At 38.1% G+C, this 72089-nt stretch overlaps 4 non-coding genes across 4 annotated transcripts; 3 read left to right on the forward strand and 1 right to left on the reverse strand.

Annotated features, from left to right (window-relative positions):
- The first annotated feature begins 12808 nt into the window (after positions 1–12808).
- LOC112745584 (small nucleolar RNA R71) lies at positions 12809–12916 on the forward strand. The gene has a single exon (XR_003173503.1). It is a non-coding gene; the product is annotated as a small nucleolar RNA R71 (small nucleolar RNA).
- Positions 12917–21736: 8820 nt separating this feature from the next.
- On the forward strand, positions 21737–21844 carry LOC112745828 (small nucleolar RNA R71). The gene has a single exon (XR_003173736.1). It is a non-coding gene; the product is annotated as a small nucleolar RNA R71 (small nucleolar RNA).
- A 5580-nt stretch (positions 21845–27424) lies between these two features.
- LOC112746326 (small nucleolar RNA R71) lies at positions 27425–27528 on the reverse strand. Its single transcript, XR_003174217.1, has one exon. It is a non-coding gene; the product is annotated as a small nucleolar RNA R71 (small nucleolar RNA).
- Positions 27529–42576: 15048 nt separating this feature from the next.
- Positions 42577–42684, forward strand: LOC112746340 (small nucleolar RNA R71). Its single transcript, XR_003174230.1, has one exon. It is a non-coding gene; the product is annotated as a small nucleolar RNA R71 (small nucleolar RNA).
- The last annotated feature ends 29405 nt before the right edge of the window (positions 42685–72089 follow it).

Here is a 72089-nt window from a genome sequence, read left to right on the forward strand (position 1 = left end):
GAATCTCACATTCACCCTTGAATTGTTTTGGTGTGCAACACCAAACTTAGCTCCTTGCAATACAGATAAATCTACTTAACTCTTTTATTGAAATAACTAGAAAAGAAAAACTACCTTTGGTTGGGTTGCCTCCCAACAAGCGCTTCTTTAACGTCATTAGCTTGACATGCTGTTCTTGACTTTCTTCCTCTTCCTCCAGTTTGTTAAGAGGAATGACTTCAAGTGGATAAAGGAGCTAGTTAGTGCCCCTTGTTGTGAATGCTTCTTTCCAGCAAGCTTTCCCTTGTGATTGGCTTGAGTGAACTTGCTTGTTGGCTCAGGAGTTGGATTGTTCTTCGACCTTCTCTTCTTCATGGATATGGTCCTTTGTTTCTCGGTCACAATCCTCATTTTGGTGCTTGTTTCTACTGCCTTCACATCCTTGATCTCAGAACTTGGTTGTTGTTGGATAGTTGGAGTATCCTGTTCATCAAAAGCTTCCTGAATTTGTGGTTCAATGAACCCTTCCTCTTTGCAACTCTCTGTGTCATTGGAGTGTGATCTCCCTTGATTGACTTTCTCCCTTTCTTGTTCTTCTGATTCCTCCCTTGGGTTTGCCATGGTCTCACTAGAAGAATTGTGGGTAGGGATTTGCTTTGATAGATATCCAATTTGTGCTTCTAGCTTTTGAATGGCAGCACCTTGATTTTGTAAGTTGGATATCAATTCTTCCTTAAAGCCTTTCAAATCGGTTATGTCTTGACTCATGGTTGCAAGCATTCCTTCTATCCTGTTTAATTGATCTTGAAATTGTTGGTTCGGATTAGGTTGATGAGGTTGATTATCTTGGCTGTGATATGGTGGCTGGGAGTATGTGTTTTGTGTGGGTTGATAGAGTCTTTGGTTGGCGTGTTGGTAGTGGTATGACTCTTGTGTGTAGTGGAATGAGTCTTGTGGATAGTGAAATGAATTGTATGAATTTGAGAAGGAATTTTGTGCTGAGAAATGCTCAAGTGATGAAGAATTTGGATATGTAAAACTAGGAGGTGAGGTTGGATAATTCAGAGGTGATGGCTCTTGATGAATGGGGTGTGAATAAGTGAAATCTCTTTGGTTTTGATCTTCCCAGCCACAACTTGAGTAGTGATCAAATTCACCAAAACATGGACCATTTTGTGGCTCTGGGAAGTACCCCGTTTCCTGTTCCTGATACTCCCACCCACCATGAGCATAATAACATGAATCATTCTGTGGTGGTGGAGAGTTTCTCATGGATTTTGATTGACCAAAAGATGATGGATACTCCTTTCTTTTTTGCAATGTGCTTAGTCTCAAACAATACTCATCCAAAGATAGTGGAAATCCCATAGTGAGTCAATATCACAAACAGCTAGTGGTTAGTATGCTAACAAGTGAATAAGCAAAGAAAACAAATTAAAATCTGCAGAAATTAGCAGTAATAAACTGAAACAAAAACTATTAACAAAAGAAAAGAAAAATTGCTCAATCTAGTTAACTTCCAATTTGAGAATTGTCAATCGAAAACCAATCCCCGACAACGGCGCCATAAACTTGATGCGCATAAACGTGTTATGCTACGATTTAGGAAATTGCACGATCGGCAAAATTCCTTCCGGCAAGTGCACCGGTTATCGTCGTCAAGTAAAAACTCACAATAGAGTGAGGTCGAATCCCACAAGGATTGGTTGAGTGAGCAATTCGGATTAGAAGTGTGTTCTAGTTGAGCGGAATCAAGATTTGAGATGAGAATTGCGGAATGTAAAATTGGCGGGAAAAGTAAATGACAAGAAAATTAAATGGCTGAATCTTAAATTGCATGAATTAAAGAGCAGAATGTAAATTGCTGAAAGTAAAAGGGAATGGGGATGATTGCAAGAATTGAATTGCGGAATGTAAAGAGAAAGTGGAAATCAGAAATGGGGAATTCATTGGGTTTAGGAGATATTGAAATCTCCGAATCAAAACATGTAAATCTCTTCCTCAACCAATGCATTCATTGAATTTTGCTTGGCAATCTTATATGATTGGATCCCAATTCCTTGGCTCACCAATGCTCTCTAAAAACAAACAAATTCCCAATCCCTTGGTTTAAATGTTCATAAGAAGAGATGATGCTTGATCACTGATTATACCACACAATTTCATGAACCACAATTTGGTAGGATTACATGTCACAATATCCATCCAAACCCCAATCCAATCCACTGTGAGAAAGCTTCTCTAGCATGAATCCTCCATTCCTTTCCCAAGGCTCCGAAGGATTCCAAGTATGAGTAGTCTCTTTCCCAAGACAACTACTCAATGGAATTAGATCGAGAAGCTTTCTAACAAAATTCAAGAGAAAAGATTGAAGAAGAAGATAAACTATTATTGATTCATTGAATTACAATAGAGCTCCCTAACCCAATGAAAGGGGGTTTAGTGAATCATAGCTCTGAATTCAATTACAAAGAAAAAGAAACTAGCTAAAAGTGAAAGTAAAAGTCCCCATCAGGGGCTGGATTCCCCTTCAATCCCCCCTCAAATGCAGAAACTAAGGCCTTTAAATAGGCTCCCTAAATTACAAAATGAAAATGAAATTCAAAGCAAATTACAATCAAATGAAAATAAACTATTCTAGATGATTCTTGTGGCCTTGATTTGGTGTTGTTGATGGGCCTTGCTTGCTTGAAGGGCTGAGTGACATAATTGATCCAAAAAGGATAATGATCCATTAAACTACACTCAAATGTTGCACCCCCTTTCTTGAGTCGTCACTTTGTTCTCTTGTCAACCTTGCCAATTTGATGCCAAATATAGACTATTATACCTCGTTGGAAAGCTATGGATGTCAGCTTTCTAACGCAACTGGAAGCACCTCAATTGGATCTCTACAACTCGAGTTATACTCCATGGAAGGTGAAGAGGTCAGCTGGCCTGATTGCATGTTGGTACTATGCTCTTCTATGCACATTACGGAGCTGTTTTCTCCCTCAATTTTTAGTATCCACCATGCATGCCATATATGCTTGGAAAGCTCTAGATGTCTTCTTTCCAATGCATTTTGAATCACCTCATTTGGAGTTTTGTAGCTCAAGTTATTTATGTTTGAAGAAGGCATGGTCAAGCTGTTCCATATAACACGTTTAAGCTTCAGTTTAAGGTTAAACTGAAGCTTAAACGTGGATAAAGGAAGGGCAGCCCTGGAGGTCGAACACGTTTAACCTCCAGTTTGAGGTCAAACTGGAGGTTAAACGTGGAAGCTTAGAATGGTAGCCCTGGAGGTGTCGAACACGTTTAACCTCCAGTTTGAGGTCAAACTGGAGGTTAAACGTGGAACTCCTTCCTGAGTGGCATTGTCATTCTGGCGTTTAACCTCCAGTTTGAGGTCAAACTGGAGGTTAAACGTGGAATGCTTCTTTGGTGAGACTTTTCATTCTGGCGTTTAACCTCCAGTTTGAGGTCAAACTGGAGGTTAAACTTCATTTCCAGCATTTCTTATCCTTCATGATTTTTGGCGTTTAAGCTCCAGTTTAGGCTTAAACTGGAACTTAAACTCCACATGTGATATTCAAGCTTCCTTTATTGATTTTGTTGCTTCCTTGCCTAGCCTCTTCTTCCCTGAAATCATCCAAACAGTTGCATCAAAGTCTTGCTAAAATTCATGAGAATTCTTCCATTCATAGCATTCAAGGAATATAACTAAAAACTCATGGAATTTGCATAAAAATCTTCATGTTTGAATGATTTAAGACAAGCATGACTATTTGGCCAAAATGATTACTTAAGGCTCAAGAAAATGCATAAAACAACTAAAAATAAAAGAAAAAGGCTAGTGAAACTAGCCTAAGATGCCTTGGCATCATCCATGCATGTGCGTCACTACCATTTTCTTCAAAACTCCATTTTGTGCGTTCCTTCCATTTTTTCATATTTCCTTTCTGTCCTCTAAGCCATTCCTACCCTATGAAGCCTGAAAATACTTAACACACAGATCACGGCATCGAATGGTAATAAAGGATAATTAAAATTAACATTTTCAAGGCATAGGAAACATGTTTTCATATATATCACATAATAAGGAAGGAATTGTAAAACCGTGAAAATTATATGAATAAGTGGGTGAAGAATTGATAAAAACACTCAATTGAGCACAAGATGAATCATAAAATAGTGATTTATCAGTATGCATACATCAAACAATGGAAATATAGAATCAAACAAGACAAATATCACAATTTTAGAGAGAACAACACACACCAACACAAAGTATTGTATGATAAGATGCAACCAATCAAATAGGTTTAAAATCTCACTGGTTTTGTGTGTTCGAGCTCTAAAACCATGTTCCAAATTAAAATTCTTCAAGCAAGTTCAACAAAAATTTTAATTCAAATTAGTGAAATGCTATAAAATAGTTTCTTGGAAAAGAATTCATTACTTCAGCCAAGTAGTACATACATGCAAACAATTAACTACACTCGCAATCTATTATGCAATGCAACAATTAACTAACAAAGAAAATTAAGAATTGGTGTTGGAAAGAAAGTAACTAACCCACGGAAGTCGGTCAACAAATTATTCTCGGTCAACATTTAAATTGTTTGTCACTTAAGCAAACCCAGTAAAATTAACCGAAGTATTTAAACCTCGGGTCGTCTCTCAAGGAATTTCAGGGAAGTATACTTACTATTGGGTATGAGAAAAATATATTTTTGGGGTTTTTGAAATAAGAGACACTAAATTAAAAATGGCAAGAAAATTAAGTAATAACTACGAAAGCTCTTAACAAGGAAAGAGGATTAGAAGTCCTATCCTTATTATCATTATCAATTGTGATGGTAAATATGGATTGCCTTCACTTAGTTAACCTCTAACCAATGGACGAAGGTCAAGTGCATATAATTAACTTGAGTTTACAAGTCCTAGCCAACTCATAGTGAGAGACTAGCTTTGGTGAAGTTCAAGCTAACTGGCAATCTTCAATCACCAATCAACAAAATAATTTTGATAACTCAAGAGTCTCTAATTGATCAATCCAAGTTAAGAACAAAAGAATCTATTTTAAAATCCTACCAAGCATTTTATCAAACACATGGTAGGCACAAAATAAAAGCATGAAAAATTAACAAGGAATATTAAATCTAAACAACCAATTGCAAGCATCAATGACTAACAATTAAAGGGAATAACAATAAACATGGAAAAGATAAATTACATTAAAAGAAATCAAATATAACAAGAGCTCATAAACATAAGGATGACGAAAAAGGAAAATTAACAAGAGAAGAAGATGAACTAAAGTGCTTAAACAAATAAAAGTAAGACAAAAACTAAATTAAAGGAAGATTGAACCTGAACCTAAAGAGAAATTGAAAGAAGAAACCCTAAACCTAGAGAGAGGAGAGAGCCTCTCTCTCTAGAAAACTACATCTAAAACCTAAAATTATGTGTATGATGTGAAGTGAATGAATGATTCCCCCTTCCTGCTCCACTCTGCAGCCTCTAATCTGTATTTTCTGGACTAAAACTGGGTCAGAAGCAGCCCAAAAATTGCCCCCAGCAAAATCTGTTAATTGCAGCACGTGACGCTCTGTCACGGGTACGCGTCAGTGGTGCACGAAATTGTGATCTCAATGGCGCCAAAAACTTGGTACGCACAATCATAATCTCAATTCTTCTTCACAACTTCGCACAACTAACCAGCAAGTGCACTGGGTCGTCCAAGTAATAAACCTTACGTGAGTAAGGGTCGATCCCACGGAGATTGTCAGCTTGAAGCAAGCTATGGTCATCTTGTAAATCTCAATCAGGTAGATTCAAATGGTTATGAGGTTTTGATCATTAAAATATAATTAAAATATAAAATAAGATAGAAATACTTATGTAATTCACTGGTGAGAATTTTAGATAAGCGTATGGAGATGCTTTGCTCCTTCTAAATCTCTGCTTTCCTACTGCCTTCATTCAATCATTCATACTCCTTTCCATGGCAAGCTGTATGTTGGGGGATCACTGTCGTCAATGGCTACCGTCTGTCCTATCAGTGAAAATGGTCCAAATGCGCTGTCACCGCACGGCTAATCATCTGTTGGTTCTCACTCATGTTGGAATAGGATCCATTGATCCTTTTGCGTCTGTCACTATGCCCAACACTCGCGAGTTTGAAGCTCGTCACAGTCATCCCATCCCAGATCCTACTCGGAAAACCACAGACAAGGTTTAGACTTTCCGGATCTCAAGAATGCTGCCAATTGATTCTAGCTTATACCACGAAGACTCTGATCTTTCGGAATAGAGGCTAAGAGATACACACTCAAGCTATTGCAGATAGAACGGAAGTGGTTGTCAGGCACGTGTTCATAGGTGAGAATGATGATGAGTGTCACGAATCATCAAATTCATCAGGTTGAAGTGCGAGTGAATATCTTGGAATAAGAATAAACTTGAATTGAATAGAAAAACAATAGTACTTTGCATTAATTCATGAGGAACAGCAGAGCTCCACACCTTAATCTATGGAGTGTAGAAACTCCACCGTTGAAAATACATAAGTGAAAATAGTCTAAGCATGGCCGAATGGCCAGCTGGTGCACGAAATCGTGATCGTTCATTCCTTGGTAACGGCACTAAAAACTTGATACGCACGTTCATAACTTTAGTTCTTTGTCACAACTTCGCACAACTAACCAGCAAGTGCACTGGGTCGTCCAAGTAATAAACCTTACGTGAGTAAGGTTCGATCCCGCGGAGTTTGTCGGATTCAAATGGTTATAGAGTTTTAATAGTTAAAAGATAAATAAAACGTAAAATAGGATAGAGATACTTATGTAATTCATTGGTGAGAATTTCAGATAAGCGTATGGAGATGCTTAGTTCCTTTTGAATCTCTGCTTTCCTACTACCTTCATCCAATCCTTCATACTCCTTTCTATGGCAAGCTATATCTTGGGCATCACCGTTGTCAATGGCTACATCCCGTCCTCTCAGTGAAAATGGTCCAAAATGTGCTGTCACTGCACGGCTAATCATCTGTTGGTTCTCGATCATACTGGAGTAGGATTCAGTAATCCTTTTACGTCTGTCACTACGCCTAGGACTCGCGAGTTTGAAGTTCGTCACAGCCATCCTTTTCCAGATCCTACTCGGAATACCACAGACAAGGTTTAGACTTTCCGGATCTCAAGAATGGCCGCCAATAATTCTAGCCTATACCACGAAGACTCTGATCGTAGATTAGGAGGCTAAGAGATATGCATTCAAGCTTGTTTGCATGTAGAACAGAAGTGTTTGTCAGGCACGCGTTAATAAGTGAGAATGGTGATGAGTGTCACATAATCATCACGTTCATCATGTTCTTATGTACGAATAAATCTCTTAGAGAAGAAATAGGCTTGAATTGAATAGAAAAACAATAGTACTTTGCATTAATTCATGAGGAACAGCAGAGCTCCACACCTTAATCTATGGTGTGTAGAAACTCTACCGTTGAAAATACATAAGTGAAAATAGGGTAGACATGGCCGAGTGGCCAGCCTCCCATGGTGGTCTCAGAACGTAAAAGTTACATAATGTGTTCCAGAGATATGAAATAAATCACTAAAAGTAGTTTTTATACTAAACTAGTAACTAGGGTTTACAGAAATGAGTAAATGATGCAAAAATCCACTTCCGGGCCAACTTGGTGTGTGCTTAGGCTGAGCATTGAAGCTTTCACGTGTAGAGGTCTTCCTTGGAGTTAAACGCTAGTTTGTAACCTGTTTCTGGCGTTTAACTCTGCTTTGCAACCTATTTCTGGTTTTTAACTCCAGAATAGGGCAGAAAGCTGGCGTTGAACGCCAGTTTGCATCGTCTAAACTCGGAATTGAGAGCGCACCATTTATACTCTTGTACCTCCAGAAAATCCACTTTGAGTGCAGGGAAGTCAGAATCCAACAGCATCTATAGTCCTTCTTTAGCCTCTGAATCTGATTTTTGCTCAAGTCCCTCAATTTCAGCCAGAAAATACCTGAAATCACAGAAAAACACACAAACTCATGGTAAAGTCCAGGAATGTGATTTTTAATTAAAAACTAATAAAAATATAATAAAAACTAATCAAATTATACTAAAAACTATGTAAAAACAATGCCAAAAAGCGTATAAATTATCCGCTCATCACAACACCAAACTTAAATTGTTGCTTGTCCCCAAGCAACAGAAAATCAAATAAGATAAAAAGAAGAGAATATACTATAAATTCCAAAATATCAATGAAACTTAGCTCCAATTAGATGAGTGGGACTAGTAGCTTTTTGCCTCTGAACAGTTTTGGCATCTCACTTTATCCCTTGAAGTTCAGAATGATTGGCATCTATAGGAACTCAGAATTCAGATAGTGTTATTGATTCTCCTAGTTCAGTATGTTGATTCTTGAACATAGCTACTTTATGAGTCTTGGCCGTGGCCCTAAGCACTTTGTTTTCCAGTATTACCACCGGATACATAAATGCCATAGACACATAATTGGGTGAACCTTTTCAGATTGTGACTCAGCTTTGCTAGATTCCCCAATTAGAGGTGTTCAGGGTTCTTAAGCACACTCTTTTTTTGTTTTGGACCTCGACTTTAACCGCTCAGTCTCAAGTTTTCACTTGACACCTTCACGCCATAAGCACATGGTTAGGGACAGCTTGGTTTAGCCGCTTAGGCCAGGATTTTATTCCTTTAGTCCCTCCTATCTATTAATGCTCAAAGCCTTGGATCCTTTTTACCCTTGACTTTTGGTTTAAAGGGTTACTGGATTTTTGCTCTTGCCTTTTAGTTTAAAGAGCTTTTGGCTTTTTCTGTTTGCTTTTTCTAATAATTTTTTTTGCAAGCTTTTGTATTCACTGCGTTTTCTTGCTTCAAGAATCAATTTTATGATTTTTCAGATTATCAAATAATATTTCTCCTTTTCCATCATTCTTCAAGAGCCAACAATTTTAACATTCATAAACAACAAATTCAAAAGATATATGCACTGTTGAAGCATTCATTTAGAAAACAAAAAGTATTGTCACCACATCAAGATAATTAAACTAATTTCAAGGATGTATTCGAAATTCATGTACTTCTTGTTCTTTTATAATTAAAACATTTTTCATTTAAGAAAGGTGATGGATTCATAGGACATTCATAGCTTTAAGACATAGACACTTAGATACTAGTGATCATGTAGTAAAGACACAAACAAAAATAAAGCATAAGGCTCAACACCGAAAAACAGGAAAATAAGAACAAGGAGATTAAAGAACGGGTCCACCTTAGTGAGGGTGACGTCTTCCTCTTCTTGAAGAACCAATGGTGCTCTTGAGCTCCTCTATGTCTCTTCCTTGTCTTTGTTGCTCCTCCCTCATAGCTCTTTGATCTTCTCTAATCTCATGGAGAATGATGGAGTGCTCTTGGTGTTCCATCCTTAGTTGTCCCATCTTGGAACTTAATTCTCCTAGGGAGGTGTTGATTTGCTCCCAATAGTTTTGTGGAGGGAAGTGCATCCCTTGAGGCATCTCAGGGATTTCATGGTGAGAAATTTTCTCATGCTCTTGTTGAGGTCCATGATCTCTTGTTTGCTCCATCCTTTTCTTAGTGATGGGCTTGTCCTCATCAATGAGGATATCTCCCTCTATGTCAATTCCAGCCGAATTGCAGAGGTGGCAAATGAGGTGAGGGAAGGCTAACCTTGCCAAAGTGGAGGACTTGTCAGCCACCTTGTAGAGTTTTTGAGGTATAATCTCATGAACTTTCACTTCCTCCCCAATCATGATACTATGGATCATGATGGCCCGGTCTATAGTAACTTCAGACCGATTACTAGTAGGAATAATTGAGCATTGGATGAACCCCAACCTTACATTTTCCGGACTGAAATCTAAGTATTTCCCCCGAACCATGGTAAGCCAATTCTTTGGATTCCGGTTCCTACTTTGATCATGGTTCCTAGTGATCCATGCGTTTGCATAGAACTCTTAAAACATTAAGATCCCGACTTATTGAATAGGATTAGAGAGAACTTCCCATCCTCTTCTTCTAATCTCTTGTCAGATCTCCAGATATTCGCTCTTTTTGAGCTTAAAAGGGACCTCAGAGATCACCTTTTTCTTGGCCACAACTTCATAGAAGTGGTCTTGATGGACTTTTGAGATAAATTTCTCCATCTCCCATGACTCAGAGGTGGAAGCAATTGCCTTCCCTTTCCTCTTCCTTGAGGTTTCTTTGGCCTTAGGTGACATTGATGGTTATGGAAAAACAAAAAGCAATGCTTTTACCACACCAAACTTAAAAGGTTTGCTCGTCCTCGAGAAAAAAAAGAAAGAAAGTAGTAGAAGAAGAAGAAAATGGAGAAGATGGAGGGAGAAGGTGTATTCGGCCAAAGGGGAGAAGTGGTGGTTGTAATGTGTGAAAATTGAGTAGTGTTGAGGGGTTTATATAGGGTTGGGGGGAAGGGTAGGTTTCGGCCATTATGGTTGGGTTTGGCAGGGAAAAAAATTTGAATTTTGGAGGTTGGTAGGGTTTATGGGGAAGAGTGGATGGATATGAGTGGTTAAGGGTATATAGGGAAGAGGTATGGAGGTGATTGGTGAAGGGTATTTGGGGAAGAGAGTTATGAAAAAGTGTGAAGAGGAGAGAAGAAAAGGTAGGGTAGGTGGGGATTCTGTGGGTCCACAGATCCAGTGGGGTCAAGGACTTAGCATCCCTGCTCCAATTAGGCGTGCAAATGCCCTTAGAGTGCATGTCTGGCGTTAAACGCCAGCTTGCTGCTTGTTTCTGGCATTTAACGCCACTTCCATGCTCTGTTCTGGCATTAAACGCCAGTCTGGTGCTTGTTTCTGGCGTTTAACGCCAGCTTGATGCTTCTTTCTAGCATTAAACGCCAGTTTGATGCTTCTTACTGGCTTTTAAACGCCAGTAAGTTCTTCCTTCAGGGTGAGCTATTTTTAATGCTGTTTTTCATTTTGTTTTTGATTATTCAGTAGTTTTTGTGACTTCAGATGATCATCAACCTAAAGAAAACATAAAATAGAAATGAAAAATAATTAAAAATAGTTAAATAACATTGGGTTGCCTCCCAACAAGCGCTTCTTTAACGTCAATAACTTGACAGTGAGCTCTCATGGAGCCTCACAGATATTCAGAGAATTGTTGGGACCTCCCAACACCAAACTTAGAGTTTGAATGTGGGGGTTCAACACCAAACTTAGAGTTTGGTTGTGGCCTCCCAACACCAAACTTAGAGTTTGACTGTGGGGGCTTTGGTTAACTCTGCAGTGAGAGAAGCTTTTCATGCTTCCTCTCCATGGTTACAGAAGGAGAACCTTGAGTTTTAAATACAAGGTAGTCCTCATTCAGTTGAAGGACCAACTCTCCTCTGTCCACATCAATCACAGCTCTTGTTGTGGCTAGAAAGGGTCTTCCAAGGATGATGGATTCCTCCTCATCCTTCCCAGTGTCTAGGATTATGAAATCAACAGGGATGTAAAGGCCTTCAACCTTTACTAGCACGTCCTCTACTAGTCCATAAGCCTTTTTTTTGAGTTGTCTGCCATCTCTAATGAGATTCTGGCAGCTTACACCTCAAAGATCCCAAGTTTCTCCATCACAGAGATTGGCATAAGGTTAATGCCTGAGCCCATGTCACACAGAGCCTTCTCAAAGGTTATGGTGCCTATGGTACAGGGTATTAAGAATTTACCAGGATCCTGTTTCTTTTGAGGTAATTTTTGCCTATCCAATGCATTCATTTCATTGGTGAGCAAGGAAGGTTCATCTTCCCAAGTCTCATTATCAAATAATTTGGCATTCAGCTTCATGATTGTACCAAGGTACTTAGCAACTTGCTCTTCAGTAATGTCTTCATCCTCTTCAGAGGAAGAATACTCATCAGAGCTCATGAAGGGCAGAAGCAGGTTGAATGGAATCTCTATGGTCTCTAGTTGAGCCTCAGATTCCTTTGGTTCCTCAAAGAGAAACTCCTTATCGGTCAGTGAACGTCCCAGGAGGTCTTCCTAACTAGGATTCACGTCCTTCTCCTCCTCTCTGGGTTCGGCCACACCATGTAAGGTTATGGCCTTGCACTCTCTTTTTGGATTCTCTTCTGTATTGCTTGGGAGAGTACTTGGAGGAGTTTCAGTGACTCTTTTACTCAGCTGGCCCACTTGTGCCTCCAAATTTCTAATGGAGGACCTTGTTTCATTCATGAAACTTAGAGAGGCCTTAGATAGATCAGAGACTATATTTGCTAAGCTAGATGGATTCTGCTCAGAATTCTCTGTCTGTTGCTGAGAGGATGATGGAAAAGGCTTGCTATTGCTAAACCTGTTTCTTCCACCATTATTAAAGCCTGGTTGAGGCTTTTGTTGATCCTTCCATGAGAAATTTGGATGATTTCTCCATGAGGTATTATAGGTGTTTCCATAGGGTTCTCCCATGTAATTCACCTTTACTATTACAAGGTTCTCAGGATCATAAGCTTCTTCTTCAGAAGATGCCTCTTTAGTACTGTTGGATGCAGCTTGCAATCCATTCAGACTCTGAGAAATCATATTGACTTGCTGAGTCAATATTTTATTCTGAGCCAATATGGCATTCAGAGTATCAATTTCAAGAACTCCCTTCCTTTGAGGTGTCCCATTACTCACAGGATTCCTTTCAAAAATGTACATGAACTGGTTATTTGCAACCATGTCACTAAGTTCCTGAGCTTCTGCAGGCATTTTCTTTAGGTGAATGGATCCACCTACAGAGTGGTCCAATGAATCTTAGATAATTCAGACAGACCATCATAGAATATATCCAGGATGGTCCATTCTGAAAGCATGTCAGAAGGACACTTTTTGGTCAACTGCTTGTATCTCTCCCAAGCTTCATAGAGGGATTCACCTTCTTTCTGTTTGAAGGTTTGAACATCCACTCTAAGATTGCTAAGCTTTTGAGGAGGAAAGAACTTGGCTAAGAAAGCCGTGACCAGCTTATCCCAAGAGTTCAGGCTATCTTTAGGTTGAGAGTCCAACCATATTCTAGCTCTGTTTCTTACAGCAAACGAGAAAAGCATAAGCCTGTAGACCTCAGGATCAACCCCATTGGTCTTAACAGTATCACAGATTTGCAAGAATTCAGTTAAGAATTGAAAAGGATCTTCTGATGAAAGTCCATGAAACTTGCAATTCTGTTGCATCAGAGAAACTAATTGAGGCTTTAGCTCAAAATTGTTTGCTCTAATGGTAGGGATTGATATGCTTCTTCCATGTAAGTTGGAATTCGGTGCAGTAAAGTCACCAAGCATCTTCCTTGCATTGTTGTTGGGTTCGGCCATGTCTCCTTCTTTTTCAGAAATTTCTGTCAGATTTTCTCCAGAGAGTTGTGCTTTAGCTTCCCTTAGCTTCCTCTTCAGAGTCCTTTCAGGTTTAGGATCAACTTCAACAAGAATGTTCTTATCCTTGTTCTTGCTCATATGAAAAAGAAGAGAACAGAAAAGAAAATATGGAATCCTCTATGTCACAGTATAGAGATTCCTTATATGAGTATAAGAAGAGAAGGATGGAAGAAAGAAAAGATAAGAATTCAAACACAGAGGAGAAGAGTTGGTTCGAATTTTTGAGTAGAAGAGAAGTGTTAGTAAATAAATAAATAAATAGAAGGAGATGAGAGAGGGAAGAATTCGAAAAGTAAATAAAATAAAATAAAAATATTTTTGTTTTTAATTTAAAATTTGAAGTTAAAATTCGAAATTTAAAAGAGAAACAAAATAAAATTAAAATTTAAAACAATTAGTTAATTAAAAAGAATTTTGAAAAAGGGGTTAGTAGTTTTCGAAAATTAGAGAGGGAAAAGTAGTTAGGTAGTTTTGAGAAAGATAAGAATCAAAATAAAAAGTTAAGTAGTTAATTGAAAAAGATTTGAAAATCAATTTTGAAAAGATAGGAGGTTAGAAAAGATTTCGAAATTGATTTTGAAAAAGATGTGATTGACATTGAAAAATATATGATTGAAAATAATTTTGAAAAAGATTTGAATTTAAAAAGATTTGATTTTGAAAATTGAAGCTGATCACTTGACTAACAAGAAACAAAAAGATATGATTTTAAAATTTAAAGATTGAACCTTTCTTTCTAGGCAAGTAACAAATTAAAACATTTTGAATCAATCACATTAATTGTTAGCATTAATTTCGAAAATATGAAATAGAAATAAGAAAAAGATTTTGAAAATAAATTTTGAAAATTTTGAAATTATGAAAAAAAAATGAAAAGGATTTGATTTTTGAAAAAGATTTGAAAAAGATAGAATTTTTTAAATTGAAAATTTGATTTGACTCATAAGAAACAACTAAATTTTAAAAAGTTTTGAGAGAGTCAACTCAAATTTTCGAAAATTTATGAGAAAAAGGAAAATATATTTTTTTGATTTTTGAATTTTTTTAGGAGAGAGAAAAACACAAAAAAGACACAAGACATAAAAATTATGAATCAAAACAAGAAAAATATGCAAGAACACTTTGAATATCAAGATGAACACCAAGAACACTTTGAAGGTCAAGATGAACATCAAGAACATGTTTTTGAAAAATTTTTAAGAAAAGACACACATGCAAGACACCAAACTTAGAAATTTTCAAACTTTAGATACTAACAAATTGAAAATGCATATGAAAAACAAGAAAAGACACCAAACAAGAAAAATTAAAGATCAAACAAAGAAATTCATCAAGAACAACTTGAAGATCATGAAGAACATCATGCATGAGTTTTCGAAAATTTTAAGAAAAATAAAAAATATGCAATTGACACCAAACTTAAAATTGACACAAGACTCAAATAAGGAACATCAATTTTTTTATTTTTATGGTTTTATTAAAAATTTTTTTGGATTTTTTCGAAAATTAATTGGAAAAGAAAAATAAGGATTTCAAAATTTTTAATGAGAATTCCAGGAATCATGCAATGTTAGTCTAAAGCTCCGGTCCAAAAATTAGACATGGCTTACTAGCCAGCCAAGCTTTCAGTGAAAGCTTCGGTCCAAAACACTAGACATGGCCAATGGCCAGCCAAGCTTTAGCAGATCATTACATACAAAAGCAAAATTGCTGAGAAAGACAAAGAAGCTCTTCTCTAATGATAGTTGAAACCTCGGTCCAAAGGATTAGACATGGCTTTACAGCCAGCCAGACTTCAACAGATCATCATGAAACTCTAGAATTCATTCTTAAAAATTCTGAAGAACATAGAATAATTAAATTTTTTTTTTTGAAAATTTTTTGAAAATAAAAATAATAAAAACAAAAAGCTTAAAATTAAAATAAAATTACCTAATCTGAGCAACAAGATGAACCGTCAGGTGTCCAAACTCGAACAATCCCCAGCAACGGCGCCAAAAACTTGGTGCACAAAATCGTGATCGTTCATTCCTTGGTAATGGCGCCAAAAACAGGATACACACGTTCATAACTTTAGTTCTTTGTCACAACTTCGCACAACTAACCAACAAGTGCACTGGGTCGTCCAAGTAATAAACCTTACGTGAGTAAAGGTCGATCCCATGGAGATTGTCGGCTTGAAGCAAGCTATGGTCACCTTGTAAATCTCAGTCAGGCGGATTCAAATGGTTATAGAGTTTTAATAGTTAAAAGATAAATAAAACGTAAAATAGGATAGAGATACTTATGTAATTCATTGGTGAGAATTTCAGATAAGCGTATGGAGATGCTTAGTTCCTTCTGAATCTCTGCTTTTCTACTGCCTTCATCCAATCCTTCATACTCCTTTCTATGGCAAGCTGTATGTTGGGCATCACCGTTGTCAATGGCTACATCCCATCCTCTCAATGAAAATGGTCCAAAAGGCACTGTCACCGCACGGCTAATCATCTGTCGGTTCTCGATCATACTGGAATAGGATTCAGTAATCCTTTTGCATCTGTCACTACGCCCAGCACTCGCGAGTTTGAAGCTCGTCACAGCCATCCCTTCCCAGATCCTACTCGGAATACCACAGACAAGGTTTAGACTTTCCGGATCTCAAGAATGGCCACCAATAATTCTAGCCTATACCACGAAGACTCTGATCGTAGATCAGGAGGCTAAGAGATATGCATTCAAGCTTGTTTGCATGTAGAACAGAAGTGTTTGTCAAGCACGCGTTCATAAGTGAGAATGGTGATGAGTGTCACATAATCATCACATTCATCATGTTCTTGTGTGCGAATAAATATCTTAGAGAAGAAATAGGCTTGAATTGAATAGAAAAACAATAGTACTTTGCATTAATTCATGAGGAACAGCAGAGCTCCACACCTTAATCTATGGTGTGTTGAAACTCTAGCGTTGAAAATACATAAGTGAAAATAGGGTAGACATGGCCAAGTGGCCAGCCTCCCATGGAGGTCTCAGAACGTAAAAGTTACATAATGTGTTCCAGAGATGTGAAATAAATCACTAAAAGTAGTTTTTATACTAAACTAGTAACTAGGGTTTACAAAAATGAGTAAATGATGCAGAAATCCACTTCCGGGCCCACTTGGTGTGTGCTTGGGCTGAGCATTGAAGCTTTCACGTGTAGAGGTCTTCCTTGGAGTTAAACGCCAGTTTGTAACCTGTTTCTGGCGTTTAACTCTGCTTTGCAACCTGTTTCTGGCATTTAACTCTGCTTTGCAACCTGTTTCTGGCGTTTAACTCCAGAATAGTGCAGAAAGCTGGCGTACGCCAGTTTGCATCGTCTAAACTCGGGCAAAGTATGAACTATTATATATTGATGGAAAGCCCTATATGTCTACTTTCCAAAAAAATTGAGAGCGCACCATTTAGACTTCTGTAGCTCCAAAAAATCCATTTTGAGTGCAGGAAGGTCAGAATCCAACTACATTTGCAGTCCTTCTTCAGCCTCTGAATCTGATTTTTGCTCAAATCCCTCAATTTCAGCCAGAAAATACCTGAAATCACAGAAAAACACATAAACTCAAAGTAAATTCCAGAAATGTAATTTTTAATTAAAAACTAATAAAAATATACTAAAAACTAATCAAATTATACTAAAAACTATGTAAAAACAATGCCAAAAAGCGTATAAATTATCCGCTCATCACCAGCCTCAAAGGTCTAGGGACTAAACATCCAAAGATGGTCAAAAGATAGTCTCAAAAATGATCAAATATGTGAAATAAATCACTAAAAGTAGTTTTTATACTAAACTAGTCACTAGGGTTTACAGAAAATGAGTAACTAAGTGCAGATAGTGCAGAAATCCGCTTCCGGGGCCCACTTGGTGTGTGCTTGGGCTGAGCATTGAAGCCTTCATGTGTAGAGACTTCTCTTGGAGTTAAACGCCAGGTTGCAGCCTGTTTCTGACGTTTAACTCTGGTTTGTAACCTGTTTTTGGCGTTTAACTTCAGAATAGGGCAGGAAGTTGGCGTTTGAACGCCAGTTTGTGTCGTCAAAAATCGGGCAAAGTATGGACTATTATATATTGTTGGAAAGCCCTGAATGTCTACTTTCCAACGCAATTGAGAGCGTGCCAATTAGGTTTTTGTAGCTCCCGAAAATCCACTTTGAGTGCAGGGAGGTCAGAATCCAACGGCATCTGCAGTCCTTTTTTAGCCTCTGAATCAGATTTTTGCTCAGGTCCCTCAATTTCAACCAGAAAATACCTGAAATCACAGAAAAACACACAAATTCATAGTAAAGTCCAAAAATGTGAATTTTGCACAAAAACTAATAAAAATATAATAAAAATTAACTAAATCATACTGAAAACTATGTAAAAATAATGCCAAAAAGCGAATTATCCGCTCATCACAACACCAAACTTAAATTGTTGCTTGTCCCCAAGCAACTGAAAATCAAATAGGATGAAAAGAAGAGAATATACTATAAATTCCAAAATATCAATGAAACTTAGCTCCATTTAGATGAGCGGGACTAGTAGTTTTTTGTCTCTGAACAGTTTTGGCATCTCACTTTATCCTTTGAAGTTCAGAATGATTGGCATCTATAGGAACTCAGAATTTAGATAGTGTTATTGATTCTCCTAGTTCAGTAATTTCATTCTTGAACATAGCTACTTTATGAGTCTTGGCCGTGGCTCTAAGCACTTTGTTTTCCAGTATTACCACCGGATACATAAATGCCACAGACACATAACTGGGTGAACCTTTTTAGATTGTGACTCAGCTTTACTAGAGTCCCCAATTCGAGGTGTCCAGGGTTCTTAAGCACACTCTTTTTGCTTTGGATCACGACTTTAACCACTCAGTCTCAAGCTTTTCACTTAACACCTTCACGCCACAAGCACATGGTTAGGGACAGCTTGGTTTAGCTGCTTAGGCCAGGATTTTATTCCTTTGGGCCCTCCTATCCATTAATTCTCAAAGCCTTGGATCCTTTTTACCCTTGCCTGTTGGTTTAAAGGGTTACTGGCTTTTTTTTGCTCTTGCCTTTTGGTTTAAAGAGCTCTTTGCTTTTTCTGCTTGCTTTTTCTTTTTCTTTCTTTTTTCTTTTATTTTTGCCACTTTTGTTTTTCGCAAGCCTTGTTATTCACTGCTTTTACTTGCTTCAAGAATCAATTTTATGATTTTTCAAATTATCAATAACATTTCTCTTTTTTCATTATTCTTTCAAGAGCCAACAATTTTAACATTCATAAACAACAAATTCAAAAGACATATGCATTGTTCAAGCATTCATTCAGAAAACAAAAAGTATTATCACCACATCAAAATAATTAAACTAATTTCAAGGATGAATTCAAAATCATGTACTTCTTGTTCTTTTATTTTTAGAACTTTTTTCATTTAAGAGAGGTGATGGATTCATAGGACATTCATAGCTTTAAGGCATAGACACTTAAACACTAATGATCATGTAATAAAGACACAAACAGAAAGCATAGTAAACGAAAAAAAGAAAAATAAAGAACAAGGAAGTTAAAGAACGGGTCCACCTTAATGATGGCGGCTAGTTCTTCCTCTTGAAGATCTTATGGAGTGTTTTAGCTCCTCAATGTCTCTTCCTTGCCTTTGTTGCTCCTCCCTCATAGCTCTTTGATCTTCTCTAATTTCATGGAGGAGGATGGAATGCTCTTGGTGCTCCACCCTTAGTTGACCTATGTTGGAACTTAATTCTCCTAGGAGGTGTTAATTTGTTCCCAATAGTTTTGTGGAGGAAAGTGCATCCCTTGAGGCATCTCAGGGATTTCATGATGAGAAATTTCCTCATGCTCTTGTTGAGGTCCATGAGTGGGCTCTCTAGTTTACTCCATCCTTTTCTTAGAGATGGGCTTGTCCTCTTCAATGAGGATGTCTTCTTGGCCACAACTTCATAGAAGTGGTCTTGATGAACCTTTGAGATGAATCTCTCCATCTCCCATGACTCAGAGGTGGAAGCTTTTGCCTTCCCTTTCCTCTTTCTAGAGGTTTTTCTGGCCTTAAGTGCCATAAATGGTTATGGAAAAATAAAAAACAACACTTTTACCACACCAAACTTAGAAGGTTTGCTCGTCCTCGTGCAAAAGAAGAAAGAGGGAAGTAGAAGAAGAAGAAAATGGAGGAGATGGAGTGAGGGAAGTGGTTCGGCCAGGGGGTTGGGTGTGGGAGAGAAATGGTTTGAATTGTGAAGGGTATTTGGGGAAGAGATATGGAGGTGATTGGTGAAGGGTATTTGGGGAAGAGTGTTATGAAAGGTGTGAAGAAGAGAAAGAGAGTGAGTTGAGGTTGGTGGGGATCCTGTGGGGTCCACAGATCCTGAGGGGTCAAGGACTTAGCATCCCTGCTCCATTTAGGCGTGCAAAAATGCCCTTAGAGAGCACTTCTGGCGTTAAACGCCAAGTTGTTGCTTGTTTCTAGCGTTAAACGCCAGCTTTTCTCCCTTTATTGGCGTTTAACGCCAAGTTGGTGCTTGTTTCTGGCGTTAAACGCCAGACTGTAGCTTGTTTCTGGCGTTTAACGCTAGCTTAATGCTTCTTTCTGGCATTAAATGCCAGTCTGATGCTTCTTACTGGCGTTTAAACCCAGTAAGCTCTTCCTCCAGGGTGAGCTGTTTTTAATGCTATTTTTCATTCTATTTTTGATTTTACAGTTATTTTTGTGACTTCACATGATCATCAACCTAAAGAAAACATAAAATAACAATGAAAAATAAATAGATATAATTAAATAATATTGGGTTGCCTCCAATAAGCGCTTCTTTAATGTCAATAGCTTGACAGTGAGCTCTCATGGAGCCTCACAGATAATCAGAGCAAGGTTGGGGCCTCTCAACACCAAACTTAGAGTTTGGTTGTGGCCTCCCAACACCAAACTTAGAGTTTGAATGTGGGGGTTTTGTTTGACTCTATTTTTAGAGAAGCTTTTCATGCTTCCTCTCCATGGTTATAGAAGGAGAACCTTGAGTCTTGAATACAAGGTAGTCCTCATTCAACTGAAGGACCAACTCTCCTCTATCAATATCAATCATAGCTTTTGCTGTGGCTAGGAAGGGTCTGCCAAGGATGATGGATTCATCCTCATCCTTCCCAGTGTCTAGGATTATGAAATCAGCAGGGATGTAAAGGCCTTAAACCTTCACTAGCACGTCCTCTACTAGTCCATAAGCCTGTTTCATTGATTTGTCTGCTATCTCTTATGAGATTCTTACAGCTTGTACCTCAAGGATTCGCAGTTTCTCCACTACAGAGAGTGGCATGAGGTTTATCCTTGACCCCAGGTCACACAGAGCCTTTTTAAGGGTCATGGTGCCTATGGTACAAGGTATGAAGAATTTTTCGGGATCCGGTTTCTTCTAAGGTAATGTCTGCCTCATTAATGCACTCAGTTCAGAGGAAGAATATTCATCAGAGCTCATGAATGGCAGAAGGAAGTTCAATGAAATCTCTATGGTCTCTGTATGAGCCTCAGATTCCTTTGGTTCCTCAAAGGGAAACTCCTTTCTGTCCAAAGGACGTCCCATGAGGCTTTTCTCACTAGGACTCACGTCCTCCTCACTCTCTCCAGGTTCGGCCATGTTGGTCATGGTTATGGCCTTGCACTCTCTCTTAGGATTTTCTTCTGTATTGCTTGGGAGAGTACTAGGAGGAGTTTCAATAATCTTCTTACTCAGCTGACCCACCTGTGCCTCCAAATTTCTAATGGAGGACCTTGTTTTATTCATGAAACTTAGTGTTGTCTTGGATAGATCAGAGATTATGGTTGCCAGGCCAGAATGGCTCTGTTCAGAATTCTCTGTCTGTTGCTGAGAAGATGATGGAAAAGGCTTGCTATTGCTAAACCTATTTCCTCCACCATTATTATTGAAGCCTTGTTGGGGCTTCTGTTGGTCCTTCCATGAGAGATTTGGATGATTTCTCCATGAAGGATTATAGGTGTTTCCATAGGGTTCTCCCATGTAATTCACCTCTGCCCTTGCAGGGTTCTCAGGATCATAAGCTTCTTCTTCAGAAGATGCTTCTTTAGTACTATTGGATGCAGCTTGCAATCCATTTAGACTCTGAGAAATCATATTGACTTGCTGAGTCAGTATTTTATTCTGAGCCAATATGGCATTCAGAGTATCAATTTCAAGAACTCCCTTCTTCTGAGGCGTTCCATTGTTCACAGGACTCCTCTCAGAGGTGTGCATGAACTGGACCATTTTAATAAGTTCCTGAGCTTCTGCAGGGGTTTTCAGATGAAGAGATCCTCCTGCTGAATGGTCCAATGACATTTTTGACAACTCAGACAGACCATCATAGAATATACATATGATGCTCCATTCTGGAAGCATGTCAGTAGGACACCTTTTGATCAATTGCTTATATCTTTCCCAAGCTTCATAGAGGGACTCACCTTCCTTCTGTCTGAAGGTTTGGATTTTCACTCTAAGCTTGCTCATCTTTTGAGGTGGAAAGAATTTGGCCAGGAAAGCACTGACCAGCTTTTCTCAAGAGTTCAGGCTTTCCTTAGGTTGCGAATCCAACCATGTTCTAGCTCTGTCTCTTACAGCAAAAGGGAAAAGCATAAGCCTGTAGACCTCGGGATCAACTCCACTGGTCTTGACAGTGTCACAGATTTACAAGAATTCAGCTAAGAACTGATGAGGATCTTCCAATGGAAGTCCATGAAACTTGCAATTCTGTTGCATTAGAGAAACTAATTGAGGCTTAAGCTCAAAGTTGATTCCTCCAATGGCTGGAATTGAGATGCTTCTTCCATAGAAGTTAGAAGAGGGTGAAATAAAGTCACCAAGCATCTTCCTTGCATCTCCACCATTGTTATTGGGTTCGGCCATGTCTCCTTCTTTTTCAAAAATTTCTGTCAGGTCCTCTCCAGAGGGTTGTGCTGTAGCTTCTCTTAGCTTCCTCTTTAGAGTCCTTTCAGGTTCCGGATTAGCTTCAACAAGAATATTCTTATCCTTGCTCCTGCTTATATGAAAAAAGAAGAGAACAGAAAAGAATAGGAATCCTCTATGTCACAGTATAGAGATTCCTTTATGTGACTAGGAGAATAGAAGAGTAGAATGAAGAAAAGAGAAGATGAAGAATTCGAACACAGAGAGAGGGAGAGGGTTCGAATTTTTAAGAAGAAGAGAAGTGTTAGTAAATAAATAAATAAATAGAAAGAGATGAGAGAGAGAATTGAAATTTAAATTAAAATAAAAGAAAAATATTTTTGTTTTATTTTAATTATTGGTTAGTATTCGAAATTTAAAAAGAGAAATAAAATAAAATTAGAATTTAAATAATTAGTTAATTAAAAAGAAATTTTGAAAAAGAAGTTAGTGATTTTCGAAAATTACAGAGAGAGAAGTAGTTAAGTGGTTTTGAAAAAGATATAATTGAAATAGTAAACTTTTAAAATCAAACAAAAAGTCAAGTAGTTAATTGAAAAAGATTTGAAAATCAATTTGAAAAGATAAGAAGTTAGAAAAGATTTTGAAATTGATTTTGAAAAGACATGATTGAAATTTGATTTGAAAAAGATTTAAAAAGGAAATTAAAAAGATTTGACTTTTGAAAATTAAAGTTGATTACTTGACTAACAAGAAATTAAAAGATATGCTTTTAGAATTTAAAGTTTGATCCTTTCTTAATAGGCAAGTAACAACTTAAAATTTTTTAATCAAAATATTAATTGCTAGCATTGAATTCGAAAATATGAGATAGAAATAAGAAAAAGATTTTAAAAATTAATTTTGAAATTTTTGAAATTATTAAGGAAAAATTGAAAAAGATTTGATTTTTAAAAAAATTTTTTGAAAGATAGAAATTTTTAAATTGAAAATTTGACTTGACTCATAAGAAACAACTAAATTTTAAAAATTTTTTACTAAGTCAAACCAAAAAGGGAAGAAATTTTTTTTATTTTTGAATTTTTAATGAAGAAAGAGAAAAATAACAAAAAGACTCAAAACATGAAAATTATGAATCAAAACACACAATGCATGCAAGAACACTTTGAATGTCAAGATGAACACCAAGAACTTATTTTTTGAAAATTTTTAAGAAAAGAAAAACATGCAAGAAACCAAACTTAAAAATTTTTAATGTTGAGACACTAACAAATTGAAAATGCATATGAAAAACAAGAAAAGACACAAAATAAGAGAATGCAAAGATCAAATAAGGAAAATCATCAAGAACAACTTGAAGATCATGAAGAACAGATGCATGAATTTTCGAAAAAAATTTAAGAAAAATTAAAACATGCAATTGACACCAAACTTAAAATTTGACACAAAACTCAAACAAGAAACACAATATTTTTGGTTTTTATGATTTTATTAAATTTTTTTTCTTTGGTTTTTTCGAAAATTATTTTGGAAAATCGAAAAAGAGAAAAATTTTTTGAAAGATTTTTGAAAACTTTTTGAAAATAAAATAAAGGTTGAAACAAGAAAAAAATTACCTAATATGAGCAACAAGATGAACCGTCAGTTGTCCAAACTCGAACAATCCCCAGTAACGGCGCCAAAAACTTGGTGCACGAAATTGTGATCTCAATGGCGCCAAAAACTTGGTACGCACAATCATAATCTCAATTCTTCTTCACAGCTTCGCACAACTAACCAGCAAGTGCACTGAGTCGTCCAAGTAATAAACCTTACGTGAGTAAGGGTCGATCCCACGGAGATTATCAGCTTGAAGCAAGCTATGGTCATCTTGTAAATCTCAGTCAGGCAGTTTCAAATGGTTATGAGGTTTTTGATGCCAGGACATTTTGGCCAGTATCACTGACCTTTTCTTTACTGTTTTTAGGATAGTTTCATGCATTTTCTTAGGAAATAAGCTAGTTTTGGGTAGATATTCACTTACACCTTGATTCAAGCATACATTGTGCATTTTACATGATTTCATGAGGATTTTGCATGAGTTTAGTGACAAATTGTATTCTGCATTACCCATGACTTGGACTAGAACTTTGATGCACTCTATTGCCTGATTTCAGGACCAAAGGAAGCAAGGAATGGGAGGTAACTTGTAAAGTTAATGAGAAAAGTGACTGCCAATGACGCTCTCGAAGCCATCATTACCCACGTTAAGAGTCATGTTAACTAAGTTAACGTGAACTCTAATGTGAAGAAGGGAATTTGAGCCAACGTTAGTGACACTTAACATTATCACTAACGTTGGCCAATGCTCACAAGTGGCCACGTTAGAGTCCATGTTAACTTAGTTAACGTGGCCTCTAACGTTAAAAGGGGAAAAGGAAGCAAACGTTAGTGACATTCAACATTGTCACTAACGTTGGCCTAAGTGCATAATGCCACGTTAACTCCCACGTTAACTTGGTAAACGTGGAAGCTAACGTGAAGAGGCAAGAGTGGTCGACAACGTTAGTGACACCCAATATTGTCACTAACGTTGGAAGCAACCACACAACCCCAAGGAGCCACGTTAACTTCCACGTTAACTTAGTTAACGTGGAGGCTAACGTGAGAGAAGAAGGTAATGGCCAACGTTAGTGACACTCAACATTGTCACTAACGTTGGAAGGAGCCACACAAGCCACTATGAGCCACGTTAACTCCCACGTTAACTTAGTTAACGTGGAAGCTAACGTGGATGAGGAATGATGAGCCAACGTTAGTGACACTCAACATTGACACTAACGTTGGGGATGGCTAAGCATGGCCACGTTATAAGCCACGTTAACCTAGTTAACGTGGATTCTAACGTGAGACATGGGGGCACATTGGAACGTTAGTGACAATATTGAATGTCACTAACGTTCTCGAAGGATGGCAAGCCCACGTTAAAGAGCCACGTTAACTAAGTTAACGTGGGCTCTAACGTAGGAGCAATGGGGGCTTTTCAACGTTATTGGGAAAGTTAAGTCCCAATAACGTGTGCGAAGGACCTAGAGGCAACGTTGGTGGCAACGTTTGTGCCACTAACGTTGAGGATAACGTGGCTTTTACTTAGGAACGTTAGTGAGAAAGCTGATTGTCACTAACGTTCTCAAACTCATATTTTCACTAAACGTTAACAACCCTAACGTCCTGAGCTAAAATTTCTGCCCACTTCACACTTTCTCTCTGCAAGTAAAGCCAAGCCCAAATGAAGAAGAGAACTGCTTCAAACTCAAGATCCAAAGGCCCAAGACTTGAAGAGCCAACTAGAAGATGAGAAGAGTAGTGTATATAGGAGTAGCTTTGAATTATTTTAGAGAGTTACTGGGAGTTGGAAAATAGCATAGAACTACTTCCTGTATTTTACTTTCTTGGCTCTTCTAGTTTTCATCATGTATTCTCCATCTTTGTTTTTATTTTCCAGAGCTATGAACAACTAAACCCCTTTCATTGGGTTAGGGAGCTCTGTTGTAATTTGATGGATCAATACTAGTTTTCATTATTCTTCTTCTATCTTTTCTCTTGATTTTACTTGAAAGCTTTCGATCTTCATCCAATTGGGTAGTTATCTTGGAAAAGAAACTATTCATACTTGGATCTCTTCTGAACCTTGGAAGAGGAATGAAGAGATCAAGCTAGAAATGCTTTCTCATGCTGGACCAAATTGGGTTTGGATGGATATGTGACTATAATCCTCTCAATGCTTGATTTGGGAAATGCATGTGGTATAATCAGTGACCATACTTCATCTCTTCTCATGAGCAATTGACCAAGGAATTGGCTATTGATCAAGATTTGAGAGATTGAATTACAAGAAATTGTAATTCAATCACTTAAGATTGCCAAGGAGATCAATGAGTGCATTGATTGAGGAAGAGATGTAAATGAGATTGATCCGGAGAATGCAACATCTCCTAAGCCCAATGAACTCCCCATTTCTGATCTTACCCATTCTCTTTAATTTCTGTCATTTACATTTATGAGCAATTCTCCCATTCCCATTTAAGATTCTGCAATTTACTTTCTGCCATTTACTTTCCCGCATTTAACTTTCTGCAATTCTCAACTCAATTTCTGATTCGCTCAACTAGAACATTCCTCTAATTAAAGTTGCTTGATCAATCAATCTTTGTGGGATTCGCCCTCACTCTATTGTGAGTTTTTACTTGACGACAAATTCGGTACACTTGCCGAAGGAAATTTGTTTTGAGACAAGTTTTCCGTGCATCAAGTTTATGGCGCCGTTACCGGGGATTGATTGTGCATTAACAATGATTAGATTGGAGGATAACTAGATTGAGCATTTTATTTTTGTTTGATTTAAATTTCTGTTTGAGTTATTTACTTCCTGTTTTAGTTAATTTCTTCCCTTCCTTCTATTTTTGTTTTTTTTTTTGTTATTTACATTTCATCTCACTAACCCACTAACTGTTTGATATATTGCATCACTCACACTAACAGTAATTCTGACAGATATACTTTCTGTACCTATTCTCTTTGCTTTTACTTGTTGGTTGTATGACAGGGAGAAGAAGCGGGGCTTCAACTTCCTTTGATTCTGAACTTGAGAGAACCTTTCTTAGACTAAGGAGGGAGGCAAGAGATAAACGTGTAGTTGGTGCTGAAGAAGAGGAGGAATACTTTGAGGAATACTTTGAACCAAACATGGAAGAAAACATGGAAAACCATCATGAAGAAGAGGCTCACAACCATGGCGGAAGAGGTCGAGCAAATCATACTGGGGAGGATAGAAGAGTTTTAGGCTCTTATATTAATCCAAACCCAAGAAACTTTGGAAGTAGCATTCAAAAACCAACCATCCATGCCAACAATTTTAAACTGAAGCCACAGCTAATCACCCTTGTGTAGAACAACTGTTCGTTCGGAGGAAGTGTCCAAGAGGACCTAAATTAACATTTAACCACCTTCCTGAGAATATGTGACACAGTGAAGTCTAATGGTGTTCATCCTGACACCTATAGACTGCTTTTATTTCCATTCTCACTTAGGGATAAGGCAGCCAAGTGGCTGGAATCTTTCCCAAGGGAAAGCTTGACAACTTGGGAAGACGTGGTGAACAAATTCTTAGCAAGATTTTACCCTCCTCAAAGAATCAATAGGCTGAGAGCTGAGGTCCAAACCTTTAGGCAACAAGATGGTGAGACTCTATATGAAGCATGAGAGAGGTTTAAAGACCTGACAAGGAGGTGTCCACCTGACATGTTCAATGAATGGGTGCAACTGCACATTTTCTATGAAGGGCTCTCTTATGAGTCAAAGAAGGCCGTAGACCATTCATCCGGAGGATCTTTGAACAAGAAGAAAACCATTGAGGAGGCTATAGATGTCATTGAAACAGTAGCAGAGAACGACTACTTCTATGCTTCCGAAAGAGGGAACACAAGAGGAATAATGGAGCTAAACAATGTAGATGCTCTATTGGCCCAAAACAAGCTCATTACCCAACAGCTAGCTGACCTCACCAAGAAGATAGAGAGGAACCAAGTAGCAGCAATCTCCACTTCATCAACAACCCAAGAAGGAGTGAATGAAGAAGCAGAGGGTAGTCAGGAGCAAGCCAACTACATTGGGAATTCACCTAGGCAGAACCATGATCCTTACTCCAAGAATTACAACCCTGGATGGAGGAATCACCCAAACTTTGGGTGGGGAAATCAACAAGACCAAAGCCTTGATCAAAGACACCCAAATCCAAACAATTTCACATCTAGACCATATCCATATCCCAATAACAACACCTCTCCACATTCATATCAAGGCCAGAACAACCCTCCTCAACCTGACCTGTCATCATTTGATGAAAGAATCTCAAGGATTGAAAATCTACTTGAAGGCATATGCAAGGATATCCAGGACAGTAAAGCATTCAGAGAGGAAGTACAGTCAAATATGCAAAATCAGGATGCTGCCATCAAGAAGCTTGAGACACAAATTGGCTATTTATTCAAGCAAATTTCTAGCCACAACCTTCGCAGTAAAACTAACTCAACCAAAAGGGAGGAGTGTCAGGATATCACCCTTCGGAGTGGGAAGGAACTGAAGGAAACCCCCCAGAAACCACAAGAAGAGCTGGACAAAGCTCAAGTTCCGACTTTGAGTTCACAAAAAGGGGAAGGAGTGCTGAAACCAGACATCCCAAGAGTCCCATACCCTCAGCAACTAAAGAAGAAGGGAGATGACAATCAGTTTTCGAGATTTTTGGAAATCTTCAAGAAGCTGTAAATCAACATACCCTTTGCTGAAGCAATAGAACAAATGCCACTCTACGCCAAGTTCTTGAAGGAGCTCATGACTAAGAAAAGAAGTTGGAAGAACAACGAGACTGTGATACTAACAGAAGAGTGTAGTGCTATCATTCAGCACAAACTGCCCCAGAAATTAAAGGATCCTGGGAGTTTTCAGATCCCTTGCATTATAGGAGAAATCACAGTGGAGAAAGCCATTTATGACTTAGGAGCCAGCATCAACTTGATGTCAGTAGCTATGATGAGGAAGATGAAGATAGAGGAGGCTAAACAAACAAAAATGGCCCTACAGTTGGCAGACAGGTCATTCAAGTTCCCGCATGGCGTCGTAGAAGATTTGCTGGTGAAAGTGGGAGATTTTATCTTCCCAGCAGACTTTGTAGTGCTGGACATGCAGGAGGAAGCCAAGGCTTCCATCATCCTGGGAAGACCATTCTTGGCCACTGCTGGAGCTGTCATTGATGCCCAAAAAGGTGATCTTACCTTAAGACTACACAATGAAAAGATGACATTCAATGTGTTCAAGGCCATGAGTTACCCACCAGAACAATTGGGGGAATGCCTGAGGTTAGATGTACTTGAGGAGGAAGTGCAAGAGAATTTTGAAGAAGAAGAACCTGAAGAACCTGAGAGATTGGTAGATGAGGAATCTGAATCAAGTGAAGAGGTTGCAACAGCAGAGATTCATATACAAGGTGCACCAAAGGAAGAAAACGAAAAGTCAAAAGCACCCAAACTTGAACTTAAAGCACTACCACCCACTCTCAAATATGCATACTTAGGAGAACATGAAAGTTACCCAGTGATCATAAGTTCATGCCTCAGCCAAGATCAAGAGGAAGAATTGCTCAAAGTACTGCGACAACACAAAGACGCCATTGGTTGGACTCTTGCTGACCTAAAGGGGATAAGTTCAGCCATATGCATGCACAAGATACTGCTGGAAGATGATGCCAAACCATCCATTCAATCCCAAAGGAGGTTGAACCCTATCATGAAGGAAGTAGTACAGAAAGAAGTTATGAAGTTATGGCAGGGAGGGGTGATCTACCCAATCTCAGACAGCCCGTGGGTTAGCCCGGTGCATGTTGTCCCAAAAAAGGGAGGAATCACCGTGGTTCCCAATGAGAAGAACGAATTAATTCCTACAAGGACAGTCACAGGATGGCGGATGTGCATAGACTACAGGAAGCTCAATGAGGCTATACGAAAATATCATTTTCCCCTTCCATTCATGGATCAGATGTTGGAAAGACTTGCAGGGCATGCATATTATTGTTTTCTCGACGGTTATTCAGGATATAACCAAATAGTGGTTGATCCCAGAGATCAAGAGAAAACCTCATTCACTTGCCCATATGGAGTGTTTGCCTACAGGCGCATGCCATTTGGGTTATGTAATACACCTGCAACTTTCCAACGCTGCATGCTTTCTATCTTTTCAGATATGATAGAAAAATTCATTGAAGTTTTTATGGATGATTTCTCGGTATTCAGAGATTCCTTCCCTAGTTGTCTACAACACCTCGCCTTAGTATTGAAAAGATGCCAAGAGACCAATTTGGTCTTGAACTGGGAGAAATGCCACTTTATGGTGATAGGAGGAATAGTCCTGGGTCACAAGGTTTCTAACCAACGCATTGAGGTTGACAAAGCTAAAGTAGAACTCATTGAAAAACTACCTCCACCCAGTGATGTCAGGGCAATTAGGAGTTTTTTGGGGCATGCTGGTTTTTACAGAAGATTTATTAAAGATTTTTCAAAGATAGCCAAGCCCTTAAGCAATCTCCTTATATCTGATACACCATTCATCTTTGATGAAACATGCATGTTAGCCTTTGAAAATTTGAAAATGAGGTTGTCCTCTGCTCCTATCATTTCCCCACCTGATTGGAATTTACCGTTTGAATTGATGTGTGATGCATCTGATTTTGCAGTTGGGGCAGTGTTAGGACAGAGGAAAGACAACTTAGTCCATGTGATATACTATGCTAGCAAAGTTCTTAATGATACTCAAAGAAATTATACCACTACTGAAAAGGAGTTACTAGCAATAGTTTTTGCATTTGACAAGTTTAGATCATACCTCATTGGTGCTAAAGTGATTGTGTTTACAGATCACACAGCACTTAAATATTTGTTTGCCAAGCAAGAATCAAAACCAAGACTAATAAGATGGATCTTATTGTTGCAGGAATTCAATATTGAAATTAGAGACAAGAAGGGAGTGGAAAACAAGGTAGCAGATCACCTATCCAGGATCCCTCATGATAAAGGTGGAGCACATGATACAAGTGTGAACGAGCTCTTCCCGGATGAGCAGTTGATGACAATTCACAAAGCACCATGGTTCGCAGACATTGCCAACTTCAAGGCATCTGGAGCATTACCTCCAGAGATAAATAAACATAAAAAAAAGAAGCTCATGAATGATGCAAAATACTTTGTCTGGGATGAGCCATATCTCTTCAAGAAGTGTTCAGATGGGATCCTTAGAAGATGTGTTTCAGAAGAAGAAGGACGAGAGGTCCTGTGGAACTGCCATGGCTCATGTTATAGAGGACACTTTGGAGGAGACAGAACTGCAGCAAAAGTGTTACAAAGCGGATTCTTTTGGCCCACCCTTTTCAAAGATGCAAAAGAACTAGTAAGGAGCTGCAATGAATGCCAAAGATCTGGAAACTTACCCAAAAGAAATGAGATGCCACAGAATTTCATCTTGGAACTGGAACTGTTTTATGTGTGGGGAATTGGTTTCATGGGACCATTCCCAACCTCATATGTAAACAATTACATTTTGGTGGCAGTAGATTACGTCTCCAAGTGGGTAGAGGCTATTGCAACCCCAACAAATGATAACAAGGTTGTCATGAACTTCCTCAGGAAGAATATCTTTAGCCGGTTTGGAGTCCCACGAGCACTCATCAGTGATGGAGGGAGCCATTTTTGTAACAAACCACTAGAAGCTCTTCTCCTACGATATGGGGTAAAACATAAGGTAGCTACACCATATCATCCCCAAACAAGTGGACAAACTGAGATATCCAACAGAGAGCTAAAGAGAATTCTGGAAAAGACTGTGGGTGCATCAAGAAAGGATTGGTCGAAGAAGCTGGATGATGCTCTTTGGGCATACAGAACATCATTCAAAACACCACTTGGGATGTCCCCTTATCAACTGGTTTATAGGAAAGCTTGTCACTTACCACTGGAGCTGGAACACAGGGCTCTCTGGGCTATCAAGATACTAAACTTTGACAGCATTGCTGCTGGTGCAAAGAGGATCTTGCAGCTGCAAGAAATGGAGGAATTCAGGTCACAAGCCTATGAAAACACCAAGATGTATAAAGAGAAGGCAAAGAGAAGACATGACCTGCATGTTGCACCTAGGAGTTTCGAAAAGGGGCAACGAGTACTCCTCTACAATTCCAAATTGAGACTATTCCCAGGAAAACTCAAATCAAGGTGGTCCGGACCCTTTCTTGTCACAAAAGTTTCGCCTTATGGACATATCGAAATCATGGATGAAGGCTCTGAAAGGACTTTTACAGTGAATGGACAAAGACTCAAGCATTATCTGGGCAACATGGGGGAAAACCCCAGAGTAAATTACCACCTCAAGTAAAGGAGGAACCGTCTAGCTAGCGACGATAAAAGAGCGCTCTATTGGGAGGCAACCCAACCTCAGGTAGTTTCCTTTTCATCTATATTTCAATAAGGATCATAAGTTGTTTCCCCTTGTATTGCGAGGAGCTAAGTTTGGTGTTCCACACCAAAACAAGTCAAGAGTGAAAGTGTGATTCTAAGTTTGGTGTTCCACCAAAGACATTAGAATTACACCCCACTCCCAAAACACATTGCTAGCTCCAACCAATCAAGGGAAACCACTTAGATGTAGTTAGACTTTAGTAATAATTGTCATATTAACAACAAGATATGAGGTTCTCTGCATATATGCAATATTTTGTACTGGGCAAGGAACTAAGTTTGGTGTTCGCACACCAAAGTAAGTTCAACAGCCACAAGCACACATACAAGCTAATTATGTCTCAAGTGCTTTGAGAACAAGCAACTTCCAATAACTTTACAGGAATCTTATGAGGAAATAGTGCATCTTCACCCAAGGAAGTGAAGTAGCAAGGACTAGGATGATGACAAAGAAAGAGAGCAACTAGAAATCATCACCCAAAGGTTGTATTGTCACTTAATTCCATTATACTAAGAATTGTTGAAAATGGGAAGTCCGAATGCACTTTTGATTAATAGATACTCATAGTTAGAACCTTTTTCAATTCTGTCTTTTAAGTTTTTGGTGTTGAAGAAGGTCTCTGTGTGCTAGTCTTTATGTTACTACACCATCTCCTTACTTAATTGTATGTTTGTCCCTTTAAATCAAATGAAAAGAGAATGAGTTGTTTTTAAAAACCAGAGAGGAGTTCATACTATGGAGTAAGTTCATGAGTTTGTGGTATGATCATAAGTTAGCTAAGTTGGTTCAACCACAAGGTGGGAGGACAACTATCTGTCATGAATACCATGCTTGAGACACACCCCATGAGACTAGCTAAATAAGAAGATCCTAATAAGAAAAAGGGAAAGAACAATCAAAGTTGAGGAATAAGAGAAAAAGACTAAGCAATAAGGCTAGGCACCAATGGTTTTAAATCTTGAGGCATGTGTCTGTGGTGTTCCTGTGTGAGGGATCTACTTGGATCAATAAGCTCTTAGGGGTGCCTTATCACTTGGTAACTTGGGTTAACTAACTTGGGATTATCAGCTGAAAGTCCACTATCAAGAGTAACCTTCACCACAAAACATTTAGTAACCCAAAGAGGTGCTGGACACCAAGGCCTCAAGAAAAGAAAAAAAATAAACTATATGCCTGTGGTGTGCATGTATTGGGGAGAGACTTGAGCAAGTAAGTCCTTAGGGGTGCTTCAACACCTAGCACCTTGAACCAACTGGTTCGGGAGTGTTGGCTGAAAGCTTATTTTAAAGAGTTGCCCCTTTACAGAACACTTAGCCTAAGAACAGAAATAAGCCCTGAAATAACAACAAAAGGATCAATAAATAAAAGTTTCATGGGATGCAATCATAGTGAGTATTCTAGGATATGATAATGGGTCTGAAAGCCAGGAATGAACCTAAGTTGCTATGCATGAAACCACCATAAAACCAGGGACATGACTTCCACAAGAATGACTCATTTCTCTTGGTATCTCATTCATCATTCTCTTGTTCCAGTACTTGCTTAGGGACAAGCAAGCTTTAAGTTTGGTGTTGTGATGCCAGGGCATTTTGGCCAGTTTCACTGACCTTTTCTTTACTGTTTTTAGGATAGTTTCATGCATTTTCTTAGGAAATAAGCTAGTTTTGGGTAGATATTCACTTACACCTTGATTCAAGCATACATTGTTCATTTTACATGATTTCATGAGGATTTTGCATGAGTTTAGTGACAAATTGTATTCTGCATTACCCATGACTTGGACTAGAACTTTGATGCACTCTATTGCCTGATTTCAGGACCAAAGGAAGCAAGGAATGGGAGGTAACTTGCAAAGTTAATGAGAAAAGTGACTGCCAATGACGCTCTCGAAGCCATCATTACCCACGTTAAGAGTCACGTTAACTAAGTTAATGTGAACTCTAATGTGAAGAAGGGAATTTGAGCCAACGTTAGTGACACTTAACATTATCACTAACGTTGGCCAATGCTCACAAGTGGCCACGTTAGAGTCCACGTTAACTTAGTTAACGTGGCCTCTAACGTTAAAAGGGGGAAAGGAAGCAAACGTTAGTGACATTCAACATTGTCACTAACGTTGGCCTAAGTGCACAATACCACGTTAACTCCCACGTTAACTTGGTTAACGTGGAAGCTAACGTGAAGAGGCAAGAGTGGTCGAGATTGTCACTAACGTTGGAAGCAACCACACAACCCCAAGGAGCCACGTTAACTTAGTTAATGTGGAGGCTAACGTGAGAGAAGAAGGTGATGGCCAACGTTAGTGACACTCAACATTGTCACTAACGTTGGAAGGAGCCACACAAGCCACTATGAGCCACGTTAACTCCCACGTTAACTTAGTTAACGTGGAAGCTAACGTGGATGAGGAATAATGAGCCAACATTAGTGACACTCAACATTGTCACTAACGTTGGGGATGGCTAAGTGGTGCACGAAATTGTGATGTCCAGGCTCGAACAAATCCTGGTAATGGCTCCAAAGCTTGGTGCTCTGATCTTAATTCATAATTGTCACAACTTCGATACAACTAACCAGCAAGTGCACTGGGTCGTCCAAGTAATACCTTACGTGAGTAAGGGTCGAATCCCACGGAGATTGTTGGTATGAAGCAAGCTATGGTCACCTTGTAAATCTCAGTCAGGCAGATTTAAACATGATACTTTATTAGATTAAAATAAACAATAAAAGGGATAGAGATACTTATGTAGATTCATTGGCAGGGATTTCAGATAAGCGAATGGAGATGCTTTTCGTTCCTCTGAACCTCTGCTTTCCTGCTATCTTCATCCAATCAGTCTTACTCCTTTCCATGGCTGGCTGTATGCAAGGGCATCACCGTTGTCAGTGGCTACATCCCCTCCTCTCAGTGAATCATATGCTCACGCACCCTGTCACGGCACGGCTATTCATCTGTCGGTTCTCGATCATGCTGGAATAGGATTCACCCTCCTTTTGCGTCTGTCACTAACGCCCAGCACTCGCGAGTTTGAAGCTCGTCACAGTCATTCAATCATTGAATCCTACTCGGAATACCACAGACAAGGTTTAGACTTTCCGGATTCTCTTGAATGCCGCCATCATTCTAGCTTACGCCACGAAGATTCCGGTTAAGAGATCTAAGAGATACTCATTCAATTCTAATGTAGAACGGAAGTGGTTGTCAGGCACGCGTTCATAGGGAATGATGATGATTGTCACGTTCATAACATTCAGGTTGAAGTGCGAATGAATATCTTAGAAGCGAAATAAGATGAATTGAATAGAAAACAGTAGTACTTTGCATTAATCTTTGAGGAACAGCAGAGCTCCACACCTTAATCTATGGAGTGTAGAAACTCTACCGTATGAAAATATATAAGTGAGGGTCCAGGCATGGCCGAGATGGCCAGCCCCCAAAACGTGATCACAGGATCAAAATACAATCCAGGATGTGATGCCAAGGCATCATAGGCTAGTTTCACTAGCATTTTTCTGTTAGTTTTAGTTGTTTTATGCATTTTCTTGAGCTTAAAGTAACCAAAAATGGTTAAATGAAGAACAAAGTAATGAACCATCCAAACAATATGATTTTGATGCAAATTCCATGAGTTTTAGTTATATTACTTAAATGCTATGAATGGAAGATTTCTCATGAAATTTTGCAAGACTTTGATGCAATTGTTTGGATGATTTCAGGGAAGAAGAGGCTAAGCAAGGAAGCAACAAAATCAATAAAGGAAGCTTGAATATCACATGTGGAGTTTAAGTTCCAGTTTAAGCCTAAACTGGAGCTTAAACGCCAAAATCATGAAGGATAAGAAATGCTGGGATTGAAGTTTAACCTCCAGTTTGACCTCAAACTGGAGGTTAAACGCCAGAATGAAAAGCCTCACTAAAGAAGCATTCCACGTTTAACCTCCAGTTTGACCTCAAACTGGAGGTTAAACGCCAGAATGAGTATGCCACCCAGGGAGGAGTTCCACGTTTAACCTCCAGTTTGACCTCAAACTGGAGGTTAAACGCCAGAACCAGGAAGAGTACCAGGGAGCCATTCCACGTTTAAGCTCCAGTTTGACTCAAACTGGAGCTTAAACGTGTTCGACAGCTTTTCTACTCCAGGGTTGCTCTCTCCATTTCCACGTTTAACCTCCAGTTTGACCTCAAACTGGAGGTTAAACGTGTTCGACCTCCAGTATGCCTCCACCCTTTTCCACGTTTAACCTCCAGTTTAACCTCAAACTGGAGGTTAAACGTGTTCGACCTCCAGGGCTGCCCTTCCTATCTCCACGTTTAAGCTTCAGTTTAACCTTAAACTGAAGCTTAAACGTGTTCGACTACATGACTCTCCAGGGCTACCTTCTTCCATTTCCACGTTTAAGCTTCCGTTTAACCTTAAACTGAAGCTTAAACGTGCTTCTACAAAAGGCCTCACTGGAAGTGTCTGGCGTTTAAGCTGCAGTTTAAGCTTAAACTACAACTTAAACGCCACTCTTGGAAAAGGTTTCTGGGCCAAAAATATTGTGATTTAAGTTAGTCTTTGAGCACAAATATTAACTTAAACTTACTTTGGTATGAAACCCAATTGAATATCATGGTTTATGGGATTGGGCCTGAAGGATTGATGAGTTTGAAATCTCAATTTATTGAGTCATGTGTCATTATTTGATTATCACTAAGTTGGCTCAATAAATGTTACAGGATTTGGATCAACAACCTCATCAAGATTATGGATCATAAACCCAAGGCAAAAGGAAAGCAAGGAGAGGCCTCAAAGCCCAAGAAGCACAACTGAAGCTCAATATAGAAAGTGTATAAATAGGATAGAAGTTAAGTTAGAGGGACTTTTACTTCACTTTTAGCTAGTTTTCCTTTTCTTTGTAATTGAATTCAGAGCTATGATTCACTAAACCCCTTTCATTGGGTTAGGGAGCTCTATTGTAATTCAATGAATCAATAATAGTTTATCTTCTTCTTCAATCTTTTCTCTTGAATTTTGTTAGAAAGCTTCTCGATCTAATTCCATTGAGTAGTTGTCTTGGGAAAGAAACTACTCATACTTGGAATCCTTCGGAGCCTTGGGAAAGGAATGGAGGATTCATGCTAGAGAAGCTTTCTCACAGTGGATTGGATTGGGGTTTGGATGGATATTGTGACATGTAATCCTACCAAATTGTGGTTCATGAAATTGTGTGGTATAATCAGTGATCAAGCATCATCTCTTCTTATGAACATTTAAACCAAGGGATTGGGAATTTGTTTGTTTTTAGAGAGCATTGGTGAGCCAAGGAATTGGGATCCAATCATATAAGATTGCCAAGCAAAATTCAATGAACGCATTGGTTGAGGAAGAGATAAACATGTTTTGATTCGGAGATCTCAATATCTCCTATAACCCAATGAATTCCCCATTTCTGATTTCCACTTTCTCTTTACATTCTGCAACTCAATTCATGCAACACCCCCATTCCCTTTTAATTTCAGCAATTTAGTTTCTGCTCTTTAATTCATTGCAATTTAAGATTCCGCCATTTTAATTTCTTGTCATTTACTTTTCCCGCCAACTTTACATTCTGCAAATTCGCATCTCAATCTTGATTCCGCTCAACTAGAACACACTTCTAATCCGAATTGCTCACTCAACCAATCCTTGTGGGATTCGACCTCACTCTATTGTGAGTTTTTACTTGACGATAACCGGTGCACTTGCCGGAAGGAATTTTGCCGATCGTGCAATTTCCTAAATCGTAGCATAACTAGTTTATGTGCATCAGATGCCTAATACAATAGTAAGAGGTCCTATTTATAATAAACTAGTCACTAGGGTTTACATGAGTAAGTATTTGATGTATAAATCCACTTCCGGGGCCCACTTGGTGTGTATTTGGGCTGAGCTTAAGTGTTGCACGTGCAGAGGCCATTTGTGGAGTTGAACGCCAGTTTCTGTGCCAGTTTGGGCGTTCAACTCTGGTTTTGGATCCTTTTCTGGCGCTGGACGCCAGATTTGGGCAGAAGGCTGGCGTTGAACGCCAGTTTACGTCGTCAATTCTTGGCCAAAGTATGGACTATTATATATTGCTGGAAAGCCCTGGATGTCTACTTTCCAACGGAATTGGAAGCGCGCCATTTCAAGTTCTGTAGCTCTAGAAAATCCACTTTGAGTGCAGGGAGGTCAGAATCCAACAGCATCAGCAGTCCTTTTTCAACCTCTGAATCTGATTTCTGCTCAAGTCCCTCAATTTCAGCCAGAAAATACCTGAAATCACAGAAAAACACACAAAATCGTAGTAAAGTCCAGAAATGTAAATTTGACACAAAATCTATTAAAAACATCCCTAAAAGTAACTAGATCCTACTAAAAATATACTAAAAACAATGCCAAAAAGCGTATAAATTATCCGCTCATCACAACACCAAACTTAAATTGTTGCTTGTCCCCAAGCAACTGAAAATCAAAATAGGATAAAAAGAATAGAATATACTATAAATTCCAAACTATCAATGAAACATAGCTCCAATCAAATGAGCGGGACTTATAGCTTTTTGCCTCTTGAATAGTTTTGGCATCTCACTTTATCCCTTGAGGTTCAGAATGATTGGCATCTATAGGAACTCAGAGTTCAGATAGTGTTATTGATTCTCCTAGTTTAGTATGATGATTCTTGAACACAGCTATTTTATGAGTCTTGGCCGTGGCCCTAAGCACTTTGTTTTCCAGTATTACCACCGGATACATAAATGCCACAGACACATAATTAGGTGAACCTTTTCAGATTGTGACTCAGCTTTGCTAAAGTCCCCAATTAGAGGTGTCCAGGGTTCTTAAGCGCACTCTTTTTTTGCTTTGGACCTTGACTTTAACCGCTCAGTCTCAAGTTTTCACTTGACACCTACACGCCACAAGCACATGGTTAGGGACAGCTTGGTTTAGCCGCTTAGACCAGGATTTTATTCCTTTAGGCCCTCCTATCCACTGATGCTCAAAGCCTTGGGATCCTTTTTATTTGCCCTTGCCTTTTGGTTTTAAGGGTTATTGGCTTTTTCTGCTTGCTTTTTCTTTTTCTTTCTATATTTTTTTTTCGCCTCTTTTTTTTTTTTTCGCCTATATTTTTTTTCTATTTTTTTTTTCTGCAAGCTTTGTTCTTTGCTGCTTTTTTCTTGCTTCAAGAATCATTTTTATGATTTTTCAGATTATCAAATAACATGTCTCCTAGTCATCATTCTTTCAAGAGTCAACATATTTAACATTCTTAAACAACAACTTCAAAAGACATATGCACTGTTCAAGCATTCATTCAGAAAACAAGAAGCATTGTCGCCACATCAATATAATTAAACTAAGTTCAAGGATAAATTCGAAACTCATGTACTTCTTGTTCTTTTGAATTAAAACATTTTTCATTTAAGAGAGGTGATGGATTCATAGGACATTTATAACTTTAAGACAAAGTTACTAACTACTAATGATCATGTAATGAAGACACAAACACAGATAAGCACATAACATAGAAAACGAAAAACAGAGAGAGTAAGAACAAGGAATGAGTCCACCTTAGTGATGTCCTTGAGCTCTTCTATGTCTCTTCCTTGTCTTTGCTGCTCCTCCTTCATTGCTTTTAGATCTTCTCTGATTTCATGAAGGATGATGGAGTGCTCTTGATGTTCCACCCTTAGTTGCTTCCAATAATTGTGTGGAAGAAAATGTATCCCCTGAGGTATCTCAGGGATCTCTTGATTTGCAGTCAAATGTTCTAACACTGAGCTATAGATCCTTGATGGAAGCTTTTGTCTTTCCCTTTCCTCTTTCTAGAGGTTTCTCTGGCCTTAGGTGCCATCAATGGTTATGGAAAAAAACAAAAAAGCTATGCTTTTACCACACCAAACTTAGAATGTTGCTCGCCCTCGAGCAAAAGAAGAAAGAATGAAGAAGATATGAAGGAGATGGATGGGAGTGTGTATTCGGCCATATGGGTGGGATTGGGTGGGAGAGAGATGTTGAATTTTGAAGGTAGTGGGTGTATGGATGTGAGTGGTAAATGGATAACAGAAGGGATGATCATGAATGGAAAGAGAGATGAGAGTGAGTGAAGGTAGGTGGGGATCCTGTGGGGTCCACAGATCCTGAGGTGATCCTGTGAGGTCCACAGATCTTGAGGTGTCAAGGCATTTACATCCCTGCACCAATTTAGGCATGCAAAATGCCCTTGCACACAACTCTGGGCGTTCAGCGCCAGGTTGGTGCCCATTTTGGGCGTTCAACGCCCATTTGCTGCCATTTCTGGCGTTGAACGCCAGAACCATGCTTGTTCTGGGCGTTCAGCGCCAGGATTCCCCCATTCTGGGCGTTCAGCGCCAGAACTATGCTCTGTTCTGGCATTTGAACGCCAGACAGATGCTCCTCCAAGGTGTGATTTTTCTTCTGCTGTTTTTGATTCCGTTTTTTATTTTTTTGTTTATTTTGTGACTCCACATGATCATGAACCTAAGAAAACATGAAAAATAATAAAAATAAGAATTAGATAAACATTGGGTTGCCTCCCAACAAGCGCTTCTTTAATGTCAATAGCCTGACAGTGGGCTCTCATGGAGCCTCACAGATGTGCAGAGCTTTGTTGAGACTCTCCAACACCAAACTTAGAGTTTGGATATGGGAGTTCAACACCAAACTTAGAGTTTGGTTGTGGCCTCCCAACACCAAACTTAGAGTTTGACTGTGGGGGCTCTGGTTGACTCTGCTTGGAGAGAAGCTTTTTCTGCTTCCTCTCCATGGTTGCAGAGGGAGATCCTTGAGTTTTAAACACAAGGGGGTTCTCATTCCATTGAAGGAATATTTCACCTCTGTCAACATCAATCACAGCTCTTGCTGTGGCCAGGAAAGGTCTTCCTAGGATGATGGATTCATCCTCTTCCTTTCCAGTGTCCAGGACTATGAAATCAGTAGGTATGTAAAGGCCCTCAACCTTTACTAATACATCTTCTACTTGTCCATAAGCCTGTTTTCTTGAGCTGTCTGCCATCTCTAGTGAGATTTTAGCAGCTTGCACCCCATAGATTCCCAGTTTCTCTATTACAGCGAGGGGCATGAGGTTTATTCCTGAACCAAGGTCACACAGAGCCTCAAAGATCATGGTGCCTATGGTACAGGGTATTATGAACTTTCCAGGATCCTGTCTCTTCTGAGGCAATGTCAGTTGATCCAGATCACTTAGTTCATTGATGAACAAGGGAGGTTCAACTTCCCAAGTATCAATGCCAAATAGTTTGGCATTCAGCTTCATGATTGCACCAAGAAACTTGGCAGTTTGCTCTTCAGTAACATCCTCATTCTCTTCAGAAGAGGAATACTCAGCAGAGCTCATGAAGGGCATAAGAAGGTTCAATGGAATCTCTATGGTCTCTAGATGAGCCTCAGAGTCCTTTGGTTCCTCAGAGGGAAGCTCCTTATTGATCACTGGACGTCCCAGGAGGTCTTCCTCCTTGGGATTCACGTCCTCTCCTCTCCATACAGGTTCGGCCGTGGCGCTTATGTCAATGGCCTTGCACTCTCCTTTTGGGTTCTCTTCTTTATTGCTTGGGAGAGTACTAGGAGGGATTTCAGTGATCCTTTTACTCAGCTGGCCCACTTGTGCTTCCAGATTTCTAATGGAAAACCTTGTTTCATTCATGAAACTTACAGTGGCCTTAGATAGATCAGAGACTAGATTTGCTAAATTAGAAGCATTTTGTTCAGAGTTCTCTGTCTGTTGCTGAGTTGATGATGGAAAAGGCTTGCTATTGCTAAACCTGTTTCTTCCACCATTATTAAAGCCTTGTTGGGGCTTTTGATCCTTCCATGAGAAATTTGGATGATTTCTCCATGTTGAGTTATAGGTGTTTCCATAAGGTTCACCTAAGTAATTTACCTCTGCTATTGCAGGGTTCTCAGGATCATAGGCTTCTTCTTCAGAAGATGCCTCTTGAGTACTGTTGGATGCAGCTTGCATTCCATGCAGACTCTGAGAGATCATATTGACTTGCTGAGTCAATATTTTATTCTGAGCCAAGATGGCATTCAGAGTATCGACCTCAAGAACTCCCTTCTTCATAGGCGTCCCATTACTCACAGGATTCCTTTCAGAAGTGTACATGAACTGGTTATTAGCAACCATGTCAATGAGTTCTTGAGCTTCTGCAGGCGTTTTCTTTAGGTGAATGGATCCACCTGCAGAAGTGTCCAGTGACATCTTTGATAGCTCAGATAAACCATCATAGAATATATCCAGGATGGTCCATTCTGAAAGCATGTCAGAAGGACACTTTTTGGTCAACTATTTGTATCTTTCCCAAGCTTCATAGAGAGATTCACCTTCTTTTTGTCTGAAGGTTTGAACATCAGCTCTAAGCTTGCTCAGCTTTTGAGGAGGAAAGTACTTGGCTAAGAAAGCCGTGACCAGCTTATCCCAAGAGTTCAGGCTGTCTTTGGGTTGAGAATCCAACCATAATCTAGCTCTGTCTCTTACAGCAAAAGGGAAAAGCATGAGCCTGTAGACTTCAGGATCTACTCCATTAGTCTTAACAGTATCACATATCTGCAAGAATTCAGTTAAGAACTGAAAAGGATCTTCAGATGGAAGTCCATGAAACTTGCAGTTCTGCTGCATCAGAGAAACTAATTGAGGTTTCAGCTCAAAGTTGTTTGCTCCAATGGCAGGAATGGAGATGCTTCTTCCATGTAAATTGGAATTAGGTGCAGTAAAGTCACCAAGCATCTTCCTTACATTATTATTATTTTCGGCTGCCATCTCCTCTGCCTGTTCGAAAATTTCTGAAAGGTTATCTCTGGATTGTTGTATTTTAGCTTCTCTTAATTTTCTATTCAGAGTCCTTTCAGGTTCTGGACCTGCTTCCACAAGAATGTTCTTATCCTTGCTCCTGCTCATATGACAAAGAAGAAGGCACAGAAAAATAATAATAATAATAGAGATCCTTTATACCACAGTATAGGGATCCCTTTGTGAGTGGAAGAAAAGAGGGGGAGACAAAGAATGTGATGTAAAGGAAGAAACACAACTGTACCGATGGAAGAGATGTGAGATGAGATGTTAGGATATGAATGAATAAATAGAATGAGATGGGGGAGGGATAATTTTCGAAAATTATTTTGAAAAAGAGTTAGTGATTTTTGAAAATTGGTTTTTGAAAATTGTTAGTATTTTTTTTTCGAAATTTTTTTTTTAAATTAAAATAATTAATAAATTAAAAAGAAATTTTGAAAAAGGGGAGAGATATTTTCGAAAATGAGAGAGAGAGAGTTAGTTAGGTGGTTTTGAAAAAGTTAAGAAACAAACAAAAAGTTAGTTAGTTAGTTGAAACAAATTTTGAAAAGATAGGAAGTTAGGAAGTTAGAAAAGATATTTTGAAAAGATATTTTTGAAAAAGATAAGATGAGAAGATATTTTTGAAAAGATATGATAGAAATTAGTTTTGAAAAAGATTTGATTTTTAAAATCTCAATTAATGACTTGATTCATAAGAAATCACAAGATATGATTCTAGAACTTAAAGTTTGAATCTTTCTTAACAAGCAAGTAACAAACTTCAAATTTTTGAATCAAAACATTAATTGATTATATTATTTTCGAAAATTTGGTGAAAAAATAAGAAAAAGATTTTTGAAAAATATTTTTGGAATTTTCGAAAATAACTAAGAATTTTGAAAAAGATTTGATTTTTTGAAAAAGATTTTGAAAAAGATAAGATTTTCAAATTGAAAATTTTGATTTGACTCATTGGCAACAACTTGATTTTAAAAATTTTTGAAAAAGTCAATCCAATTTTCGAATTTGATGAGAGAAAAAGGGAAAGATATTTTTTTTTATTTTTGAAATTTTTATGAAAAACATGAAAAATATGCTATGCATGAAATTTTTAGATCAAAACAATGAATGCATGCATGAATGATATGAATGTCAAGATGAACACCAAGAACACTATGAATGTCAAGATGAACATCAAGAACATAATTTTGAAAAATTTTTAATGCAAAGAAAACATGCAAGACACCAAACTTAGAATTCTTTAATGCTTACGCACTAAGAATTCAAGAATGCATATGATAAACATGAAAAGACACAAAACAAAAAATCATCAAGATCAAACAAGAAGACTTACCGAGAACAACTTGAAGATCATGAAGAACACTATGAATGCATGATATTTTCGAAAAATGCTAGATGCATATGCAAGTGACACCAAACTTATGATATGACTCAAGACTTAAACAAGAAATAGAAAATATTTTTGATTTTTATGATTTTCTAATTTTTTTGGATTTTTATTTTATATTTTTCGAAAATTATATGAAAAAGGAAAATAAGGATTCCAAAAATTTTTAATATGAATTCCAGGAATCTTATGCTCTAAAGCTCCAATCAAAGGGTCAGGCATGGCTTAATAGCCAGCCAAGCTTTAGTATGTAACTCAGACATGACACGCCTGACATTCCTTACATTCAACAGCCAATTGGCTAAGAAAGATAAAGAAGCTCTTCTCTTGGGTATAAGGATTGAGACATGGCTTTACAGCCAGCCAGGCTTCAACATGCTTCATGAAACGCTAGAATTCATTCTTAAAAATTCTGAAACCATAGAATAATTTCTTTTTGAAAACATTTTTTTTTGAAAATATTTTTATTATTTATTTTTTTTTTCGAAAACAGATGAGAAAATTTTAGAAATATTTTTGAAAAAAATTTTTGAAAATAAAATAGAAAGAAAATTACCTAATCTGAGCAACAAGATGAACCGTCAGTTGTCCAAACTCAAACAATCCCCGGCAACGGCGCCAAAAACTTGGTGCACGAAATTGTGATGTCCAGGCTCGAACAAATCCTGGTAATGGCTCCAAAGCTTGGTGCTCTGATCTTAATTCATAATTGTCACAACTTCGATACAACTAACCAGCAAGTGCACTGGGTCGTCCAAGTAATACCTTACGTGAGTAAGGGTCGAATCCCACGGAGATTGTTGGTATGAAGCAAGCTATGGTCACCTTGTAAATCTCAGTCAGGCAGATTTAAACATGATACTTTATTAGATTAAAATAAACAATAAAAGGGATAGAGATACTTATGTAGATTCATTGGCAGGGATTTCAGATAAGCGAATGGAGATGCTTTTCGTTCCTCTGAACCTCTGCTTTCCTGCTATCTTCATCCAATCAGTCTTACTCCTTTCCATGGCTGGCTGTATGCAAGGGCATCACCGTTGTCAGTGGCTACATCCCCTCCTCTCAGTGAATCATATGCTCACGCACCCTGTCACGGCACGGCTATTCATCTGTCGGTTCTCGATCATGCTGGAATAGGATTCACCCTCCTTTTGCGTCTGTCACTAACGCCCAGCACTCGCGAGTTTGAAGTTCGTCACAGTCATTCAATCATTGAATCCTACTCGGAATACCACAGACAAGGTTTAGACTTTCCGGATTCTCTTGAATGCCGCCATCATTCTAGCTTACGCCACGAAGATTCCGGTTAAGAGATCTAAGAGATACTCATTCAATTCTAATGTAGAACGGAAGTGGTTGTCAGGCACGCGTTCATAGGGAATGATGATGATTGTCACGTTCATCACATTCAGGTTGAAGTGCGAATGAATATCTTAGAAGCGAAATAAGATGAATTGAATAGAAAACAGTAGTACTTTGCATTAATCTTTGAGGAACAGCAAAGCTCCACACCTTAATCTATGGAGTGTAGAAACTCTACCGTATGAAAATATATAAGTGAGGGTCCAGGCATGGCCGAGATGGCCAGCCCCCAAAACGTGATCACAGGATCAAAATACAATCCAGGATGCCTATTACAATAGTAAGAGGTCCTATTTATAATAAACTAGTCACTAGGGTTTACATGAGTAAGTATTTGATGTATAAATCCACTTCCGGGGCCCACTTGGTGTGTGTTTGGGCTGAGCTTAAGTGTTGCACGTGCAGAGGCCATTTGTGGAGTTGAACGCCAGTTTCTGTGCCAGTTTGGGCGTTCAACTCTGGTTTTGGATCCTTTTCTGGCGCTGGACGCCAGATTTGGGCAGAAGGCTGGCGTTGAACGCCAGTTTACGTCGTCAAGTCTTGGCCAAAGTATGGACTATTATATATTGCTGGAAAGCCCTGGATGTCTACTTTCCAACGGAATTGGAAGCGCGCCATTTCGAGTTCTGTAGCTCTAGAAAATCCACTTTGAGTGCAGGGAGGTCAGAATCCAACAGCATCAGCAGTCCTTTTTCAACCTCTGAATCTGATTTCTGCTCAAGTCCCTCAATTTCAGCCAGAAAATACCTGAAATTACAGAAAAACACACAAACTCATAGTAAAGTCCAGAAATGTGAATTTGACACAAAATCTATTAAAAACATCCCTAAAAGTAACTAGATCCTACTAAAAATATACTAAAAACAATGCCAAAAAGCGTATAAATTATCCGCTCATCACTAAGCATGGCCACGTTATAAGCCACGTTAACCTAGTTAACGTGGATTCTAACGTGAGACATGGCGGCACATTGGAACGTTAGTGACAATGTTGAATGTCACTAACGTTCTCGAAGGATGGCAAGCCCACGTTAAAGAGCCACGTTAACTAAGTTAACGTGGGCTCTAACGTAGGAGCAATGGGGGCTTTTCAACGTTATTGGGAAAGTTAAGTCCCAATAACATGTACGAAGGACCTAGAGGCAACGCTGGTGGCAACGTTTGTGCCACTAACGTTGAGGTTAACGTGGCTTTTACTTAGGAACGTTTGTGAGAAAGTTGATTGTCACTAACGTTCTCGAACTCATATTTTCACTAAACGTTAACAACCCTAACGTCCTGAGCTAAAATCTCTGCCCACTTCACACTTTCTCTCTGCAAGTAAAGCCAAGCCAAAATAAAGAAGAGAACTGCTTCAAACTCATGATCCAAAGGCCCAAGACTTGAAGAGCCAACTAGAAGATGAGAAGAGTAGTATATATAGGAGTAGCTTTGAATTATTTTAGAGAGTTGCTGGGAGTTGGAAAATAGCATAGAACTACTTCCTGTATTTTACTTTCTTAGCTCTTCTAGTTTTCATCATGTATTCTCCATCTTTGTTTTTATTTTCCAGAGCTATGAACAACTAAACCCCTTTCATTGGGTTAGGGAGCTCTGTTGTAATTTGATGGATCAATACTAGTTTTCATTATTCTTCTTCTATCTTTTCTTTTGATTTTACTTGAAAGCTTTCGATCTTCATCCAATTGGGTAGTTATCTTGGAAAAGAAACTATTCATACTTGGATCTCTTCTGAACCTTGGAAGAGGAATGAAGAGATCAAGCTAGAAATGCTTTCTCATGCTGGACCAAATTGGGTTTGGATGGATATGTGACTATAATCCTCTCAATGCTTGATTTGGGAAATACATGTGGTATAATCAGTGACCATACTTCATCTCTTCTCATGAGCAATTGACCAAGGAATTGGCTATTGATCAAGATTTGAGAGATTGAATTACAAGAAATTGTAATTCAATCACTTAAGATTGCCAAGGAGATCAATGAGTGCATTGATTGAGGAAGAGATGTAAATGAGATTGATCCGGAGAATGCAACATCTCCTAAGCCCAATGAACTCCCCATTTCTGATCTTACCCATTCTCTTTAATTTCTGTCATTTACATTTATGAGCAATTCTCCCATTCCCATTTAAGATTCTGCAATTTACTTTCTGCCATTTACTTTCCCGCATTTAACTTTCTGTAATTCTCAACTCAATTTCTGATTTTCTCAACTAGAACATTCCTCTAATTAAAGTTGCTTGATCAATCAATCCTTGTGGGATTCGACCTCACTCTATTGTGAGTTTTTACTTGACGACAAATTCGGTACACTTGCCGAAGGAAATTTGTTATGAGACATGTTTTCCGTGCATCAGTTTTGATCATTAAAATATAATTAAAATATAAAATAAGATAGAAATACTTATGTAATTCATTGGTGAGAATTTCAGATAAGCATATGGAGATGCTTTGCTCCTTCTGAATCTCTGCTTTCCTACTGCCTTCATTCAATCATTCATACCCCTTTCCATGGCAAGCTGTATGTTGGGGGATCACCGTTGTCAATGGCTACCGTCTGTCCTCTCAGTGAAAATGGTCCAAATATGCTGTCACCGCACAGCTAATCATTTGTCGGTTCTCACTCAAGTTAGAATAGGATCCATTGATCCTTTTGCGTCTGTCATTATGCCCAACACTCACGAGTTTGAAGCTCGTCACAGTCATACCATCCCAGATCCTACTCGGAATACCACAGACAAGGTTTAGACTTTTCGGATCTCAAGAATGCTGCCAATTGATTCTAGCTTATACCACGAAGACTCTGATCTTTCGGAATGGAGGCTAAGAGATACACACTCAAGCTATTGCAGATAGAACGGAAGTGGTTGTCAGGCACGCGTTCATAGGTGAGAATGATGATGAGTGTCACGGATCATCACATTCATCAGGTTGAAGTGCGAGTGAATATCTTAGAATAAGAATAAGCTTGAATTGAATAGAAAAACAATAGTACTTTGCATTAATTCATGAGGAACAGCAGAGCTCCACACCTTAATCTATGGAGTGTAGAAACTCCACCGTTGAAAATACATAAGTAAAAATAGTCTAAGCATGGCCGAATGGCCAGCCTCAAAGGTCTAGGGACTAAACATCCAAACATGGTCAAAAGATAGTCTAAAAAATGATCAAAGATGTGAAATAAATCACTAAAAGTAGTTTTTATACTAAACTAGTCACTAGGGTTTACAAAAAATAAGTAACTAAGTGCAGATAGTGCAGAAATCCACTTCCGGGGCCCACTTGGTGTGTGCTTGGGCTAAGCATTGAAGCCTTCACGTGTAGAGTCTTCTCTTGGAGTTAAATGCAGGTTGCAACCTGTTTCTGGCGTTTAACTCTGGTTTGTAACCTGCTTCTGGCGTTTATCTTCAGAATAGGGCAGGAAGTTAGCGTTTGAATGTCTGTTTACGTCGTCAAAACACGGGCAAAGTATGGAATATTATATATTGTTGGAATGCCCTGGATGTCTACTTTTCAACACAATTAAGAGCGCGCAAATTGGGTTTCTGTAGCTCTAGAAAATCTACTTCGAGTGCAGGAAGGTCAGAATCCAACAGCATCTGCAGTCCTTTTTCAGCCTCTGAATCAGATTTTTGCTCAGGTCTCTCAATTTCAGCTAGAAAATACCTAAAATCACAGAAAAATACACAAAATCATAGTAAAGTCCAGAAATGTGAATTTTTCACAAAAACTAATAAAAATATAATAAAAATTAACTAAATCATACTGAAAACTATGTAAAAACAATGCAAAAAAGCGTATAAATTATCCGCTCATCAGTCAGCCACGGGTACGCATCGCTGAACGAATTCTTGGTCATGCGTACGCGTCGCCCACGTGTACATGTCGCTTTTCTGTTGCACCAGTCACGCGTACGCGTTGCCCATGCGTGCGCGTCGCTACCAGATTTTAAAATACTTCATTTCTTGTGTTTCTTCCACCTTTGCATGCTTCCTTTCCATCCTCTAAACCGTTGCTGCCCTATAAACCATGAAAACACTTAACAAACATATCATGACATCGTATATTAATAAGAGAGGATTAAAATTAGCGAATTTAAGGTCAAAGAAGCACGTTTTCAATCATAGCACAAAATTAGGAAGGAAGATGTAAAACATGCGAATTCTATGAATAAGTGTGATAATAATGGATAAAATCCACTCAATTCAATATAAAATGTACCACAAAATAGTGGTGCATGAAATCTCCCCACACTTAAACATTAGTATGTCCTCATGCTAAGCTCAAGAGAACCAAAAGAGTGAAGAGGGGTGATAGGGATTATTAAATGCAAACTATCTATATCAATCCAACTACATGCAAAAATGCTTCTACCTTCTTAGTTAAAAGTAAATGAATCGCCAAGAACAAATATGATCTGAATTCCACTAATTCGAATTCTGAAATAAAGTACAAATAGACATGCGAGAAGAAAGCTCGTAAAAGCTGGGAACAAAGAATCGAGCTTTGAACCCTCACCGGAAATGTATACACTGTAATCACTCAAGTGTTTAAGGTTTGATTATCTCAATTCTCTACTAACATTCCTTCTAAGGCTTGCTCTTCTTCTACCAATCAACAAAAATTTAATTTACAAATACAAATATCAAGAGGACTTTTAAGGGTTGTAATGGGGTTAGGGTCAAGGTAGGATTGTATTTGGTTAAGTGGACTAAAATCTGAATCCTTGATTAACCTAAACTTTCCACCTAACTTAAGACAACCCATGTAATTAGAATACAAAATCTAACTACCCATTAACTATGTTTTCCACATATTCATGCATCCTAATTTTGAGTACAGTACATATGCATTGCTATCACCATTTACTTTGGAATATTTTGTCCATTTTTCTTATTTGCTCTTTTTTTTTCTTTTTCTCTTTTTTTCTTTTTTTTTCTTTTATTTTGTTTTTCTCACTGCATATGATTAAGGTATTGAACCCAAGAATATGTGCTCAACTATTTTTTTTATTTTCACAAAAAATATACAATACCCAATTTCCAAACAAAATTTTTCCAAACCCAACTTCCCCACACTTAATTCATGAACACTTCTCACTAGTCTAAGCTAACCAAGGATTCAAATGAAGGACATTTATTGTTTTCCGCTTAGAGTTAGTGATGTGCTAAAGTAAAGAGTAAATGGGATAAAATAGGCTCAATATTGGTTTGCAAAGGATAATGAAAAGGTAAGGCCATATGGGTATGTGAGCTATAGTGAAACAAGACCTCAATCACATAAATGTATGCATACATCAAACAATGGAAATATAGAATCAAGCAAGACAAAGATCACAATTTTAGAGAGAACAACACACACCAAAACAAAGTGTTGGTTGATAAGATGCAACCAATCAAACAGGTTCAAAATCTCACCAGTTTTGTCTGTTCGAGCTCTAAAACCATGTTCCAAATTAAAATTCTTCAAGCAAGTTCAACAAAAATTTTAATTCAAATTAGTGAAATGCTATAAAATAGTTTCTTGGAAAAGAATTCATCACTTCAACCAAGTAGTACATACATGCAAAAAATTAACTACACTCGCAATCTATTATGTAATGCAACAATTAACTAACAAAGAAAATTAAGAATTGGTATTATAAAGAAAGTAACTAGCGCATGGATGTCGGTCAACAAATTATTCTCTTTCAATGTTTAAATTGTTTGTCAGTTAAGCAAACCCAATAAAATTAACCAAAGTATTTAAACCTCGGGACGTCTCTGAAGGAATTGCAGGGAAGTGTACTTACTATTGGGCATGAGAAAAATATATTTTTGGGGTTTTTGAAATAAGAGACATGAAAGTAAAAATGGCAAGAAAATTAAGTAATAACTACGAAAGCTCTTAACAAGGAAAGAGGATTGGAAGTCCTATCTTTCTTATCATTATCAATTGTGATGGTAAATATGGATTGCCTTCTCTTAGTTAACCTCTAACTAATGGAGGAAGGTCAAGTGCATACAATTAACTTGAGTTCACAAGTCCTAGCCAACCCATAGTGATAGACTAGCTTTGGTGATGTTCTAGCTAACCGACAATCTTCAATCACCAATTAACAAAAGACTTTTGATAACTCAAGAGTCTCTCATTGATCAATCCAAGTTAAGAAAAAAAAGATCTATTTTAAAATCCTAACAAGCATTTTATCAAACACATGATAGGCACAAAATAAAAACATGGAAAATTAACAAGGAATATTAAAGCTAAACAACCAATTGCAAGCATCAATGACTAACAATTAAAGGGAGTAACAATAAATATGGAAAACATAAATTGCATTAAAAGAAATCAAATGTAACAAGAGCTCATAAACATAAAGTTGACGAAAAAGGAAAATTAACAAGAGAAGAAGATGAACTAAAGTGCTTAAACAAATAAAAGTAAGACAAAAACTATATTAAAGGAAGATTGAACCTGAACCTAATGAGTAATTGAAAGAAGAAACCCTAAACCTAGAGAGAGGAGAGAGCCTCTCTCTCTAGAAAACTACATCTGAAACCTAAAATTGTGTGCATGAATGTGAAGTGAATAAATGATTTCCCCTTCTTGCTCCACTCTGCAACCTCTAATCTGTATTTTCGGGCCTGAAACTGGGTCAAAAGCAGCCCAGAAATCGCCCCCAGCAAATTCTGTTAATTGCAGCACGTGACACTCTATCACGCGTATGCGTTAGCCGCGCGTACGCGTCATTGAACGAATTCCAATGTTGTAGAAATTAGAATGAGAATTCAGTGGTGGTAATTGTTTGGTTTAATGGTTATCTCAAATAACAAAAGCTGCATAATAACATGTTCCTTGAAGTGTGAATTAGTTGCTGCTATAAAGTCTGTTATTAATCCCTTGAGAATGAAGCAAAAAAAAAAGAAAAAGAAAAAAAAAGCCAAGAATGGGCAAAGAAACAAACAATAAGGCTAGACACCAATAGCTTGGACCCTAGGACATATGCCTGTGGTGTTTTTGTACTAGGATATGCTTGGACAAGTAGGTTCTGAGGAGTATTTCAAAACTTGGCCACTTGGATCAACTGATCTAGGATTGCCAACCAAAAGTCCACTATCAAGAGCAACCTAGTTACAAAGCATTTAGTAATCCAAAGAGATACTGGACATCAATGTTCCTAGGAAGAAATTGTGAGCCATGTGTCTGTGGTGAAGAAATGTTGAGCAAAATTAAGCCAAAATGCTGCTACAACATTTGCCACCAAGCCTCCATTAAGAAATAAGCTTTCTAAAGCAAAAGAAAAGAAAGAAAAAGCCAAGAAGGATCAATCAAAAGCAAGGCATTATAGCAGCAACTCTAGTGAACCTTTGAGGAAACATTTCTTATCTGTCAGCAAGTAATAAATGAGCTACCATTGTCTGCATAAAACCCCATGAACCAAGTTTAATTATCTGCTAAATAAGGACATGCATGCTTCTCTGTTTCATTTCATTTTCTCTTATGTTTAGTGTTTGCTTGGGGACAAGCAAGATTTAAGTTTGGTGCTGTGATGACAAGTCATCTTATGCTAGCTCTTCAAGCATTTTTCACTTGTTTCATTAGGTTTTATGCACTTTCTTGCATTGTAAGTAAGCGATTTAGAGTGGATTTGCATGGTTTTGTTGAATCAATCAACCATCCTTTATTTGACACTAAATCATGAGGTTTAAGCTAGAATTAGTTGGTTTTTGAATGATTTATAAACCTTGTGAATTTGGTGATACTTTGATTGGTTGTTTTGATTACTTGTAGGTGAAGAAATGGTGGAAAAAGGAATTTTTGGCACGCTTTTAAAGTTAAAGCATGCTTTGGACCTTAGGCCACGCTTTGGAAAGCGTGACCCAAGGCACAAAAGCGTCACGCATCAAGGAAGCAAAGGACCAGTGCTCACTAATTGAGCGCTGCGCTCTCTAATTGAGCGCCAACTAAAGGAGCACTCAGCACCAAAGCAAAGACAAAAGGAACAAGCATAGCGCTACGTTGGTGCACTTAACTGAGCGCTACAAGGAACCAAAGAGAACAAGGCAAAATCAATAGCGCTCAGTTAACTCATTTACCTTTATCGTGCCTCAACCAAAAGAAAATCAAGGCGCAATACCAAGGAGTGAAGCAACCAAGGTTCGAACCTTGCACCTAGGGAGCCAAGAGAAGCGCTACACAAGGAAGGCAAGGGCGCTCAGTTCCCTTACTTAATTGAGAGCTAGTACAAGGAAGTGAGCCAAATTGGCTTCACCATGGTTCAAATTGGGAACCTTGTACAAGCTTGAAGCGCTGCGTGAAATGAATTAACTAAGCGCTACAATGTTTCACAAAGGGAATTAACTCAAATGGGACAGCTATGGTTCAAAACTGGAAACCCATATTCAAGCAAAGAGGCGCTACGTTTGGATTCTTAACTTAGCGCTATGCAAGGCCTTGCCAAGAAGGTTGGCACTAGCCTGGGAGGAAGCATATGTAGCGCTCAGTTACCTTACATGACTGAGCACTCCACTAGAGGTGGTTCCTTAGCCCAATTTCAACCAGAAACCAATTTTGGATCCAATTCTTCACCAATTTGAAAAGCCCACTCTAAAGTCTGAATATCAAAATTAGAAAGTGTATAAATAGGAGTTAGTTTGATTTGTAGAAAAACTTACTTTCGCTTTTGAACTTTTTTATTTTGAGTTTTATTTTTAGCTCATTTTTACATTTTAGCTTTGAATTGGGGAATTAGGATTGAAGGCTAAGTTCTCTTCATCCTTGTTCTCACTTTTGCATTTCTTACTTTCTGTTTTGGGAATTTTAGATTGAAATTGAAGGAATTCTGTTTCAAATCTTGATCTGAAATCTCTTGGTTCTTCTTCTGCATAATCTTAGTGAATTAAAAATTTGAATCTGAGTTTCCTTTACTGCTTTCATATTCTTTTCTTCTGCAAATTGTGCTCTGTTGGATCAAGGAAGGAATTGAGATCTAGACCTATTTTCTAGTCTCATTGAGCCCCTGAGATCTTAAATTTCTTTCCTAGCTTTACAATTGAGCTGAATTTACTTGTTGTCTTGTTCTTCAAGCAATTTTCCATTTCTGTTTAGATCTACTGCACTTACTTCATCTTCTTTACTTTCTATTGTTAAATTCTGCATCCCTGCATCCCACATCCCTTTACTATTCAAGCAAATTTACATTTCTTGCAATTTAAGTTTCAGTCATTTACATTACTTGTAATTTAAGTTTCAGTCATTTACATTACTTGCACTTTAAGTTTCATGCAAATTTACTCTTCTGCACTTTATTTTTCTGTCAATTCTCCCTCTCCCTTTTAGTTTCATGCAATTTAGCTTCTGTTGGTTACAATTCACTCAAATAATCAACTGCTTGCTTAACTAAATCAACCACATAACTAAAATTGCTCAATCCATCAATCCCTGTGGGATCGACCTCACTCTTGTGAGTAATTACTACTTGATGCGACCCGGTACACTTGCCGGTGAGTTTAGGTGTTGAAATTTATTTCAACTCATCACTGCCCATTAACTATGTTTTCCACATATTCATGCATCCTAATTTTGAGTACAGTATATATGCATTGCTATCACCATTTACTTTGGGACATTTTGTCCCTTTTTTTATTTGCTCTTTTTTTTCTTCATTTTCTCTTTTTTTTTCTTTCTTTTTTTTTCTTTTGTTTTTCTCAATGCATATGATTAAGGTATTGAATGCAAGAATATGTGCTAAACTATTTTTTTTTCATTTTCACCAAAAATATACAATACCCAATTTCCAAACCGAATTTCTCCAAACCCAACTTCCCCACACTTAATTCATGAACACTTCTCACGAGTCTAAGGTAACCCAAGATTCAAATGAAGGATATTTATTGTTTTCCATTTAAAGTTAGTGATGTGCTAAAGTAAAGAATAAATAGGATAAAATAGGCACAACATTGGTTTGCAAAGGATAATGAAAGGGTAAGGCCATATGGGTATGTGAGCTATAGTGAAATAAGGCCTCAATCATGTAAATGTATGCATACATCAAACAATGGAAATATAGAATCAAGCAAGACAAATATCACAATTTTAGAGAGAACAACACACACCAAAACAAAGTATTGGTTGATAAGATGCAACTAATCAAATAGGTTCAAAATCTCACTGGTTTTGTGTGTTCGAGCTTTAAAACCATGTTCCAAATTAAAATTCTTCAAGCAAGTTCAACAAAAATTTTAATCCAAATTAGTGAAATGCTATAAAGTAGTTTCTTGGAAAAGAATTCATCACTACAACCAAGTAGTACACACATGCAAACAATTAACTACACTCACAATCTATTATGCAATGCAACAATTAACTAACAAAGAAAATTAAGAATTGGTGTTGAAAAAAAAGTAACTAACCCACGGAAGTCGGTCAACAAATTATCCTCGGTCAACGTTTAAATTGTTTGTCACTTAAGCAAACCCAATAAAATTAACCGAAGTATTTAAACATCGGGTCGTCTCTCAAGGAATTGCAGGGAAGTATACTTACTATTGGGTATGAGAAAAATATATTTTTGGGATTTTTGTAATAAGAGACACTAAATTAAAAATGGCAAGAAAATTAAGTAATAACTACGAAAGCTCTTAACAAGGAAAGAGGATTAGAAGTCCTATCCTTATTATCATTATCAATTGTGATGGTAAATATGGATTGCCTTCACTTAGTTAACCTCTAACTAATGGAGGAAGGTCAAGTGCATACAATTAACTTGAGTTCACAAGTCCTAGCCAACCCCTAGTGAGAGACTATCTTTGGTGAAGTTCAAGCTAATTGGAAATCTTCAATCACCAATCAACAAAAGACTTTTGATAACTCAAAAGTCTTTTGTTGATTGGTGATTGAAGATTTCCAATACTCAAAAGTCTCTAATTGATCAATCTAAGTTAAGAACAAAAAAATCTATTTTAAAATCCTACCAAGCATTTTATCAAACACATGGTAGGCATAAAATAAAAGCATGAAAAATTAACAAGGAATATTAAATCTAAACAACCAATTGCAAGCATCAATGACTAACAATTAAATGGAGTAACAATAAACATGGAAAACATAAATTGCATTAAAAGAAATCAAACATAACAAGAGCTCATAAACATAAAGATGACGAAAAAGGAAAATTAACATGAGAAGAAGATGAACTAAAGTGCTTAAACAAATAAAAGTAAGACAAAAACTAAATTAAAGGAAGATTGAACCTGAACCTAAAGAGAAATTGAAAGAAGAAACCCTAAACCTAGAGAGAGGAGAGAGCCTCTCTCTGTAGAAAACTACATCTAAAACCTAAAATTGTGCGTATGAATGTGAAGTGAATGAATGACTCCCCCTTCCTGCTCGACTCTGCAGCCTCTAATCTATATTTTCGGGCCTAAAACTGGGTCAAAAGCAGCCCAGAAATTGCCACCAGCGAATTCTGTTAATTACAGCACGTGACGCTCCGTCACGCGTACGCGTCAGCCACGCCTACGCATCGCTGAACGAATTCTTTGTCTTGCGTAAGTGTCGCCAACGCGTACGCATCACTTGTCTGTTGCACCAGTCACGCGTACACGTCGCCCATGCGTGCACGTCTGATGCACGAAAAAACTTGTCCCTCAACAAATCTCCCTCGGCAAGTGTACCGAATTGTCGTCAAGTAATAACTCACAAAAGAGTGAGGTCGAATCCCACAGAGTTTAACGGATTAAGCAATCAATAGTTGATTAATTATCCTAGTTAGACGAATCATATTGGAGTGATAAGTAACAAGGAAATGTAAATGGCATAAAAGTAAAGAAAGCAATAAAATGCAGAAAAGTAAAATGGCAAGAAAAGTAAATGTAAGAACTAAAAATAAAATGAACATTGGGATCAAGAGATATTGCAATCCTCCGGATCAAGTTCATCCTCATCTCTTCCTCAATCAATGCATTCATTGATCTCCTTGGCAATCTTAAGTGATTGGATCCCAATTCCTTGGCAATCCAATCTCTCTAAGCTTGAACAATTTCCCAATTCCTTGATTTAATTGCTCATGGGAAGAGATAAAGTTTGGTCACTGATTATACCACACACATTCATAGATCAAAGTATTTCTAGGATTAAATGTCACAATTTCCATCCAACCCCCAACCTAATCCAATGTGAGAGAGCATTTCTAGCATGATTTTCTCATTCCTCTTCCAAGGTTCAGAGGAAATCCAAGTATAAGCAATTTCTCTTCCGAGACAATTACCCAATTGGATGAAGATCGAAAGCTCTCTAGTAAAATCAAGAGAAAAGAAAGAAGAAGAAGAATAAGAACTACAATTGATCCATTGAATCACAATAGAGCTCTCTAACCCAATGAAAAGAGTTAGTTGATCATTGCTCTACCAAAATAGAAAAGAAAGCATGTGCAGAAAAGTAAAGATGAAGATTGAAACTAAAATTGAAACTTCAAAATTCATAAATGAAAAGTACAAAGAAAATGAAACTACTCTTAAGGAAGAAAAGAAGAGAAAAGGAAGAAGAGTGGTTGAGGGGAGGGTTCCGAAGACCCACTCCCCTTGGAGTGTGCCAATTCACAGAAGTTTGAATTGGTCTTCACTCTCTTCCCCTTCCTTCAATTCTCCGTTCCCAGAATATCCCTTGAATGTAAAAACTAAGGCCTTTATATAGGCTCTCCTAAATTACAAAATGAAATTAAAAGCAAATTACAATGAAATGAAAATTTCTATTCTAGATGCTTCTTGTGGCCTTGATTGGTTGACACTTGTGGGCTTGCTTGCTTGAGCTTTGAAGTGGACTTGAGAGAGAAGTGAATCAAATTGAGGTCCAGGGTGACTTGGCTTTATTGTTTCCGTTAGCCACACTAACGCTACAAGTGTGGCGTTAGTGCTGAAGTTAGTGTGGCTAACGTCACACTTGCTACCCAGTTGGTGTTTTTGGGGCTTAAAAGATGCCTCTGGTTTGTGCTCCAATTTCATGCCCACTATAGAGTATTATATATCGTTGGAAAGCTCTGAATGTGAGCTTTCTAAGGCAACTGAAATCACCTCAATTGGACCTCTGTAACTCAAGTTATGCTCCTTTGAAGGTGACAGGGTCACTGGCATAGTCGCTAGCGTTACTGGAAAAAGTGAGTCACAATAACGTTAGCGATCAGGGGATGAATATTGCCAGGTTCTGAAGTTGAAACTTAATGTCCACCCCATACTATTATATATTTTTGAAAAGCCCTGGATGTCTACTTTCCAACGTCTTTGGAAGCGCATCATTTGGATCTCTACAGCTCGAGTTACATTTCTTGGAAGGTGAAGAGGTCAGCTGGCCTTACTACAAGTTGATACCATGTTCATCTTTGCACTTTCGGGGCAGATTTTCTTCCTCAAATTTAGTGTCCACCATGTAGTGCCATATATGCTTGGAAAGCTCTGAAATCCTACTTTCCAATGCCACTGAAATCACATCATTTGGAGCTTTGTGGCTCAAGTTATTCTTTTTTGAAGAGGGCATGGTCAGGCTGCCAGGTGAGATTACGTGGACATTAACGTGGGTCTTCCTTTGCTTCGCAAACGTTAGTGGCACTCACTTTTTCCACTAACGTTGGCGTTTCCCTTTCCTTCCACGTTAGTTCCCACGTTAATGTAACTAACGTGGATGCTAACGTGGGTCTTCTTTTACTTCGCTAATGCCATTAACTTTCTCACTAATGTTGGGGCTTCTCTTATCTTCCACGTTAGTGCCCATGTTAGTGGAGCTAACGGGGATGCTAATGTGGGTCTTCTTTCCTTTTGCTAACGTTAGTGGCGTTAACATTCTCACTAACTTTCCAAGCTTTCCATCCTTCCACTTTAATGGCCACGTTAGTGTCGCTAACATAGCCATTAACGTGGCTCTCCTCTCTTCTTTTGGTCTGAAATCAAACAAACAAAGTGTATCAAAGTAACATACAAGATAAACTTTACTATACTAAGTGTGCTAATATCGCTCAAAATCATACTTTCACTTAGTGTGATCTATTTCATCATATTTACCATGTATATTAACTAAAATTCACCTATGATTGAGATTTTGTTTCATGCAGAGATTTTTCATGCTTTTGCTCCTTTATCAACAGAAATTGTATGAAAACTGAATTAAAATCTACTGAAAAAGCATAGAAAAACAGGCCATGATGCCCTGGCATCACAACACCAAACTTAAATCTTGCTTGTCCCCAAGCAAGAAGAGAATCATGCAATAAGGTTTGAGAATCCAAGGTAAGAAGAGTAGCAGTGTAATGTTCATGGTTAGCTAGCTTTCTATGCATGAAACAATCACAAAAGAACTTCAGATGATTGATGCCTCTATCTAGCTCATTTTATGAAATCTTTTCTGTATGTTTCTTCCTTGAACAAGCTTTTCATTCTCTTTTTATCTTATCTTCTTTAGGTGCTTTGCACCATGATTTGAAAGCTACGACTCTAAATGCTTTGTTTTCAAGTATTACCACTTGATACATAAGCACCACAAGCATTTAATCAGAAGACTCTTTTAGCTCATTTTGTTTTCTTGTCTTCTTGACTCTCTAATCATTGATGCTCAGAGCCTTGAGCTTTGAGGGAGTGCTTTTGCACTTGAGCCTAGCCTTGTCTCTAAATGTTTTGTTTTCAAGCTTTTTGCTTGATACATAAACACCACAAGCACTTAACAATTGAATTGTCATTAGTACTCAGAACCTTCAGCTTTCTCATCCTCTCCCTTTTCTTTTCTTGCCTTAGTTGCAATTGCTTTTTCAAGGTTTTCATGATTTCAAAAATTTCATAAAATGTCCTAGATGAAAACTTCAATTAAATATATTCAAATACAATTGAGCAACAATAGTCATGCTAGCTTCCCAATACTTGTATGCTCATGCTAACTTCTTCTTAAATGACCTTGTTTGTTTATGATCATGAAACTACATTGCTTTGGACTCACAAAACTTCAAGATGGCAATCATAATGTCACAACAACATATTGTAATTCAAAAACTATGCTTATTCATAAGGAGTAAGCACACATACATACAAGGAAATTAGAAGACAATCATGCAATTGAATGTACTGGAAATAAGTAAGAGGAAAAGGGAACTTTACCACCTTGTAGTTCATCTTCATTGTTGTTACCCTTTTTCTCCTACTTTTCTCCCTTCCCACACCAATTTAGACTAATTTCTTGTCTTCAAGCAGCAAATAAAACAGTGGTCTTACATACTGAAATGTAAGTGATGTATGCGGTTAAGCAAGCAAAAATTAAGGATAACACTGCAGGCCAAAGAAGCACAGACATTATGATTATACAAATAAGTGGTGTTGCTGGATACATTGCATAGAAAAATAAATGGCACACCAAACTTAGTGTGACACTTTCTCTTGGAATTGATGCAAGTATCCAGAAAGATTGAAAACAGAATGTTACAGAGCAACACCAAACTTAGAATGTGATCATATGCCAATTTTATTTGAGAAGAAGATAAGTAAAAGAAACTGTTGTATTAATAACAAAATCACCAAGAGCCAGAGCTGTCACGAACGGGGGCTTCTTGGTGAGGCATTAACACAAACAGTTAGATAGCAAAAGAAATGAAGAAACAAAAGAAAACAAAGACAAAAGAAAAGTGTCTAATCTAGTAAATCAATCAACCGATAGTTTGTTAATCACAATTAATCCCCGGTAACGGCGCCAAAAACTTGATGCATGGAAACTTGTCTCTCAACAGATTTCCCTCGACAAGTATACCGAATTATCGTCAAGTAATAACTCACAATAGAGTGAGGTTGAATCCCACAGGGATTGATTAGTCAAGCAACTTTAATTGGAGTAATGTTCTAGTTGAGCTAAGCAGAATTTGATTTGAGAATTGCAGGAATTTAAATGGCGGGAAAGTAAATGGAAAAAAATGTAAATGCTGGAAATAAAGAGCTGAATATAAATGACGGAAAGTAAATTGTAGAATCTTAAATGGGGAATGGGGAATTTAGCATGAAAGTAAATGGTAGAAAGTAAAGAGAATGGGTAAGATCAGAGATAGGGGATTCATTAGGCTTAGGAGATGTTGCATTCTCCAGATCAAGTTCATTTTCATCGATCTCTTCCTCAATCAATGCATTCATTGATCTCCTTGGCAATCTTAAGTGATTGAATTCCAATTCCTTGGTGATTCAATCTCTCAAATCTTGATCAATAGCCAATTCCTTGGTCTAATTGCTCATGAGAAGAGATGAAGTATGGTCACTGATTATACCACATGTATTTCCAAATCAAAGTATTGGGAGAATTATATGTCACCATATCCGCCCAAATCCCAACTTGGTCCAACATGAGAAAGCATTTCTAGCATGATCTCTTCATTCCTCTTCCAAGGTTCCGAAGAGATCCAAGTATGAATAGCTTCTTTTCCAAGATAACTACCCAATTGGATGAAGATTGAAAGCTTTCTAGTAAAATCAAGAGAAAAGAAAGAGGAAGGATAATGAAAACTATTATTGATCTATTAAATTACAACAGAGCTCCCTAACCCAATGAAAGAGATTTAGTTGTTCATAGCTCTGGGAATGGAAAACAAAGATGGATAATACATTCTGAAAGTAAAACTAGAAGTTGCAGAGAAAGTAAAATTATACAGAGAGTAGTTCTCCCAATCCAAAAGCTTCTTCTCTAGTTCAAAACTACTCCTATATATACTACTCTTCTGATCTTCTAGTTGGCTCTTCAAGTCTTGGATATGGGCCTTTGGATCTTGAGTTGAAGTAGTTTGGAATCTTCAATGGGCTCAGCTTTACTTGCAAAGAAAGTGTGAAGTAGGCATGGACTTTAGCTAGGACGTTAGTGGCGTTAACGTTAAGTGAAAATGTGGGTTCGAGAACGTTAGTGACAATCACCTTTTGCATTAACGTTCCTAACCCAAGATGGTTCACGTTAACTTCAACGTTAGTGGCACTAACGTAACCACTAACATTGCCTCTTGGTCCATCGCAAGCATTATTGGCGTTTACCTTTTCCAATAACGTTGCCCTTAGCCCCTCCTTTCCTCACGTTAGAGTTCACGTTAGTATAACTAACATGGCTCTTAACGTGGGCATGCCTTAGTCTCGAGAGCGTTAGTGACACTTACCTTTGTCACTAATGCTCCAAACGCCTCACCTTCCCACGTTAGAGTTCACGTTAACTTAGTTAATGTGACTCTTAACGTGTTGAAGATTGCCATCTCCAACGTTAGTGACAAAGGTGAGTGTCACTAACGTTGGCTTACCATGCTTGGCTCTATATTACTCTTCACGTTAGTGGTCTTAACGTGACCACTAACATGGGCAATGTTGGCTTAGTCCAACGTTAGTGACAAAGGTGAGTGTCACTAATGTTGGCATTGTTTGCCCCTTCCACGTTAGAGTTCACGTTAACTAGGTTAACGTGACTCTTAACGTGGCCAATTGCCCATTTTGGAGCGTTAGTGGTATTCACTTTTACCACTAACGCTGGAGCTTCCTTTTCTTCCACATTAACTACCACGTTAATATAGTTAACGTGGCAATTAACGTGGGCTATGATGGCTTCGAAAGCGTTATTGGCGGTCACTTTTCTCATTAACGTTGTGAGTTCATTCCCATTCCACGTTAGTGGTCACGTTAATTAGATTAACGTGGCTGCTAACGTGGCTCTTCCTTGCTTCCTTTGTCCTGAAATCAAGCAAATACAATGCATCAAAACTCTAATCCAAGTTATGATATCATGCATCATCTATTTTATCATTCAATTCCTGCATAATTCTCATAAAATGAAGTAAAAAAATCATAGTGTTGCTTGAATCAAGATGTAAGTGATTATCTATCCAAAACTTGCTTATTTCCTAAGAAAGTGCATGAAACTACCTTAAAACAATAAAGAAAAGGTCAGTGAAACTGGCCGAAATGCCCTGGCATCAGTGTCGCTACTAGATTCTGAAATACTTCATTTCTTGTGTTCCTTCCACCTTTGCATGCTTCCTTTCCATTCTCTAAGCCATTCCTACCCTATAAACCCTGAAAACACTTAACAAACATATCATGGCATCGAATGGTAATAATAGAGGATTAAAATTAGTGAATTTAAGGCCAAAGAAGCACATTTTTAGTCATAGCACAAAATTAGAAATAAAAAATGCAAAACATGCGAATTCTATGAATAAAAGTGAGAATAATGGATTAAATAAACTCAATTCAGCATAAAATGTACCACGAAATAGTGGCGCATCAGGGGCTTTCTTCCCGGTCTGTTCGGTTATGTCGATTGTGATGGTCAGCTTCTAACTTCAAGAGCCTTTTGATGAATTCATATTTGATGATACTTTTTGGTTGAAATTGAGTGGATTTCATCATATAAACTTGCACTTATTCCCTTAAATAGCCTGCTTTTGAACTTTCCTCCTAATTTGTGCTTGATTATAAAAACATGCTCTTTTGTGCCTGATTTGATTAATTTTATCCCATTTCCCTTCCATTCGATGCCTTGATATTGTTTGTGAGTGATTTCATATGTATAAGGTAGGAATGGCTTGGAGAGAATGGAAGAGGAGCATGCAAAGTGAAGGAAGCATGAAGAATCAAAGGAGAAGAGCACATCGATGTGTGCGTACGCACAGGCCTGCGTGCGTACGCACAACCATCAGAGCAGAGCCACGCGGGCGCGTGAGCCGCATCGTGCGCGTCCTGCATTCATTCAAGCATCGCCTAGTGTGCGTGCGCGCAACCTCTTGTGCGTACGCATAGGAAGAGATTTTGGCAGAGTGTGCGTGCGCACACGTCTGTGCGTACGCACAGGTACCAGTGCGTGCCTTCATTAAAAACGTACGTTACTCGCGATTTTGGGCCTCTTTTGGCCCATTTCTGATGGCTTGGATGCTGAAACCAAAGGCTATATGAAGGAGCAACAACACATAACAAAGGAAGCTCAATTTTAGATAGAAAACATATAGTAGGAGTAGGAGTAATGTAGTATACAAATTCTCTCTTAGGGTTTTAATTAGGTTTTGATGTAGCATTTTATAGTTCAATTTTGGTCTTGGATTTTGCTTTCTCATTGTAAGTGTTTCCTTCATTTCCCATTTTATCACATTACTTGTTCTACACTTGCTCCTATTTCAATTTCTTTTGTTAATATATACATAGTTTTGCAATTTTGATTTCTAGTAAATGAATTTGATGTTTGATTGTTTTTATATGTTTGTTGAGTTACTTTTATTGGGTTTGATCATTTATGGTTCATAGCTTTATCATTTTTCCAATTTTGCCATGTTTTATGTTTATGCCCATTATGTGTTCGATAAAATGCCAATTTTGATTATGGGGTAATTTTCACTCCTTGGCTTGGGAAAAATGAGTTCATGGATTTTTAGAGCCATAAAGTCCGACATTTAGTGATAATTTTTGGGTTGTTAGTTGTTAATGTTTCCACTAATGCTAGCTTTTTACCAATTAATTTGGTAAGTTAACTAGGATTTGTGGATTAATGACAATTATGCTCACTTGACTTATTCTTCAATGTTAAGGTTGACTTAGTGAGATTAATCCATCATAATTATCATAGTTATGGTTATGGCAAGGAAGGGATTCCATAAATCATCCCAAGTCAAGGTTTCATTTATGTTTTGAACCAATTTTCCATCACTTTATAGCATTACTTGTCCATATTTCATACATTGTTCTTTTATTCCTTTATTAGTTTATTAATTGCAATTTTATATCTTCAATGTTTACTTTAATCATTGAAAACCCCTCGTTTCTAACAACCAAAATTATGTGCACTCATTGGCATTAGCTCCTAGGGAGAACGACCCGGGAGTCTAAATACTCTCGGTTATAAATTGTGTTTTGATTGTGACATATTCTTTAGATTAAACATTTGATTATGAGAATTCCTTGTTGGTTTGGACTATGCTACCAACGAATTGGTTCTTGTTTCTAAACCGATAAAAAACTCTCCTATCACCTTTCTTCTAGCTCCCTTCATTGTCTTAACTCTTTCCACAGCTCTCGTTTAACTTCTCGTTGTCGCTCAACTTCGTGCTTGAGCTGTTCTAGTCGTTCTCGTTGACCATGGACTATGTCCAGTATCTCTGTTGTTTAAGGGGGTTCCTGACCTTCAAGATGGTGGATCTCCGAATGAATCCTTTTTGGTTGGGGGTTTCCCAAGGTTCCCCCTTCATGAGAGGTATGCGTGTGTGTTGTGGCAGAGGGATTATAATGGCGTGGCCCTCTGGTTGAGCATTAGGTTCGGATTCAGAGGCTGTATGGCCGTCTTTATATTGGTGGACTGCCATAATTCAGAGGTTAGATCCCAGGTCCCCGACAACGGCGCTAATGTTTCGAGCATTATCTGAAATGTTGATTTGGGCCTGAACGTTAAGTCCAGATCCCTTTGTATGGCAGCATTCGACTTCTTAATACCGAGGTGCCACCTGTCCGAATTCTTCGTGAAGAGGTGAGGGTGGTAACTGCAAGAGACTCCGATGATTAAGTTAGCAAGGGATTTAGGCAGATTTTTAGTAGATTAGAACCTGTCTTATACCTGAGGGGTGCCAGTGTATTTATAGTAGAGTTGATAACCACCTTTGTTGGAGTAGTTCCACCTTTGTTGCTAGACGGCCGTTTCCATTATCTTGGGAGTTGTTAGGGCCTATCATTTTGGTGGAGATAGAGATACTTGGAGAGATTTGCGGAGGCAGTTACTTGCCTTAGGCAAGTAGATCTGGGCTCTCTTGTCGGTGTCTGACCTCTTTAAAGAGGTCGGGTACGTTTGTGGAGGACTCCTTCATTGGTGGGCCTTTTTGTTTATTGGGCATGGCTTTGCTTATTGGGCTAGGATATGAACATGAGTGAATTATGTTTTGCAGTTTTATTCATTAAGAAAAGTCTTATGCTTTGAGTTTTATTAAGAAAAGTATTATGTTTTGAGTTTGATTTATTAAGGAAATGATTATGTTTTGAGATTTATTTATTAAGAAAAGTATAATATTTTGAGTTTGATTTATTAAGAAAAGAATTATGTTTTGAATTCGATTTATTAAGAAATGAACTATGTTTGTGTTTTATTTATTAAGAAAAGAATTATGTTTTGAGTTCGATTAAATATGAAAAGGATTATGTTATGAATTTGATTAAAGAATTAAATTTTGAGCAGTTTTAGCAAATTTACAGTATTTGAGTTTGATTGGCAAAGAGAGATGATTTTGAGTCTTTCCAGGAAGTTATTACACTTGAGAATGAAGTTATTATAACGAGAATGAGTAATTGATAAGTGGCTGGAATTTATGAGCTTTGTAATGTATGAAAGAAGCAAGAGAGATTAATGTTAACTGAGTTGAGTTGTCCCGGCAAGGACGGTGGTTTAATCCCGCTTGTCGTGGTTATTGAACAATAAGTTTTGTCCTGGCAAGGACAGTGGTTTGATCCCGCTCACGTACTAGTGAATGGTGTAGCAAGGACGAAAGTGTGATCCTGCTTGCATATTGTTTAGTTTTTGGCAAGGATGGTGATTTAATCCCGCTTGCAGGTTGATTTGTGAATGTAACACGAGCAAGAATGGTGGTGTAATCCCACTTGTTCGAGGTGCCCAGTAAGGATGGTGGTTTAATCCTGCTTACTATAGGGGCAAGGATGGTGGTTTAATCCTGCCTGCGTGTTCCGAACAAGGATGGTGGTGTAATTCCGCTTGTTTATAGAACCTACGAGTAAGGACAGTGGTTAAATCATGCTTATCCGAGTCGGGTCTGGCAACATAACTGACACATGAGCTCATAGTAGGATAGGCATGCTTCATATGCATCTATGTGACATTATTTGGGTGTGCATATTGTATCTGGTTTGACTATGTGAATATTTCTATTTAACTGCTAATTGTCATACTTACTGTAATTGCTCTTGATTGTGTCTGAACTTTATTGCCTGTGATTGTGACTGTCTGGTTCGGACTATGGTGGTTGGAGTGGTGGTTTGATTATGCTTTGAGCTAGAGGCAGCGACTGTTTATATTTTGGGCCAGAGGTTGAGGTTGTATTTATGTTTGGCCAGAGGCCGTGATTGGTTGTGTTTGGGCCGGAGGCCATGATTGGTGAGTTTGGATTGATTGATCCTTTGGTATATATTGAATGTTATGTGATTCACCGAGAATGGAAATTTTTTATAAAATTCAAGATATGCAGTTGGATTTTCGGATTTGTTTATATGTTAATGTTTGAATGGATTCATAAGACGAATGATAATCACTGCAATTGAAATTAGTTTTCTTTATACGTATCCTCTTATGACAATTCTTTAAAAACCCTTACTAAGAACTAGTGAGGACGATGTTCTCATCCCCTACAGATTTTGTAAACCCCAAGTAATTAATGAATAAGTGGCTAATAAATTAATTATTATTTAAAGAAATTAGAAAATTAAATTTTATAGTTTAGGGAGGTAGAAATAATTAAAACACAAATTTTAACACTAACTTTAAAGATTTTGACCCAAAAACAGGCCAATGGGACAAACCAGTGGACTGAGCTCAAACCGAGCCCTAAGGCCCACATATAAATAGCTTAGCTTGGCCTTCTCTCCCCCACAATCACATTGAAACACACTGAAGAGGAAGGGGCAGCCATGGAACCCTAGCCTTCATCTCACTTTTAACTTCAATTCCTTCTAACTTTCAATCTGGAGCTCCGATGGACGAGCCGTCAACGGCCACATACTACGTAAAAATTAACTTGCGCCTACGCATGCCCTACGAGTACGTGTGATGTCCTAAAAGTCCCTTGTTACATGTTCGCGTGCTGTAAGTGTATGCGTGACAGCTGCGTTGTATGTGGAATCCCCAGCGTACTACGTGAAGGGTGATGGTCACGTGTATACACGCGACACGCGTACGCATGACATGTGAAATGTTTCCTAAGTAGTATGTGGTGGTATTCACATTGCACGCCCTTCATCTTCTCCTTTCGGTAAGCTTTCTGTCTTTCACAGAATACTTTCTGCTTGTTATTGTATGTTGATAAACCCCGATTTTGTGATTTACCTTGTGCTTATTTTAGGGGATTTTATCACCTTTTCCCACATTTATTCAATGAAATAGCATGGTTTTGTAATTCTCCCTTGAATTGTGCTTAAGTGTGAAAACATGATTTTTAGGCCTTAAATTGGTGATTTTAATTCACTTTAATTCCATTCGATGCCTTGATGTGTTTGATGAGTGATTTCAGGTTCATAAGGCGAGTATTGGATGGAAGAAATGAGGAGAAAAGTATACAAAGTGGAGAATGCATGAAGAAACAAGAATTGGGAATGCATTGATGGGCGCACACGCGTACAAGGCGCGCACGCGCCGAAGTGATTTTGCATAGAGACGCGCACGCGTACTTGCCGCGTACGCGCGGATGAAGAAACAGCCAATCGACGCGCACGCGTACATGGCGCGTACGCGCCGATACTCTCACGTGACCCACTTAAAGGCAAAATGCTGGGGGCGATTTTTGAGCTGCCCAGGCCCAAATCCAACTTGTTTATGAGTGTATTTCATAGTAGCAAATAAAAATTAAAAACGAAAATAAAAACAAATTTAAATTAAAAGGTTATTTAAATTTTGAATTTGAAAATTAAATTTTGAAATTTGAAATTTGAAATTTTGAAATTTGAATTTTTGAAATTTGAATTTTAAATTTTTGAAATTTGAATTTTTGAAATTTGAGATTTGAAATTTGAAAAATTTTTAAAATTGAATTTTGAAAATTTTTAAATTTGAATTATGAAATTTGATTTTTAAATTTTGAATTTTTGAATTTAATAAGGAAAGAGAAAAATAATAAAATGACAACAAACTTAAAAATTTTTAGATTAAAACGAAGAAAACAACTAAGAACAACTTGAAGGTCAAGATGAACACGAAGAACAACTTGAAGATCAAGATGAACACCAAGAAAAAATTTTTTGGAAAATTTTTTTTTATAATTAAATAAAAACCAATAACCTCTTAATTTACGAAAAAGCAAAAATAAAAACAAAAATAAAAACAAATAAACAAGCAGAAAGTAAATATTTACAATAACCAATAATAAGGCACATGTTTGCAATTCCCCGGCAACGGCGCCATTTTGAAGAACTGAAGATTGATGGTTTAGAGGTTATAGTAAACTCTCATTGCAAGTATAGTTACTAAACCAAGCAATTAACCTTTCTTACAAATGTTTTGGTTGTCACAAGTAACAAACCCCTTTGAAATTGATAACCGAGTATTCAAACCTCGGGTCGTCTTCTCAAGGAATTGCAGGGAGGTATGTTCTTATTATTGGTTATGAGTTTGTAAATCGGGGTTTTGGAAGTAAGGAGGGAATATGTTATATGACAAGTAAAATAAAATAATAATAATAAAATCTCTTGGCAAGGTATAAGAATTGGAATTCCTATCCTAGTTATCCTTATCAGGTGTGATGAGAATTGGGTTTTAATCCCACTTGGTCAGCCTTTATTAAACAAAGGAAGGTTAAGTGGACTGATTAGCTTGATTCTCAAGTCCTAGTCAACTCCTATGGAGAGACTAGTGTTAGAGCAATCCTAGCTCAAGCAGAATCTGCCAATTTCAATCACTTGCTAAGTTTGATAACTCAAGTACTACCAATCAGTTGACCAAAGCCAAAAGGGAGAAAAATATCTAAATTAAATTAAAAGCATTAATATAAATAAAGCAAAGCAATCTTAAATCTGAAAATACCTCGAATTGCATTAACAAAAGAAATTAAATCTGGCATAGATGTTCATAAATTAAATTGAGAAAATAAATAAAAAGAACATTGAACCTGGGATTGAGAGTCACTCCTAAAATTAAGAGAGGTCCTAAATCCTAAATCCTAAGAGAGAGGAGAGAACCTCTCTCTCTAAAAACTACATCTACTCCTAAAATTGTTAATGTCAAAGCTTGATTATGAATGGATTCATTCTCCCACTTTATAGCCTCTAATATGTGTTTTCTGGGCCGCAAATTGGGTCAGAAACAGCCCAGAATTCGCTGGTTGCGAATTCAAACACGCTGATTTTTGTCCCTGCGATGCATCCGCATGGAGCACGCAATCGCGTTGCCTAGCGTCAGGGTAACTATGGCATATTATATATCAAATCGAAGCCTCAGACGTTAGCTTTCCAACGCAACTAGAACTGCATCGTTTGGACCTCTGTAGCTAAAGTTATAGCCGTTTGAGTGCAAAGAGGTCAGGCTGGACAGCTTAGCAATTTCTCCAACTTCTTGTATTCCTTCCACTTTTGCATGCTTCCTTTCCATCCTCTGAGTCATTCCTGCCCTGTAATCTCTAAAATCACTTAACACACATATCAAGGCATCTAATGGTAATAAGAGAGGATTAAACATAGGGAACTTAAGGCCAAAGAAGCATGTTTTCAATCAAAGCACATAATTAGGAAGGCAAATGTAAAACCATGCAAATAGTATGAATAAGTGGGTAAAGAGTTGATAAAAACCACTCAATTGAGCACAGGATAAACCATAAAATAGTGGTTTATCATGCATCGTACGCGTCTGCGTCCATTCCATATCTCCCATCCACGTGCAGTCGCATATGATGCTTCCGCGCCAGTCACTTATTCTCCCACCCACGTGAACGCGCACGGTGTGCGCGCGCGTGGATTCAAAATTCCACTTACCCCAAGGATGCGAGAGCCCTAGAACAGTTGCACACCCCTTCTTCCTCTACCCAACGTCTCTCTCTCTGCTTCTCCCTCCATTTTCAACCTTCGAGCTCCTCAACCACTAACCACCCAGTCGCCTCCAGCAACCACATTCCGCCACCATCAACCGCCGCGCGACCGTCTCACCCTCCCCTTCTACCTTCTTTCTCTCTTCCTCCATTTCCCTCACTCCTTCACTCTCACAGTTCCACCGCCGCTGCAGCCGCGACCTCCATTGTCGCCGGCGAGCATCCCGCAATCACCACCGTCGCGACATTTTCCCCCCTCTTTCTTCTTCCTCCCTTCCTTGCCTTCTCTTTCTCCTTCTCACTTCTCCCCTGCTCTGTCCCCTCTCACCAGCAACCTGCCCCCACCACTGTGACCAAGTGCGCCGCCATGAGCATCGCTGCTAGCAACGCTGCCTTGCTCCTTCCTTCGTCTGTTTCTCCCTCTCCCCCATTTCTGCTTCTTCTCTGCTCCCCGGGTCTCTGCCCTTCCCCTATTCTATTCATTT

The sequence above is a fragment of the Arachis hypogaea genome, chromosome 14, assembly GCF_003086295.3.
Source record: "Arachis hypogaea cultivar Tifrunner chromosome 14, arahy.Tifrunner.gnm2.J5K5, whole genome shotgun sequence".
Taxonomy (NCBI): Eukaryota; Viridiplantae; Streptophyta; class Magnoliopsida; order Fabales; family Fabaceae; genus Arachis; species Arachis hypogaea.